The sequence below is a fragment of the Convolutriloba macropyga genome, chromosome 9, assembly GCF_964194025.1.
Source record: "Convolutriloba macropyga chromosome 9, txConMacr16.3, whole genome shotgun sequence".
NCBI classification, from domain to species: domain Eukaryota; kingdom Metazoa; phylum Xenacoelomorpha; order Acoela; family Convolutidae; genus Convolutriloba; species Convolutriloba macropyga.
The window spans coordinates 41477277-41549365 of NC_134476.1; the positions used below are offsets into that span (position 1 = coordinate 41477277).

At 34.3% G+C, this 72089-nt stretch overlaps 1 protein-coding gene across 1 annotated transcript; it reads right to left on the minus strand.

The window, feature by feature from the left end:
• Positions 1–14183: 14183 nt before the first annotated feature.
• Positions 14184–25880, minus strand: LOC142345392 (uncharacterized). Its single transcript, XM_075397425.1, has 3 exons — positions 25166–25880; positions 15580–15934; positions 14184–14595 (listed from the first exon to the last, which is right to left on the minus strand). Exons 1-3 carry the CDS (start codon positions 25306–25308, stop codon positions 14308–14310), a joined length of 786 nt encoding a protein of 261 aa, XP_075253540.1. The 5' UTR covers positions 25309–25880; the 3' UTR covers positions 14184–14307.
• Positions 25881–72089: the final 46209 nt, after the last annotated feature.

The following is a 72089-nucleotide window of genomic DNA, read 5'->3' on the forward strand; positions in this document are numbered from 1 at the left end:
AAGCATGTTTGTTATTTTCATTATATCAAAATGACATCACAATAGGTCTTATGATTATGAAAACAACAACAAAAGCAGGCAAAAACCAAAAATACAGCCGAAAATTGCAAGAAAGTGAAGAAGCATTTTAAACTATAAATTTTTCTCTGAGAACTTTATCTATGACTCATTGAACGCCTTCTCTTAATCACTGAGAACTGTCTGTATCAGGATGATGTAATAAAACTTCAAAGTAAAAAAATTACAAAAAAATATCCCAAAGTTTTTGAAAATTATGAAAACTGGTGGCATCGAAGTCATAAAAACCAATAGTTGGAAGATAAAACCACTAGCGAGATTCATTCTAATTCCATTAGAAAAGATGGAGGTCCTGTCTTTTACTTACATTCAAGAAAATTGATATAAAATTGGATAATGTCCAAAAAAAATTCTGAAATTTTTTTTAAAAGTCTTAACAGCCTTTAACCTCAAGAGCTTCTAAGAGAAGTAAAAACTACACCTTTTTATACCTCGATGGGAAGACAAGGTATTTTGTCATCAACATGTTATCAATAAGACATCACAATAAGTTCTATGAATATGAAAACAACAACGAACACAGGCAAAAACCAAAAAAATGATGCAGAAATTTGAGAAAATGTCGAAACCATTGAAACCATAAATTTTTCTATAAAAACCACCTCTATGATCTTTTGGACGTCTTGTTTGAGCCAATGGGAACTGCCAATACAAAGATAATGATATAATATATCAAAAGGAAACAAAACTACAAATTTTTTTTTTGAAATTACTAAAACTCGTGTTATCGAAGTGAGAAAAACAATAGTTAGCAGATAAAACTGCTTACTAGATTAATTTTGGTTGCAATACAAATGAAAGGGGCCCTTTCACTACTGAGACTGATTTACTATTCATGAAAATTAGTTTGGTATTGGTTAATAGAAAAAAGTTTTTGAAAACTTATTTTTTAAAGTCTTAACAGCCCCAAGCTGTCCATTCAAAGCGCTATAAAGGTTCACTTAATGCACATAAGAAGGTCCACTAAACTTTTAATTGGCAAGTCTATTCAATAGTAGTCCCAAAATTTATTAAAATCTTAAAAACAAAACAAAAATTTTATCGAAAATTTCGAAAACTCAGTGTCGAAGACAAAAAAACACGAGCTATGCCTTGAAAATGAATTCTTTCATTGGGTATCATTTGACTGTAAATTAGGTTTGCCACTAAAGGAACCTCGATATGAAAATGACAAGTCCCTAGGTGACTAAAAAAACAATAATAAATAGAAAAATTTTATAAAATACAGCTCTCAAATTGAGTTCGAGTTTTTTTATAGTAAACTTCATCACGAGACCAGAACTAGACTTTTTATCCGTCTACTGGTAGCACAAAATTGTTTCCTTTCGTAGCATGAAATGTAATTTTGCAATAAAATTTATATAGAAAAGCCATATTTTGAACAAAAATTACGCTAAGTGAACAAAATCATGCTAAAAGTGAACAAAATATAACATGTTCACACAAAACTTTAAACCTCGATAACTCCTCGAAAAATACGATATTCAAAAAAATCTTTTCAATTTCGAATTCTACGCTGGACGAGCTTTTTAATGATACCACTCATATTTCTCTACGATGAATAAATATATCGATCGGCCAAAATTGTCTGAACAAAAAAACCCATTTGAGTATATAGTTCCTCCCCCCACAAGTGGGCTCAGAACAAATATGAACTACAGAACAACACTTTCTAATTCGTGAAAACTACAGTAATAATGCCCTGCAAATCAGCACTGTAAATGTCACACCTAAATTCCATTCCACACATAATATACCTGATGAAAATTGACCCTAAAATACAATATATAACTTACCTAAAATACATTCAAATTAAAGGCGAAAAATTGAAACCACAAAAATCTATATAATTAAGAAAGACACAGCAACTCAAGGAATTTTGCCCACAAGTCATCTCTAAGTCAATTGACCCACAAAAACCATCTGCACAATAAACCAAAAAACTTTGAATGAGGCATGATTGATATCAGTTCAGGGAAACACAACAACCCGTGTCCATTTCACAAATCCTGATTCAGAAAGCACTGATAACACTCCCCGATTATCCCAAACTCCCACTAAAGCGAGAGGATCAGATATGTCAGCCAGATACAACCCTGTTTTGCACTGTCCCTCTCAAGCAACTGTATAACCACGCGTTCAATCTTGCTTTGTCAAAAATGTTCAGTAACCCCCTCTTGGCCTCCCTTACTAACAAAAACACCTAAGAAAAAAGAGACTACGTAATCAATAATATTGTGGAACGCTACCGAGTGATCTCTCGTTTATCGTGCTGGCTTGTGCGTAGAATTAGGATTTTAGTGGTTGAACGAAAAGATTGGACTGTAGCACTGCAGAAAAGATGCATCTACTTAGGCATTCTACTGTGCGAATCCGGAAACTTGTGGCATGATATCTCCAAGCTTATGCATGGTGATACTATATGAATGTGGATTTCATTTCCCGCACAGCTTAATGCAAATAACATACCCAAATAGGTAAAAGCATTAAACCGATGAAACCAGCATCTAAATAGAGACCATAAGTAAAATAAAAGACATTCATTAGTAAAGTGCCAATATATTTAGAAGAATATGGAAATTTGTTTCTTAGCATTTGTTTTTGATTTTCCAAATATCCTACAGCAGAAGTAACTGGAATGGCATGTGGAGCGATTTTTTAAAGGTTTCTGGAAACTCTTATTCTAAATCACGGTGTTCCACTCTCAATACGTTTAAGCCCCGCTCGTTGCCAAATCGGTCGGCATATCAGTAACTTTTGTAACACCTTAACTTTACAACAACCTAAGTTCTTCATAATAATCAATTTTCTATTGGATTACTTAAGAGACTATTACAAACATCAAAACGCCGCTTAGGATATATGAAACTAGCGTACAAACCGAAACTTAAATTGAAATTTTCTCCTTACTCAGTTATGTAGTTATAGTCATTACGCGTTTGTTGACAATATAGTTAAGTTTTTTATCAAATGAAAATCTTTTGGCCGTAGGGCTATCACACCATGAAGAAGCATTTAGTACTAAACTTGATCGATCTAATTTAACGTATTCGACAACTTGTTAGGAAAACAAAGTTCCATAAGAGAAAAAGCGCGTTTGCAATCTCTTTCTCTACCGCAGTCATGTGTCTGGTTATCCGCAGCCCCTTTTCCAGCTCTGGATTTACACCTATCTACCAATCAGTTCCGTGTTGCTCTGAAATACCGACTGGGTATAAAATTCTACGAGAACGAGAAAAAAACCTTTTTGTAAATCTGGGACTCTAGATGGAATGGGCGACCATGTCGTATCATGCCATGGTTGGGGTGATGTGATCTCTCGTGATGATCGCATACGAGGCAAAATTTTATCAGCTTCTTCGGGAGCTCTTTTGTCTCGCATCTGTGAACAGAAAATTTTACTACCCGACAATAACTCCAAACCGGGCGATATTTTTTTTACCTGATGGAACGCCGGTCAACCAGCAGTATTAGAGGTTACCGTCACTTCTCTATTGCAGTCAAGCCTCATTATAAATGCATCAGAGAAGAGTGGTTTCGCACTGTCAGCTGCTGAGGACGGGAAGTATGAACAGTACGCCCAGAATTGTAGTGATTTCGAAATAAAATTAATTCCTCTGGCTTTCGAAACGTTTGGAGGATTTTCAGAGACAGTTTGTAAGACCCTCAAACGAATCGGTACTCTGGCTGTTAACAGAAGTCTACAGTCGGCGGTGTTGTTGGTAGTTTTCTGTAGATTATCTCAATCAGTCTCTGTAACAGCAATTCGGGGGTCTGCAATCATGCTCCTTGAAAAGATTATAGACACATAACACGGGAGCAAATCTTTGAATCCTTGTTCCAGAAGTTAAGGGATTTACTTACGAGTTCAGAACAAGAACAGATTGGTCCTTTTATGATGAGCCGCCAAAACGCTTGCAGCAGAAGGGAGCCTTATTAATGTGCAATTCTGCTATTTTTATTCTAACCTGACCAAAGTGGGGAGAATAAAAACAAACATTTTACATGTGGAAAATTGAAAAACGCTGATGAATTGAGAGTCATAAACGGTGGATCTGTTGTATTGATAAATGCAGTTATGTTAACCAAGTTAATTGGCAAATTAAAAAGTGTTTCACATTTAAAAAAACTTTAACGTGTTACAACATTCTCATGTACTTTTCAGACGGAAAAACAGTTTTGGCAGATGGTCAGCCGGCAAAAAGGGGGAATCGAGATATCCTGTAGCAATAGGGAAACGGAAACTTCGCGCAAAAGTTGAAGGATGATTACTCACAGTTTAATCGGTAGACCAATGCCGCGCACGGAGAAGTTTTTGGAGCTAATGTTAGCAAAAAAATCCAAACAGCAGATCATCAAGTTAAAGCCTAGTTGAGCTGTGCGGTGGCGCCTGGCTCTTGTGTAATGAACAAAAGTGCAACCACAACTAATATTCACTACCTGGGAAAGCCTGATTTTGGTATTACATAATTAGACCTAGCAATATTCGGAAACAAAGAATAGAAAAAACTGATTTGGCAACATAAGCAAAGCGGAGACAGCAAAAAGTTTGTGGAAAGACCATTGAAAAAAGATCGTAGAGCAAGCAAAAAAATGGCAGAGAAAATTACCGGCAACATAAAAATCAAGAAGAGACCATTAGATGACGATGCTAGTGGAGTTTTGAGAGTTGCCTCCAATTTTTTTTTGCTATCACAAATCACTTGCCTAAAGGCCCCGCGAAAACCCAAATTCAGATGTTTCGGAGCATCATTAACTTCCGTTAGGCCACTTGAACTTTCGACATCAAACGGCCAGACAAGCGAATAAAATTATCCCGTTTTCTTTATAAAATCAGTTACAGATCTGTAGCGTCGATTATGCGATCAAAGTCAAGTACGTCAAAAAGAATGCAAAAAGCATACAAAACCGATTCTTTGAAGAAACTAACAAATATTTTTTGATACAGTAGCCGTAACCGCGGAGCACAATCCTCCCCAAACTGGATTAACTTTTACTCCAGCAACATTCATGTCACCTGAGATTCATCTATCCAGACTTATACAACAGCAACTTCAACTATCCTGCTGAAACAAAATAAAAAAAAACGCATACTCAAAAGCTCAAACTCTATGAAGCTGAAAATGAAGGCCTTGAGTAGTTCTACAGTTAAAAAACCACTGTAGAATTTGGGAAATCCTACTTTTATCACAAATTAGAAGTGATAAAATTTGAATTTCGAAAATCGGTTACCATCAAATTGTTAGTAGGACTGTTGGCTTGCAATTAAAAGCCTTGTGACAAACCAGGCATTTATGGAACAAAAACGTGTGGTTTTATAAGTTGAGCAGAGGCAATATTGATTTTCTTAAGCAGACCGAATTTATAAAGGTGAGTTATCATCCGGTATTTACCTCAGCTTGACTAAACTTGGTAGAGTGTTAGGACATACATAGGGGTAACTTTAATTGTTGAAACTTTTAGGAATTTGTTTTATAGATACCGTAGGGGAGACTTTAAACCTCCAAAAAAGGCTTCAATTCTTGAGTTCATAGTTTGACCGATTGAATAATAGGTCGAGTCATAAGTCTGATACGGTTTTGTTTTAGTTTGAAGAGCTCGAGTAGAAGTTAGCAATGTACAAAAGGACGTTCAGGCCATTCAATTGTTCTTTTGAAGTCATAACAATTTTACGTAAGAAAGACATCACTAATGTGGTTCATAATGAGATGTGAACAAATTTTGTTTTGATCACTCTTTTACGTTGTTGCTTGATAGTTACTAAGGAGTAGAACAGCAACATTACCAAAACAGTGCCATAACAAGAGCTGTCGCTTAGGAGTTGACCTGTAGAGAAGTTGTGATAACAAAAACATTGTTGAGAGAGTTGAATTGACTTGACAATATCAGAAAACTGGTTTGCGCGGTTGAAAAGCAGACCCCTTGCAAACACCGTTGAGAGCTTGTAGAACTGAGAGAAAAGCAGTTCTCCAGTGAAGATTTTGTTTCCGGGGTTAAAGTTGTGAACCATCTTTTATAATAAACTTCTGGTTGAATTTTGATGTGGTTTTGTGATCTTTTACATTTCTTGTTTATTCATTTGATAATACTTGATTACTCAACTCAATTAATAATTCCAACTAGAGTTTCCTACAGCCAACAAGAGCAGCGTGGGGAAAAAAATCCCTCCAATAGAAGTCCGAGAGCCACCAAAATACCCCTTTCATTTTGTTAGAGTTTTGGGCGCTAGTCGGCCCCTGCTAGTCAGCCTAAGCAAACGCGTGGACAGAGTCAAGTTGGAGCTTGACTAATAGGGAGAAAAAAGTTGCGAGTGTGTGGAGCAGTTTTCAGTTGAGTTGGAGTTCGACTGTGGGTATTGTTAACATTTAGCTTTTCTTGAGACTAGAAGATTGAGGGAGAAAGTTTTGATTTAGTAAAGAGCGTAAGTTTCATGAGGCTGAGTTCGTGTAGAGTATCGGCTTTCTTAGTGAAGGTTATTACAGGGCCTTGTCCAAGATCAAGAGATTGGTGAGTCAAGGTAGAGAGAGTTGCGAGTAAAGATTTAGAGGTAGTCTGAAGAGGGACAAGCTAAGTGAGAGAAAGTTATTCAAGAGTGTCATTGTTAGTAATTGGTTGTTCTTGAGGAAAGGAGGTCAGCTCGGAGTATCAAGAGCTTGAAACAGGGAGTTGGTAGGCTGGTATTTGGCAAAAGACAGTTGCGAGTGAAAGGTTCGTGAGTATAGAGTAGAGTATAGTAGAGTAGAAAGAGAGAGAGAGAGAGAGAGAGAGAGAAAGATTTTCCACAGTTTTAATCTTTTCTTCAAACTGCAGGAGCACGAGCTAGAGAGTTTGACTCTGAGGCAGAGAGCAAGGAGAAGTTTACAAAGGAGGCCAGTGATAGTTCAAAAGCAGCAGAATTTTAGTGTAGAGTGGCAAATCAGAGTAAGTCAGGTTAGAGGAGCAGTAGTTACTGATAATAGTGGGAGAATCGGGCTTAGCAGAAGTGAGAGGCTAAGGGTTCTCAGACAGAGAGGACTGTTAGACAGAGTAGAAATAGTTAGAGCTGAGGAACACCACGAAAAAGTAGAAGAAAAATAAAAGAATCAGAATGGTTTAGCAAAGAGGGACTGGAGTGCGTTCCCGTTTGTAGAGTTTTTTTCCGTCGGAAAGATTCACGAAAAGGGATTACTGGAAGCTGTACTACCTTGACGTTGTAGAAGTGTTGAAAATGAGTGAGGATCGCGCTATGGCGTCAATGCTTAGTCTACTGAGAGGATGGGAATTGCAAGCGGTTTGGGATTTGCCTTTCAGATTCTGGTTGTCGGAAACTGGTGAAGCAATAATGTCGTTAGGGCAAAACTTTGACATCATTGAGGCGACGCTATCTTTAAGTAGAGGAGAAAACTGTGATCGTTCTTATAGTATTAGGAGTAGAGGAAGAAATGTAATGGAAGAAGAATTATCGGAAATTGAGAATGTTCAAGCGGAGGGCAGGAAAAAAGACTCCTTAAGTGAGAACTCAGAGGAAAATTTTGAGCTTAGGGAAGTTGGTTCGGAATTAGTGAGAACAGTATGCATTAACCAAAATGAAGCAACGAGAACTTCCAGAACGTGGTAGATTTGCTGAAATTGAGGTGGGAGCAAGCAGAACATTTAAGTTTGAGTATGTTGGGAGAAGTAAACAAGGAAGAGCAAGTAGATGTTAATTATCGTTACGATCAAAGAACCGGAAAGGAAATAATTGTGATCCCCAGTGAATGGCTCGCGACAAATGTTGCTTCTACAGAGTTCGAAACGGAGTCATTTAAAAGTGTTGAAGAAGCGTGTCGAGGAAAGGGAAGAAAATTTTAATAGAGTCGAACAATGCAAAAAGTTCGATGAAGAAAAAGTATTGGGTTATAGAGAGTTAAAGTCCCGAGTTGAAAAAAAGGAGAAAAGGCAGCGCCGTGAGAAGCTGACACAGGTTTATATAGAGAGCAAGAAACAGAGAAAACTATAGGAGGAGAGTAGGGAAAAATTCTTGTCAACATTGGAGAAATTAGCTACGCCTGAAGGTTTTGTCTATTACGTTGACAAATCATTATCAAAGGATAAAGAAGATGACGATCTTCCCATGAGCGGCTCCGACAATGAGGCCAATGAGGATGAGGAAACTGGGCTTCCTCCTGAGTTCTTTGGATATACTCAAGAGACAAGCCTGAAGGATGTAACTCTCTTGTCACCTGAGTTTTCGTCACTAGTAGGAGGCGGTGAAATCGATATGAGAGAACTTTTGCAGAATGTTTATCCGAGGACATTCTTAGAGTTAATTTGAATGAAGAAATTGGCACAGTAAAGTCCCATGTATAGTTGAGAGAAGGAGGTGTATATCTAGTAGAGATGAAGAGGAGTTTTTTCGAAAAGTGAATGAAGTCAAAAGGAAAAGTAATGGTTCCGTTTGTCCTGAAAGCGTTAGTGCTAAGCCCTGGCGATGTATAGATTCACCAACAAATATGATTGGAGAAATTTATATACAGATTGATTGGAGTGACAACCCGGGTGACTTAAAAAGGAAACGACCGAAACTGTGTGCATTATTTAATCCACTGGTGGATCCTGAAATTCAAGAATTTGAGCTGGAATTGGAAATTAGTACACGGGCATTTCCGAGTTGAAGATGGTCATTACAGGTCTCAAGTATTTTTGAGGTGGTATGAAGCATGTCTGTACTGGGATACAGCAAGAGTTTTTGAATTGGGCGGCACAGTTACGTCAACTGCTGACTTCGAAAAGGCGATTTACAATTGCACTCCACTTAATGAAGAAGAGCAACTCGAGGTGATTTTGAGAGCTTCCGAAGGTGTTGTGTCTTGGGACACAGCTGATGTGTTCACGGTACTAAAGCCAACAAAAGAGATAGCTCATTGGATTTTCAAGCATGGCCACTGCATATTGGGGAACTTACGCAGAGGACCAATAGTAAATTAAAGAAACGACCTCAATTGCTATTGATGGCGAGAATGGGAACTTTCCAAGGACTGTTTGGACAAGCGGCGTCAGCAATCAGGAAGGAATTAGAAATTGGGCAAGCTTCTTTAGTTGTTTCAGGCGAGGTTCACCAAAGCTTTGAACGAGTTTGAAACAGTTGATTTAAAGAAAAAGGTCCAAGTACTTGGTAGAGCTTGTGATACCTTTGTACTGCGGGAAGCTACATCAGATTTCCCTCAAGTTGATGCAGTATTCGCGTCGTTCGTTATGTTGACATAGATATTTGATAGCTATAACGAAGTAATAGAGACTATTAGTCAAACTCATCTTGAAGAACGAGGAAGCAGTGATGTCACGGGTAGGCAAAGGCGTGTGGAGTCTTGGGATCATTTGTCGGTTTTTGGGATATTGGTTGAAAACGTTTTCAGCTGGTTAGAGTTCTTGCTTAGAGTTCTTGGTTAGAGTTCTAGCAAACAAGAGAACACCTCTGCTAAAATGTCCTCAGGAAGAGAACTATGTTTGAAGTTCAGTAAATGGCAAAGTGTGAGTTTTGGTGGAAGGTATACAAAGAGGTACTTGACGAAATTTGAGAATATGAAAAAAACAAGTAGAAAGCAGTTAGAACTGGGCAAAGGCAAGGAACTGGGCAAAGGCAATGAAAAGCTTTTTGGAACTTGGAAAGAGCCAATGATTCACAGATCTTAGCAGTATAACCGAGTAACCGAAATCAGCGAGACCAGATTTTAGGATGTTCATTGGGAGAAACAAATGAGTTGAGACAAGAACCAGGTTTGAACTTAAGCAAGTGTTTCAGAATTACGGTTAAAGGTCTGAAAAATGTCCATTAGATCCAGAGAGTGCGATGGACAGATCAAATTCTCCTTCGCGTAGTGAAATAATGCAAGGATGTGGATTTGGGCTCAAACAATCAAGCAAATTGGGAGGTAGTAATCAGAGTCTTGGGTTGAGATTGAGGCTTGAAGTGGGTCAAGGGGTAGTTGTAGCAAACAAGAGAACATCTCTGCTAAAATGTCCTCAGGAAGAGAAATATGTTTGAAGTTCAGTAAATGGCAAAGTGTGAGTTTTGGTGGAAGGTATACAAAGAGGTACTTGAAGAAATTTGAGATTATGAAAGAAACAAGTAGAAAGCAGGTAGAACTGGGCAAAGGCAAGGAACTCTCTAGTACTGATGAACCGATCGGCGATGCAGATGTAGAGGAGTCGCAACCAAACATGACAACCGGTGATCACAACAGAAGAGTTGGACATCCGGTCTCCTCTTGACAGTGAAGCTGGAGGTTCCTTGGAACAGTCACAAGTTATTAATGGAATGAGCTCAGATAGATTGGAGGACAGATATGCGGAACCAATTGATTACAGGAGTCGAGGGGACAGAGGAATTTCTGAAAATTATTGAGGGAGATATAAAGCATAACAATTTGTGGATGGTTGAAAGAGACTCTAATAACCAAAGGTTTAAACTCGGAGCGCCGTTTAACTATGTCAATCAGGGCCAATACCCTCCAAAAGAATGTTATCTCTTTTTTTGGGGGTCTTCAAACGAGTTTAGAAGCAGAAGCGAGGAAGTTGATTCAATGCCTATTGTGTGGTCCCCACCTGTTGATAGCACAAATGTTGATATCCACATCAGAAGAGGGGATTCTCAGTCAGTAATCGAATTGCATTATGCCTTGATGGCGTCGATGGGCGGTGTCCACAACAGAAAGGAGGAGTTCTGTCAGAGAGGGTTCCGTTTCAACGGTTGTGGAGACTCGATGTTACGAGGGACAATGTGGCTTCTGGTTAGTTGGAAGGAGAGACGGAGCAGGCTGGAGCTGATGAAGAGATGGCGCTGGAGAAGGAGACCTCCAGATGTGAGGTGGCGGTCCATTGAGGAGATGGGAGGACATCCTTTCAAGCATGGAAGGAAGAAATTCTTTGAGATAGTTCAGTCGGTTTCCGTCTTCAGCACGATAGCTTCTTCTTACTTTAGGATCTAATCGTTTAAAATTAGCTTCTGTGTCTAACTATTGGTCATAAAAATGCTAAATTAGACCGAAATACTGATTAACGGTGTTAAGTAAAGAGGGTGCCTGGAGTATCAGTGGTTGAACAAAAAACTTGGTTTGTGAATATTGTGTAGAGCAAGCTAGTTGTATATAGCTAACCTTGAATTAGTACTAGATAGGTGAGTTGAACCAATTATTTGGATTGATAGTTACTAAATTGTCCGTATAGAGTTTTTGGTGAGATGGCCGGGGTAAATAATGACAAGATTCGATGGTTCAACTAACCAGTTATTGTATAGATAAGAAGTAACAGAAAATGGTATTGATTTGCCTTTTTATTAGTCTTTATATGTGTTGTATCTATGGACACATACAAGTTCTTAATTTGTGTAAGTTTTCTAGTAGTTTTAGCCATATATATTCGTTTGAATTCGATTGCTGTAAATTTGATAAATGTTCTAGATTAATACGTTGATGTACTATTAATGCTTATTTGTACAATGCAATGGTTCACAAATTGGTCTGCTAGGTCTAATTTAAGTGAATAAGAGTGTTGTGATGTGTTCAGGAACTAATAAAGAAAACGTAAAGTATGCATGAAGCAAAACTTACTTATAAGGGAGACTAGATGTATCAACAAGACAAGCAGAATTTCTTTAAAGATTCAGGTCAAATGCCAAAAAGTCTAGAAGGGAGGAGTGTAGAATTTGGGAAATCCTACTTTTATCACAGAAGTGTCGCAGTTAGAAGTGATAGATCTTGAATTTCGGAAATCGGTTACAATCAAATTGTTAGTAAGACTGTTTGCACGCAATTAAAAGCCTTGTGACAAACCAGGCATTTATGGAACAAAAACGTGTGGTTTTATAAGTTGAGCAGAGGCAATATTGATTTTCTTAAGCAGACCGAATTTATAAAGGTGAGTTATCATCCGGTATTTACCTCAGCTTGACTAAACTTGGTAGAGTGTTAGGACATACATAGGGGTAACTTTAATTGTTGAAACTTTTAGGAATTTGTTTTATAGATACCTAGGGGAAACTTTAAACTGCCAAATAAGGCTTGAATTCTTGAGTTCATAGTTTGACCGACTGATTAATAGGTAGCATCATAAGTCTGATACTGCTTTTGTTTTAGTTTGAATAGCTTGAGTAGAAGTTAGTAATGTATAAAGAAGGCGTTCAGGTCATTCAATTGTTCTTTTGAAGTCATAACAAATTTACGTAAGAAAGGCATAACTAATGTGGTCCATAATGAGATGTGAACAAATTTTGTTCTGATCACTCTTGTGCGTTGTTGCTTGATAGTTATTAAGAAGTAGAACAAAAACCTTACCAAAAAAGTACCATAATAAGAGCTGTAGCTTAGAAGTTGACCTGTAGAGAAGTTGTGATAACAAAAACTTTGTCGAGAGAGTTGAATTGACTTGATAAAATCAGAACACTGGTTTGCGCGATTGGAAATCAGACCACTTGCAAACACCGTGAGAGCTCGTAGAATTGAGAGAAAAGTAGTTCTCTAGTGAAGAATTTGGTTACGGAGTTAAAGTTGTGAACCATCTTCTATGATAAAACTCTGGTTGCATTTTGATATGGTTTTGTGATCTTTTACATTTCTTGTTTATTCATTTGATAATACTTGATTACTCAACTCAATTCATTATTCCAACTAGAGTTTCTTACAGCCGACAAGAGCAGCGTGGGGGGAAAAGATCCCTCCAATAGAAGTCTGAGAGCCATCAAAACACCCCTTTCAATTTGTTAGAGTTTTTGGCGCTAGTCGGTCCCCAGCTAGTCAACCTAAGCAAAGTACAAAATTCTACAACCACTGCCCACTATTCTACAACTTCTAATAGATATGATCACCAGAACATTTTAAAACGTTTAGTAAAGATGCCCCGCTAATATTGTATTTATTTTCTTATAAATGTTAACTAATACAGTATTTCAAATATGCAAATTGTGCATTTCCGTTTTTTTCAGGGAAAATGTGATATATGTACTTATATGAACTAGTTTAGGAATCATGTCCTTTTCTTTTATCCGTCGCTCTTAAATTATGTTGACTTTGAATTTGACCTGCTTAATGTGAGCATGTATTTTAATTTGTTTACAATAAAACGCTGTGAAATCTTTGATATCATTCTTTCGCCCGATCGCTTTGGCATTCAGTTATCTTTAATCCAATATATGCTCTAAACATTCTGGTTTTCTGTGCGTACTTCTGCAATTCAATAAATTCTTATTTCGAGTTAGGTATTTGAAATTGCAAAGTTAATCTAAATGGAGGCATTTAACAGCTGTATTTCACTCCCAGAATCACGCCAATAAAGAGTCTGTATAAAAAGTGAACATTTGTGTGCTGAGATAGAGTCTTTTGTCGTTTTGAAAAAAGAATTATCTAAATTAACTTACAGTGCTATTGTTTTTCTGAAGCAGACATTTTTCGTAAGAATAACTAAGAGAAATTTCCAGCCAGTTTTATGAATGGTAGAGAATTCCTTTTTTAAAAAATGTAGGCGTTTTCTTCTGGCTCCTTTTGATTTTTTCAAATTAATCTTTTCTTTTCAGCATTCTTGGTCACTCGCTTTTTGTGCTAATGCAATGGAACAATAGAACACAAGAGCTCTCTAAAGCATGCGACGAAAATTCGAAACTCAAAGTTGATTAAAGTATTTGTCATTCTTGAATTTTTTTTGTATTATTTTTTTTTGTTTTCTCTGGGGAAAATTGTGGGCAAAATTCGAAACAAAAATTTTTGTTAGAAAATAAAACTTCGGATTTGCATTTAATAATCGCATCAATTTTTACATATTAATCCCATCTACTAAACAACAGTACAAAATGTGATTTGAAATTTAAGATTATTCAAAGATAGACATTTTAACAATTAAGTAACCAAAGGATGGAGGAACTGTTTTCTGTTTACGTGAAAAATTTTTGTTTTTTTTTTTAAAAAAAAGTTTCTACATGGAATCAATTAAATCTTTTCTGGATATTTTTCATGGTTCAATCGAGATGAAAAATCAGCATTTAATTTATAAATCAATTTAATTATTGGAGACTTTGTCTCTTTGTCTCGAGTTAGTTGTAAATCAGTTATGAACATTACTCTTGCTCTGAATTTGAAAGTGTTCTGAATCAAAACTGATAGTGGCTTGAAGTTAAGCACTGGTATGACCAGCAAAATTTCCCTATGTCTTTCTATTATCGCTGATTGTGGACTTTTTGGGAGGTTATATTAGAGTGAAACAGTTCCTTATTTGATTGCAACATTAACTGCATTGCAGTGCAAGAGAGGTGGAGTACTCTTTGTTATTATTGGGATGGAGAGGTAGAATTCCTTCTGATGGTAGTGATGATTGTGGGATTTTATTCACCATCTGTTCATCTGCTGATTTGTCGTTTATTGTGATGAGAACTGAGGAGGAACAGCAAGTGGACTGAGGTTGATCTGTGAGAGAAGATTCTCTTCTAGAATATTCTGGAAGATCTGAAGCTGCTGTCGTGGATGTTGTTGAATCGGAGGAGGAGGTTTGTGTGGAAGCGTCTTGAGAGAAGGTCTAAAAACAGATTCTGATTTCATTTTAGCGTTATTTTAATGAGTTGCTTTCTGTGACACACAAATGTGGAGTTTTCTTTCATTGAGTTCGAAGTCGACCATAAAAAAACAAACCATAAACCATAAAAAACCATAAACAAGAGTCTTAAAAATCAAACATAACTATAATTGTTTAGGAAAAATTACTTGTGATCAGGTCTTTTCTGCCTTCAAATGTTCTGATCAGAGGTTACTTAACGCTGGGCGGTATGCAATTTCTAGAAATCAAAATTCTGGGGAGTAAATGCCCGGGACAACGTCCAGTGTATGGCCGCACAAAAATGACAATAGTTCGGATTGTGTCTGCGACCATAAGCTACTTTTGCCTGGAAAAATCTCATTAGAAGTGAATTCCACCAATGACATCAATAGATCAGACATAACACAGATGGTTGAATAGACCAAAATGCTGTCTTGATGATCACTTGTAAAAAATATATCTAAAAGTTTTTCCACTAGACCTTAAAGCAAAAGCTCTGTAACTTGAATTAAGTTGTACTTTTTTGTAGATACTTAATTATTTTTCATTAAAATTGATTGATATTTAAAGTTGCTGTCTGACAAAAGTGTTGCAAGCGGTAACATTTTTCACTCGATTGTAAAATTTTTCGCATAAAGGGTTTTTTATGGCTTGGATGCAGCATATATGGCCCCTTCTATGTTTAGTAAGGTATCATATTTGATACTTTTTACGGTGCATAAGTTTGGTCAACTCGGGTACGTACATGTGTGTGTCTGCTGGCGATTGCTTTATTTAATTTTTCTTTACAATATGATATATCAAAAATTTAGTTTATTTTTTTTCTATTCTGCTGTTAGTTTTTGATATTGCAAGAAATAATCAGTATTTATTTTCTACAAAATTGGATACTCTGCAAATCTTTTGGAAACTGAAAACTTTCAGAGCCTTATTTTTGAAGAAAATAAATGCGAAATGACTACTAACTGGAGTTCTGAGGTATGATTGCAGAGAGGAGCACAAAATGCGCATCTGTTGCAGTTCAGTTATCATCTCAAAATGCACCCTGGAGTCAACCACAACTTTCCCACCATCCACAGGAACAAATTCACCGTCCTTAGAAACCCTGGGAGCACAAGCGGTTCCAGTACCGGATAAAAATTGCTGATTTCCTGAGTTTGGTGACCATAGTAGACTGCTATGGTGTTCCGCACAGTAATGGTGGTGGTCCTCAAGGTAAAGTTTTTCATCGTGGCATTTTTCGCAGTCCCATCCGGGTGAGATTAAACATGTGTCTTCGGGGTTATTTGAGATGCCATTGCGATGATTTCTGTCACACAGTCTGAAAGTGGGTTTAAGGTAAGTTGGGGGCGTGGTTAAAATTCGCCCAGTTGTCGAAACTAAACTCCATAAAGTGTCCAGAAAGACTCGGGGAAATTTTTCCATGCTCATAAATGAAACAATATTTCCTATCTAATAATTTGCCAGATTTGCAAAAATTACTGAAATAAATGTCCGATGAAGAGATCAGAGTTTGTAAAAGCGCCAAAAGAAAGTTGCGAAAGAGATTTACAGAGACTGAAGTTCCATTTTAGGGTTATGTGATCGAATTCTCTGCAGCCGACGTGTCAGTAATCAAACAAGGTCTCATAATAGAACTTAACTAACTATAACTAACCAGATTAAAACATTAAACCTACAGATAAATACAACTAAAAGCTTTCAAGTTTGATAGAACTCTTTCCATTAGAATTAATTGATCTGCTTTAAGTTACCAAACAATTCGGACAAACTTGGGGGGAATTATTTGGATACTCACTAAAACTTTCAGGCCAAAAATCAAATATTTACCAAAGTTACTTAACAACTTAGTTAAAGTATTTCTAACCTAAACCAACAATTTTGACCAATTTTCTGTATTTTGAAGCTGCGCAAAACCAGAAACACTGTAGCAACAATATAAGTTCTAAAGACAGCCAAACTTCCAAAATTTTGTTTTTTTTTAAACAGAAAATTGTGTATCAATTTGCAATAAGTGTGCTCTAATGGTCAAACTAACGCTCTCAAAACAGCGGGGGTAAAATTATTTCAACCTGTTCTGTACAAGATAAAAGAGCCTGATTATTATCACAAGTCTTCCATGGACAAGAAGAGGGTTATAATATGGTTATAAAACTAGTAAAATGGTATAAACTGGTAATGCTTATGTACAGGCAATGTTGGCACTAGTTAGGTTATCCACACAATAGAATAGGAAGCGAAATGGCTTGCTTCTACTTCATTTTATTACATGCACAGACATAAGCGCAGCCCTGATGTATGGGAGGGGGTGAAAGCTGTTAACTGTCTCTGTCTACGGGCTTTAGAGTCATATTTATGCTCAACAGATCTACCACAAAAGATGTGCTAATAAACAGAATGTTCATTTATCCAATTTTTTTTAAAAGTCGTCTTCAAAAAAATCTTTGTTTGGCGAAATTTTTTAACTCTAAAAACTATGATGAAAATCTATGTTTCAGGAAAATTCAGGTTGTTTGTTGCTCTTCTAATACTTTTTTCGGCCATTTGGCATGGGAGCGTTCCAACTCAATATCTGTAATATTTCATGTGTCCTGCAACAAAACCCAAATTTATTTCAATTTCATGGTGGTTACCATGGTATACAATGGAAGTATTCAATTCTTCCCTGCTTTTCGTATACACACGTATTCCTGTGGTTACTGTAGCTCTGTTATCCTTAACAAGGACACCACACACTGGGCTGTATAAGTTTGCAGACTAGTATAGCGCAATACAGTGAATATACTATTCTATTGCAGGGTTATTTTTCGCTTTTCCTATTTCTCCTCAAAATAAGTAATTGTATTTGTAGCTGCTACAGTCTTAAGAAATAGAGGAAGTTTAGGTGGTCTTGTCTTTTGTATTCGGTGTAAAAGAAGGGAAATCACGTGAAATACAATCAGATCACGAGGGAATAGATTTTGTTCACTTAGAAGTTGTCTGACGTTATTTTTTTATTTGGGTGACAGGCACCTTATAAGGAAATGAACAAGAGATTACATTTCGAAATTTGTGGGTTGAAAGCTATTTTGAGAAATTAGGTCATTAAGTTATAACAGATAACTTTAACGCAAATCTGGTATTAATGGTTCGGCGTCAAATTTAGAAACTGATTTTCAAAAAAAATCGTGACAGCGAGACTAAAAATGCAGTTTGTTTTTTCTTCTACGAAAATATGGAAAAACAGAGTAGTTTTTTTGGTAATCTATTTTGAGAAGCTGATCAAATGGAACTGATAAGAGATTTTTTTCGATTACTGAGTAATTAATATTTATTTATTCGACCAACTTATTTACTCAAAGTCAAGAAATGAAATCGACGTAAAAAGCTATGAAGGGAAGTAACTATTTTCTATTTTAATTTTAATTTACACATCAAGTTTTATTACAATTAGGTAGCCACTTCAAATTTTTACCATAATTCTTTCAAATAAACGAAACTGTCAAAACTTAATGATTTGACAAATTTTCCATAAATTTAAAGACATGAAGTAAGAAACAAATTATAATGGATAACATCGCATTGAAAAAAAGCAAAAACAGATAATGGAAATAAAGCCTTAATTAAAACATGAGTTATTACAAGTTATGATAATATAACTGGTGAGGATAGTATAGTTTGACACTAGGTTACAATTATGCATGGATGCTTCTTCTTCGTGTTTTGTATATCTATATATCTCTATCTATTCATACAATCGAGTGTTGCAGATTTAGCTTCAAAGTCACACGTCTGTGCATTTCCCACTGAGCTATTGTTTATTCAAATACTACCACTACTTCGTGTACACACATGTGTGCTATTGTGTCCATTATTATCCACCAAAAAGTTCAACTCAAGTCATTTTTTTATACCAAAAATTAGCAAAGTGAATTTGGACAAAATACTGAAAGTTAATAATAGAGGGTTAGCAATTTGGTTCTAAAAACTGTGTGATAGCGTAGATTTTATTTGATAATTTTTCCATTCAACAATCAGCTTGACTGGGTCTAAGTTGTTGACTGATAAAAATCAGGGCTGAACACGTACGATGAAATCATGAGAAAAAGTTTAGCAGAGTTGTCAACCGATTTCCGACAGATATTGAGGAACATTAGTGGAAATAGTTTGTATCAGATTGCTACTATCAAATATGCTCTCCAAAGTGAATATGTATCGTTTTCGTATCTTAATAGATAATAGAAACCTCAGTTTACGGACTTTTCTTCTTAAAGTTTTGTTTTGAGGATAGGTTTTAAAGCAAAATTGGCAAGGACTTGACTTGTTGAGCAGAGTTCAAAAAATCAACAATTAAATCTCAACAATGGTTGCATATTGCCCGTCTCGATAATCCAAATACAATGAATTTTAGAGCTCACTTAATTTCATCAATTCATCGAATTCTCACTGCTCTAAGAATATGCAAGAGTCATTATTGAAAATTGCGATAACCAGATTATCAATATTGACATCCCATTTTCTCCGTTTTCAGCTTTTTTCAACAGTTTACCCAAAACAATCCTATTGATTCTACTATTTACTCAAATACAGCTACTTCGCATACATGCGTCTAAGCTTTTGTGTCAATAAATATCAGGAAAAAATTCAAATATTGTATATAAGGAAACTAAATTGGAATGAAGTATTTGAGCCTTCTACAAAAGGACTTCATGATTTTCAGAAATGACATTACATCAATAAATTTTAACGATTTGTGATTTTTTTTGGATCTATGTTTTGCCCCCCCTCCCCCGCTTAGTGGGCTTATATCTTTCATGCGCTTAGGCACACGTGATCAGGAGCATGATCAGCGTGCAAAGCTGCATTTGCAAATTGGTTGATTTGCAACGATGTAGAGATAGGCACGTCAAGGGCATTCTGCCTAATTGTTTACCTAGATGGAACATAGATGCTGACTGTCGTGAGTTGCTTTCTTGTGTAGGAGTTCTTCTAAATTTAATTTTTGATTCGGAAAACTTTTCTTCAGTTTTCTCGTGATATATTTTCTCCAAACACCTATACTTTGCGTACATAAAATTATTTTGGTGTCAGTTTATGAGTAGAGGAAAGATTCAACACCAGCAGTGATCTTCATTTGTGAACCATCCCGGAAGGGAGAGTACTTGGAACTGAAACTGAAACAATTCGTTTTATTTTGCTCTAAAAACTTATGGTCGTGTAACTCGTAAGGGAACAGCTTTTTGAAGCTCAGCACTCAGAATGGTTAGGCCAAATTTTTGAACTATGGAAAACTAGAGCTGAAAAGTGAATCATGATGGAAAGAGAAAATTTTGCAAAAAAAGTGTACCAAATAAGTGAATTTAGTCTGGATTGTTATCAATTTCTGACGGATAAATATGCTCCCTAAAATTGAGGATATTTTGTTTCCATATCTTAAAAAAATGACAAAGCCTCAGTTTGCAAATATCAATTCCCATAGTTTTGACTCAAAGGATTTAGGGTTAAATAAAAGCAAAATTGCAGCTTTGAAGTCAATAATTTTGAGCGTTCTTTAATCGTTTTATTTGCTAATTATTTTATTTGCTAATTATTGACATATATAGGCTTCAAAATTCAGTATTGTCATTGCCAAACTCTCACTAAAATTAGGTTCGAATGAAATTGTTGTCTTTTCAAAACGGTTACCAAAATTAACTCTGAGTCTTTTTTTCAAAAACTTTTCGTGAACTGACCCAATAGTTCGGATTGTGACATTTTGACGGAGGCAGAAAATGTTGCACTCTATCCAAAATTCATTAAAGCCCATCTTCAATTGACACCGGTAGTTTTAAAATTCGTTTGATAGCATATCTTCGAAAAAATTTAATATAGCAAAGTTTTGATTTATGGTACTTGTAATCATTGTCTTTGCAAGTTCAAAATCAGAATTAAAATACAATGAATTTGCATTAAAACAAACAGTTACTTGTCATAGGGGAGGGGTGTATTTAGCTTCCTGATCAAACGTATCCGTTCTGATTGTGCCAGAAAGGTGTCTCAAGGCTCCACACGTTTTACTAGCTGCTTTTTTCAAGGATCAGTAATTCTGCACACAGCATTAGCTATGAACAAATCATTGAACTCGGCAAAGTAGCAATCGCTGACTTCAATGGACTGGTATTCAGGACAGTTGGTACCTTAGGTGGTATTTAGGTGTAAGTTTGGGGAATTGTACATCTTAACTTATGTTACTTTGGTCACTTGTAATCTTAGGCTTATCTTTTACTTAGTTTAAGTCTTTTTGTTGTTGGCTCTTTTTGTTGTTGGCTCTGACCCAAATTCTTGGTAGCTGTGCTTGATAAGTACGTTGTTACCCGGAGTAAAAATATTCCTTGTAATTAAGTAGCAAATAGGCTGTGTTGTTATCTGTATAACAGATAAACAGTTAGCTGACGCTTTTGCATAGGACATAGGTTTTGTTATGTCATCGCAATTTTCTGAATACTGTTAGAAGGTCGCTTCCCGTCCCGGTTTTTTGTCAAAGTAATTTTCGATGGATGATTTTCTATTTTAGCTTTATAAAACTAGGCACTGAAGGTAGCACGCTTTATCTACTGCTCTAACTCAATAGTTTTTAGGTAAAAAAAAATTTCATCCTCTTATTAGTCTTAAGCTTAATTTTGCCTCTTTATTTATGTTCTGACTTAACTTTTGAAGGAATTATTTCATGTTGTTTTTGAGCAAAGCTTGATACTAAGTTTGCTTTAGTGTGCTTTTTCCTCGAGTTAATGCATTAGTAACTTTTTTTCGAAAATCAGTTTGGATTGAGCTTCTTTATTCTCTGTCGCTTTAATGTCTGCATCTCCAGTTACTTTTATTTTTGTTTTCCCATCCGGTTTTTTTAGCATACAGATTTTGGTAGTTTTTGGACCGCTTTATATTCATCATAATTTAGTCAGTTCTGTCTAGAGTCTACTGCTAAATCGAAACATGAAGAGAAATATTTTTTTTTGTTTTTACATGCACTAACAAAATTACCTTTTCCATTGCCAAAACGTTATACAACGTTTCTGTAAAACTTAAGATCTAAATATCCAGGCATGTTACACGCAAAGCACAATTTAGGGTCTTAGAAGTAATAGAAAAATTCTGCCCAGGTCGTGATTTGCTTTGAAGAGTGTATACCAACTTTATGAAAAGTATGCTTTGCTGACATGGTAACGTTGTGATTTTCTTCTACGTCATTTCTTTTTCTGCGATTCCCCTTAAAAAATGTGTTTTCTGCACCATAAAGTACTTTCAAGGGCTGATTTTGTACATTGGCTTTGTAAATCTAGCTTTTGAATGTAGAGGGGATATCTACTGCTCTGATACAGTAGTTTTTTCGCAATTTCGAGTCTATCCAATGACTTCCTCAAGCCTTCACTACCCTTTTAAAAAAGCATTCTGCAACACTGTTTGCTTCAAGTGTCTCGGGAACAGTAAAGTCACAATCTATTTCATTGCTTAAAAACTTTTGGTCTGGCATACTGGGCAACAAATTTTTGAAAATTTTCAGGGCTTGATTTTTGTACTTCATGAACTGTTTTTACTCAGTAGCCGCTGAAATCATCAATGAAGCTGATTACACATCTGTATAGACAAAAATTTGATGGACTCACCGTTTCAAAACTTTTGAAAAGATCTATTTTCAGGTTTTGTGAAAGCTTTGTTTTGGCTTTGTTTTTATAAGTTAAACTGCTTACAGTTTCTTTCAAATTTTACCTACTGCGCAATTTGCACAGAAATCTGAATTTTCACTTGTTTTTTCTTTGTTGCGTGCTACATTTCTACAGTGTACATGTCCAAGTCTTTTGTGACAACATTTTGTTTGTTTAGAGTTCCCACTTGAAATTGAAAAAGGGTTCTAGAATTAGACCATTCTTTCTGGAACGTAAGAAAAAAATCTCCTCCTCTTTTCAGTCTTCAGCTTATTTTTGCTTCTTTATTTATGAACTGACATAGTTTTTTAGGAAGTATTTCATGTTGCTTTTGAACAAAGCTTGATTTTAAGATTGCTTTAGTTTGCTTTGTCCTCATTTTAAAGCATTAGTAATTTTTTTTTCGAAAGTCAGTTATGGTTGAGCATCTCTAGTGTCTGGGGCTTTAACATCTGCATCTCCATTTCCTTCTATTTTTGCTTTGCTATTCATCCAGATTATTGTCCGTATCCTGTTTTCGGCAATTCTTGAACAACTTCATATCTATCATTATTTATTCAGTACTGCCTGAGTCTACAGCTAAGTCCGTTTTGCAAACTTGAAAAGAAATGTTTTTTGAGAACTATTCTTTTTCACATGCACTAGCTGAATATGTTTTCATTTGAAAAAAAACTTAAACAACGTTTTTGTAAAAATTAGACATGTTATTTGCAAAGCACATTGTAGGGTCTTAGGTCTTAGAACTACTAATAAAGTTCTTTCCAGGTCGTGATTTAATTTGAAGGGTGTCCAAAAAATTGATAAAGAGTTTGCTTTGGCTGACATTGCAACATTCTGATTATCTTCTACGTCATTTTTTTCTGCGGTTTTTTTCAAAATATGTGTTCTCTACATTATAAAGTTTTGTGCGCCGTTGAAGCGTTCTTGTGCCAAAAATTACTGACAACTTAGTGGAAGCCCATTGAGATCCATAGCAAAGAACATCGTCTCCGAGAGCTCTTCCCCCAGCATCGTGCAATTGAGTGACAAATCTTGTGCCCTGATGAAGTTCTGTTGGAGCGCTTCATTTTTCAAGAACTGTAGTTTGGTCTAGTGTATAAACAAATTCTTCGCCGTAGTTGTCTCATCAATTCTACAATACTAAAGCATTGCTGCAGAAAATGCCAAGCGTTTTGGCCGTAAACTAGGCCCCTGCTATTTACACAATCGTTGATGATGAAGTTTTGGCGGCTAGCGTAACTTTCATTGCAAGGTAGGCTCCTGTCTTGTTTTTTATGTAATCATTATCTTGTAAACCTGCTGCTCTAGCTTGAGCCTCAGCCCCAATTTGATTTCTGTTCATTATTTTTATCATTTCCGATTGCTGCTGGTCGGTCAAGTAACTCAACTCCGCCTGTAAAGGGGATCAAAGTTGTCACCTGTTTGTGCATGGGCAGAGAAGTGGGCACTCAGTGTTGGGTAGTCTCCAGCTAGCCCATTGAATGTCATCCATTTCAAATTGTTGTTGGATGGCTTCAAATGGAAGCTCACACTGCTAGTTTGAGATCCAACGTTAGACTTTGCTTTAAAATTTAAGATAGAGACATCTTGAATCTTACGTCTCAAAACTCTCGTCAGTCTTACCGAGCAAGAACTATCAACATACGCCCCAATCGAACCAAAATTCTAGTAGCGTATTAACAGTCTAAAGACTGGGCTCGGCATCGCAACAATTCCCATGAGAAGGTTTTAAAATAAAATTTTTTAGGAAATTAGAAAGAGTGAAAACTCTACAAAAAAGGTCTTATTTTTAGTCCGAAAACTATTAATTACATTTACAGGTTCAATCCAAAATGGTTTACGTATCAAACGTTAGGTTTTTTTGGGGGGGTGCCATCTCATATTCAATGCCAAATTTACTTGAAATAATTCACAATGTTCTATAAATCATTTAATTTTTTGAAAATAAATATCAATATTTGACAATTAAACAGCTCAAGCTTGGTTCCCATTCAATTTTTAAATTGATAGCTGCAGTTTGCGTTATAAATGGGTAAGTTCTGTTTTTTTTGTGGTTGATTAATATACTTGAGGTTTGTAAGCTCTAAGATATTTTCTGACTTATTTTCTTTGAACCAATTTTTTATTCATCACTTCATAGCAATATATTATGACTAACTCTTATCCATTTGGGCTAATAAATTGACCTTTTGACCATATTTCAGATTTGCGCAACAGCAGCAATGAGATTAAAAAGAGTAAAAATACGACAAAAATGGTCGTATTTGTAGTCCGAAAACTATTAATAAATCTTACAGGTTAAATTCGAAAACGGTTACCGTATCAAACGTTTGGCGGCTTTGGGGGGCGCCATCTCATATTCACATGCAAAAATTTACTTGAAATATTTCACAAGGTTTCATTGATCATTTAGCTCTAGAAAATATATATCAATATTTGACAATTAAACAGCTCAAGCTTGGTTCCCATTCAATTTTTAAATTGATAGCTGCGGTTTTCGTTATAAACTGGTAAGTTTTATTTTCTTTGTGGTTTATTACCATACTTGAAGTTTGTAAGCTCTAAGATATTTTCTGACTTCTTTTCTGTGAACTAATTTCAGATTCATCATTTCATAGCGTTATAATATAACTAAACTATATCCATTTGGGCTAAAATATTGACCTTTTGACCATATTTCAGATTTGCGCTCAAAAAGTGAAGAAAAATTTTGAAACTTATAACATTTTTTTCTAGCAAAGAGTAATTTTCAGGAGCTGATCAGTGAAACCCATTTCATGCCGTTGCGATGGAAAAACTTTCAGCTAAAATAAAACAGCTGACAAGAAGTTTCGAACCACTTTTCGTCGTAATTTGGAACAATCAGTGTGACCTAAATTTAATAGGATGCATACCTTTTTCTGGAATCATCGGCTTCATCTAGTGAGGTGACTTTCTCTCCATTTTCACCCCATTTCCTGCCATCTACTGACTTGCTCTTTTTGAACTTAGATCCAAATTTGAAACTGTTCCTCAAACGCGGAAATTTCCACTTCATACTAACAGGACTAGTGTGTGAAACAATAAATAGATGACGTTTGTTCAATTATGAAGATATATTAGTCAATATGTATGTAGGTTTAAGCACTTTTAAAATGCACCTTTACGGAAGGCCGCGTCAAATGTATTTATAAACATACAGGATAAGGAACTATGGAGTAAAATTGAAATAGAAATAGAAAGCGAGTTTGAGCATATCAAAAGGAATGTAATCAAGTTTTCATTGTAACCACAAAATTCAAACCTGAAAGAGCAAAAGAGGAATTTTGAAGGCCGAGCTTGGTAGATTTCTACTCTAGCTGTTAGCTACATCGGGATATTATAGAAAGTATAAACAAAACACTCAAACGACTAAAGCCTCTAAAAGCTTTCAAACCAAGATGTGTGTATTGTAGTGCGTCTTTATGTTTTAGAGCTGCAGCTTGATATACAAACGCTCTAATACTTTTTGTATATGTTTAATATATTAGCCAGTTTTTTCACTTCTCAATGAAAAAAAATGAGAAAATTTTGAAGCCAGCGAGAGGTTCAACGCTTTTAGCAAATGCTCTTTATCAGTCATATAAACTGCAATTTTGTAAATATTGTAATTTGAAGAGATAGTTTGAACTCTGTAAAAGCAATTTTATTTTCCATTCAAAGAGTTAAGCCGTCAAAAATTAATTTAAATTGAACTTCAATGACTCTGTAATATTGTGAAGAGACCAAATTTTGGTATTGGTTAATTATAGATAAGCAAAGCAATTACCTGCTCATAAAATGCTACAATTTTAAACAAAATTAGTTTCAAATGATCACCACAGTTCAATACTTGGATAATAAATTTTTACAATACTGCTGGATTGTTTGGACTAGCAGATGTTTTAGATTTTCTCTATTTCAATTTTGCTGAATTAAGCTAATTTTTTGGAGGCGTCCCATAGTCTTGCTTCAAAAAGGTTTTGTTTTATGTTGGTTTTCAAAAGTGCTTTTTGTTTACATAAAGTCTCTTTTGAGACGTACTGCAAATGGTTGGCGCCTCAAACAATATAAATTTGGATGAGAAAACCAGCTGAATTGGTGATCAACATCACAGCAAAAATATGGAAGAATATATCATTGAAGAAACTGAAAATACATCAATTGTTTCAACTTTCAGACAAAAAACAGAATAATAAAGGAACAGTAGGAAATGTTCTGTGTAGAAGCTGGTCCCTAAGACAAATACCAAAATCTTTAATATCAAGAATTCTATTTTTTGAGGAATTTAGCAACTTTTCTCTCATGATTAGTGTGTAATACAAGTTGACTATAGGCATCGAACTAATGTAGTACCAAAACCATTTATTCGGAATAATGATTTAAAACAGCTATTTTTCTCATGGAACCAACCCGTATAAAAACTTCCAGACATTTCCTTCATCCCATATTGAAAATAATTTCAATTTGCAGCCCCGTAAGCTCGTATGTGCTTTTAATTTCCGTTATCAATACTCATTTGAAACATTTTCAAGATAACAAATCCTATGAAAAATTGATAAAAGAGTGTTTTTTGGAAGAGAATTTTCTTAAAATGTTCAATGATTAAGAAACTAATTTTAATATTTTTCTCTCAGTAAGCATGGATTTAAATAGTAGTCACTATGATAACATTAAGAAAAAATTTGAGAGAGGGAGATGAAGTATCCGAGGTGAACATGATCAATTTATGATTATAGGTTTGCAATGCTGCTCAAGTGTCATATTTTAATTTGTTTTAATATTAAAACGCCCAGTGGATCATTTTCAGTCGGTTGGCAAACGTTTGAGCTTTTTGACATTTTGATTATCATATACCGTTTGACTATCTAAAATTACTTTGCCAGAAAATGTCCTAGATGCATACGATATTATGCGAAAACTCAATGAGGCGGAAAAAAGTTTTTGTAGCCATTACGCAAAAATTTTGAACTAAGTAAACACAAATTGAAACAAAACCATAACAAATTGAAAAGTGATTCTTCAGAATCTACTGTACGCTATAAAATGTCCACATGTCCCTAAGATTTATCTTTGGAGGATGGTAGCGTCAAAAGCACATTCAGATTTTTTTTTCATTTTTGAGCCTTTGTAGTTCTTCAGTTTAGGTCTATCCCAAATATGCCATCAATTTGTTCGAATTTTTCAGCACGCCTCCCTTGGCCTTAAACTATCTTAAATGAAGCAATCATACTTTGTGTTATCTTCTCCACTTTTTTTTGTTTACCGTATATCATAGTTTATTGTCTAGGTGTAAAGAAATGATGTAATAGTTTTTAAAACTTGTACATTTTACATGCACTTCATTAACTCCTTTTCGTGTAGAGACAGTTATTAAAGTCATTGAGTACATTATAGCGTTGAGAAGACTTTTAAATGACTGTAAGTGTTTTAAGTGGTATGAACCTAATGTTCACAAAACAATAGATCAATTTTTTTTCCTAATAGCTACAAAAAATATTTTCTCCTAATCGAGTTTTCACCTAAAGCCGTCTAAAACAAATCTAATTTTTTTCTAGCAAGAAATTTTAAAAATAATAGAAGCTAAGATTTGAGTACGATACCAGCATCTTGCAATTTTTTTAACAGTTGCTAGAAATTGTGTTTGGTTTAACTAGTGTATAAAGTTCTACATTTTAATTTCATAGTTGCATTTCTAGAAGCAGTCTGAAAGAATAGTTCGGTTTTTAAAAATTTTAGTACTCGCCAATTTTAAAAAGTTTGCAAGAGTAAAGCTCCATGAAAAAGGCAAAAACGATTCAAAATTATAGTTTCCGCTTGCCATTATTGAGCTCACATTTGCAGTATGTTTCAACCAATTTTCCAATATGTATAGTTGTTCCAGAATTCTGATAAAACTGAATAAAGTAGTGATTAACCCAGGATTGAGTTTAAAAAACTGGGCAGCAATTGACAATAAACCTGTATTAATGGTCGAATTTTCTGCAAAGATTATGTTTGATTTTTATTCGAACGAAACTGAATAATCATAGTTCAATATTTCAAGACCAGTTTCCTATGTAATAATTAAAAAGCAAGCTTGACTATTGAAAAACGTTGGGAAGATTTAGGGGCGTCAAATGGTTAGCGAATTTGTTTGAAGTATCTTTCAATAATTCAAACGGAATGGAACAAAGCAAACACTAAGATATTCACCGAGTGGTAAAATACAATTACTCAAAGCGAAATACGAAAAAACCGCCGGACCGCTTTTGTTTATTCTATTCACTTAATGTACTTTGAAAAATTACAATGTTGTGGTCGTGTTTTTTGTATGAAAAGCCGGCGCAATTTAAAGATTGTTCTCACGCACTTGATTTTAATAACCATTATTTATTCTTTTTCTTTTCCTTTTTGTTGATTTTTGCCTCATAATAAACAGTTGTTTATTTTTTGATACAGGTAATAAAATAATTGTATTTATGTTTTCCATAAAAATTCTCAATTGTACTCTTACGTGTTGTGCAAACAGTAATCAACCTTTTTCTCTTGTTGGTTTTTTTTGTTTTTATAGTTTAATTGTTTTAAAAGGGGGAATATAACGGCTTGTAAATATTGTGTTATTTCCAACTGCTTCATGTCACATAACTGTCTTTTCATGACGTATAAACGTCAGTCAACTAAGTATGGTGTTAAACAAGCAATGGCCTCAAATCATATTAATGTAAAAGTGAGGTTTGACAAGTTCAATGACAAATATGCCAAAGTAGAAAACTTTTTTTCCTCAATTGTAACAGCACAATGTGTTATCATGTGTTATCGAAAAACTTGGATTTTTAGTTCTTATAATAAATCAATTCTGTAAAGGAGACAATTGAAAAAAAATAAATGATAATCAAACTATAGTACAAAAAGTTGTTTATAAGTGCAGCTTCAAAAGTTCACAGTTTAAAAGTGCAGCTAAGCTGACACCCAAAATTATTCATGCGGTGTGTTCAATCGCATCGTATTGATATCGGACAGTGGATTACTTAAAAAATCTCCAATTACTATCATGTGAACATTGCTTCGATTTGAACTTTTAGTCTTGAAAATTTTGATTTGAATAGATAATGATGGAAACGCAAACTTCAAGATAAAAAAGCAATACAAAGAAATGCTAAGGTTCAGAAATTTGGAATTTTAGATTTTTTAGATTCAAGTATACACTTTAAATACAGATAACAAGCGACGAGATCTGATTTATTCAAATGAAGAAATATCAGTTTACTTTGAAACAAATGTATAGAGAGCGAGACACAATAATCCAACGACAATTACATTTGGTTTTTTGACAAAAAAACCAATCATTTTCATGAAACGTTCGTATCACATGTACGCTGTTAATACGAGTTTAAAATAGCGAAAACTAAATAGCATACTGCATGATTTTTGGAAACGCTTTACGAAAAATTCCTCTTTTTCAAAAAATTTAGGTCAGTCGACAAAAAACCAGTAGCATTTCCGTTGGTCTCATCGTAACTGATGTGTTTAGTTTATAGGAAAATCAGGCGGCAAATGATGGCTCAACCAGTGATATTGTTGACAGATAACGAAATGACAAACTCGGTTTTAAATAAAAATGCAGAACTCTGGGGAATACGTTTTGCTATACAAGACGCATTTACTCTAGGCAAGTACAGCAATGGTAATCCAAAAGAGCGGTCACTGGTTATAAAGGCAAAGATTGGAAATCACTGGAAGTATCGCGTATGCTGAACAAAAAATTGAAAGAGAAGAAAAATTTTTGAACAAATTTTTCTGCAAAGCCAAATGGTTGAAAAAAACATCTGTAGGTTGTTGATACCAAATTTCGGAAAAGCTACAAATGAGTCAATCAACAAGCCATTGATCAGCCGCCAGGGATAGATACTGTAGAGTCAACAAATTAGATAACTCGGAGTAGAACCATGCGATGAGATTCGAGTTGCAGCACTAAATTTTAGATCACTTCTGACGATCCAATTACTCATGAAATTAGATATTATCCTGAGGAAAATTGACCCAGATATCACTTGTCTATCTGAAACCTGTTTTGATTCAAATGTTAACGAATAGAATATTTTTCAAAGTAGCAACTGTCAATTGCAGAAAGAACTGATAGACAAATTGGCACTCATGATGGTGTTCCGATAGCTAAAAAAGCTAACCTTGTACTGTAGGAAGTAAAAACAACCAAAACCACCGAGAGTTTTGTTTCAAAATGAGTTTATGTTTTCGAGGCAGCCTAGTCACATTGAGTAAAAATTACTATCCACCAGCAAATTGCAGATTTAGATTTGAGTCTAGTCATATTTGTGAAACAATTGTTTCTCTGATTGGTGGAATTGACCAAATTGTGGCACAAAAAAAAGAAAAAAGAACTGTGTGATTGTAATTGGTGACATTATTTGCTGCAACTCAAATTGGGACCATATGACCAGCAGCAATCTCAGTGTGAAAATGTTGCTCCGGAATTTTACTCAATTGAATTTAGTATCAATCCTTAAAACAAAATTGATATATTTCATTGCAATAACTTGAGTACATGCCTTGAGTTTTCAGAAGAAGAAAGTTTCTCTGAATTTAGACTCTTACCGGCAGCAATTTCGATTCAGTTCAATAAAGACGAATCCTTATCTGTTTATAGAAGAATCAAAAGTTAAGAATAAAAAATGCTAATTGGAACAAATTCTAGAAACGCTTTTCATATCCGCTGAATACAATAAAAAGTGTAAATGGAGTAACTGAAACTTTCGACAACAGTACTTTATCGACAAGTAAGTCTGCAATACAGTAGAAACTTGTCGTAGAACATTGGCACCTTTTTTTAATTATGTCTTCCCAATCTATTTGTTTATAAATCAAACTGTCAACTCTCAGGCGCCTTCAAAATGGATCTAAACTTGGCACTTTAACATATCAATTCAAAGTTCTCCTGAGGCAAATAGGCTAAAGTTTGTGGAAGGATCTTAAAGCTGGAATCTATTTGAAGATAAAAAAATTTTTTAAAAGTATCTCAAAGGAAAGCCCAGCCGCAGCTAAGATGATCCATTATGACAAACAGTTCAATGAAAGTCAGAACGTATGTGAAGCTCTCAACAATCACCTCGCAACCGTTTTCAGTCTTGTAATTGGTACTTGAATTACCATTGACTTCCAATAACTTAGTATTCCTAGATGATATCACTTTTTCAAAAAAAGAAATCTCGGCAGTAATCTCCAAAATAAAATCTTGTTCAATTTCATTTGAAGAGATGTCATATGGTTTTAATAAAAAACATCTGCACCATTCCTGATAAAAAATGAATTTCGTGTTGCTTGATTAAAAAATGCAAGTATCTCAACATATGGAAAATAGTTAGTGTAAAAACTAATTTTCAAGATTGGTAGCAAACTCGATTTTAAAATTTAATTAACTATTGCGATGCTTACGTTTTTGTCATTTTTGTTTCAGATTGTTTTATAAACAAATTAGGCAGTTAACTCAAAATCAACAACGCAACGAACAGCATGGGTTTCGTATTTGTTGATTAACCATAACTGAAACCCTTGTTTATTGTGACAAGCTACATTCTAAGCTAGAGGCAAAAAACAATATTTGTCTTCCTCGATATAGAAAAACGTTTGACACAGTCTACTTCAGAGTTATTATCCAAAAGTTATCCCAAAACTGTTTTGACAGAAAAATCTTCCTCGTCGTTTGATTGTATCGCTTAGACAAAAATCAACGAGGAGATATTTCATACTTTACGTTGAGTTTTGTGAGCGTAACCTGTGGCGGACCTAAAGGTTAATTTTTGCAATCTTTCTAATTTTGGTTTATATGAATGATTTACCAGAAGTTTTCGGTTTTCGTGAATAAGTTTTAACTTGTGACCGACACAATAATTGATGGACCAGTAGCGCATAAACCTATACTACAAACTGATATTGATAGCGCCATAACCGAAGTGAGAAAAACAACTTTAAATTCACGAAGTTCAAGTTTATGAAATTTTGTCCATGAATTTGCGCTGACCAAGAATTGACTTTCAAAGCAAGTCAGGTTGATAAGATTTCTTGGCGTTGATTTCGCCCAAAATATCTCATGGGACTATCACTTCTCGAACTATCACACCTGTAAGCAGTGATCCTCAAGATATTGAGGCACTAGCACCAAATCACTGTCTTCTGGAAGACCATCAAGCACTTTACTGCATATAACGGATGCCGAAAACGTCATCGATTCTAGACAAATGTTCAAAAAACGCCAGCATACACTTACTGTATTTGAAAGCGATTGTTGAAAGGGTATATGCATCAGCTCAACTTTTGTTCGAAGTGGACAAAGCATGGAAATGAAAAATTGAGAAAAAAAAAGATTTGGTCTGGACTGTAGACAACAAAGCCAGTTTAAACGTGTGATGACGGCGTTGTGCGCGCAGCCCTGATGAAGTCAAGAGATGATAGTGTGCTCAAATAAACTTCTAGCGCCAGTATCAAATTGTTTTCTTTGTCATGATTTTCGTTGTCTTGAATAGGTGCTATTTTATCTTTTTACCGCTGTATAAAGATTGGCTATAGACCTAAAATTGTGACCACTAATCAATTACTGGCCCGTAAATTTGAGATGAAACACTCTTTTAATTCTATAATTTTCTCCACAGATACGCCAACCCGATATCTAACCTAATTGTTTTATGAAAACTTCATCAGAGTCGCCAAGTACTAAGATTATTTATAATCTTTTCACTCATTTTTCTGAACCCATGTCCATTTGGGCCATAACTTGAACATTGATGTTGGTGTAACCCAAGAATAATCCACATAATATTTCATCAGCTCGGTGTACTTATTACCCAAAAAATTGGAAGAATTAGACTTCCCCGAGTATCTTGTTTAGAGGTAAACTTACCTCTAAACGCCAGCATACACTTACTGTATTTGAAAGCGATTGTTGAAAGGGTATATGCATCAGCTCAACTTTTGTTCGAAGTGGACAAAGCATGGAAATGAAAAATTGAAAAAAAAACGATTTGGTCTGGACTGTAGACAACAAAGCCAGTTTAAACGGGTGATGACGGCGTTGTGCGCGCAGCCCTGATGAAGTCAAGAGATGATAGTGTGCTCAAATAAACTTCTAGCGCCAGTATCAAATTGTTTTCTTTGTCATGATTTTCGTTGTCTTGAATAGGTGCTATTTTATCTTTTTACCGCTGTATAAAGATTGGCTATAGACCTAAAATTGTGACCACTAATCAATTACTGGCCCGTAAATTTGAGATGAAACAATCTTTTAATTCTATAATTTTCTCCACAGATACGCCAACCCGATATCTAACCTAAATGTTTTATGAAATAAGACGTGTGCTGAGGTAGGGTTACCTAGGGAGGTTACTCTAACTCTGTCTTATGGAGTCTCAAGAATATAGTATATCTTAAGGCTTACCTGACTAACTAAAGTTCTATTCCTCTAGTCTGTTACTCTTCTATCTGAGCTTCAGTAGACAGTGCACCGGCCGCAATGCTAAAGTCTAACGTATATCTCAATACAAAACAAGAGCGGAGTAGAGAGAGAGAAATATACTTTATTATTATATCAGCTCTGACTGGTACCGACTAAAGGGTAGAGTTGTCCTGTTGTCTCTGGGAATAACAAATAAACATTTAAGGGAAAGGTATTTCCATAATTTCAACCAATCAGGGTTGAGCATTTTAGTATTTATTTATTAAATAAAACAAGTTTATAAATCCTTTTGTTGGAAGTCAACACTGACTCCATCTTTCCGGGTTTTAGAGTTTTTGTTTTTTGAAAGTCTTCTTTACTGTATATCAAAACGAATTAATTTCTCTTCATTCTCTCTGAAAGGTTTTTCTTCTTTTTTGGTTGAAGGTGTTGCTTTGTAGTCGTGGTTTTCAGATAATAGATCCCTGGACACAGGTTGCCCACATAGCAAGGATGAACATCAATAACCACAAAAGTATCTATTCCACCACCACACTTCCAGTGGGTGAAGATCCTTCTGTGCCGCTCCAGTGTTGATGGATGTGGTGCTCCTGTTGTCCAGTGACTTACCTGACTTACCTGATTTGTATGTGTTAGCTGTTAAAGTGTTTATTATTTTTCTCTATGTAAATGTTCTTTGTTATTACGTAGTATCCCTTCCGATGGGAAAAAGAAAAAGAATGTATTTTGTTCCGTTTATATTTAGAAATCGTTTGATTTCAATCGTGTAGATTTCCTGGTTAACTCCTGTGTTTGAATGTTTTTTGTTATGGAATTCCATGGAGAAATTGAGGGTAGTAGACTTTTTGTGGCTTTCCTGGCCATGTTGGATTTTGTAATTGAGATGAACATGTATTACTTCTTGAATCTATTCGAGATCAAGAGTCATTCTGATGTCTGTCTGTTTACAATGGTTTTGTTATACTTCTACAACGTCAAATTATATGACTGCGCTTTTCGTATCTGTATATTTTGTTATAATGCCTAAAAGGTGCTTAGTATTTTAAAGATTGTAATGGATATGACCCAATTTCCCAATTGTTTGATTTCCATTAACGGGTATTTCAAATGATGTAAAATGTTGCCTGTCCGCGCGCTTATATCCAATAACCGAAATTTCCTTTTTGAGGAAAAAGTATTTAGTAATTGTTACAAATAAGATGTTAGTTGTTACGAATGGGTTACATGTGTCTATATGTGTTGACATACATATGTATTATTTTGTTTAAGGTACATATTTGTTTTGTTCAGAATTGTTACATTGCATATTTCGAGTGTTAAGTTTGGATTGTGAAATTTTCGAATTTCAAAATATTTGAGAAATTCTTTTATTCTGTTTGGTACAAGTGTAATACTAAGTGCTATGTATTTTGTTATGTGTTGTTACAGAATCATTTTTGTACAATGAATTAAAGTTTGCATGTATAAATGTACATATTACCCTAAAGTATGTGTTTTGTTTGTAAGTTAAATGATCATGTCTTAACTCGTTATGAGTAATATATATATATATATATATATATATATATATATATATATAAAGTGTTTTGAAAATTTGACATGTCCGGCTTATACATTGTGTTATTCTTTGCATGTATTAGTGTTACTCATAAAACTATTGTGTTCCTTTTTATTGTCTTTTCCATTCTATTTACAAAATTGCATATATCTAACTATGGAAGGCTTTGCATATTTACATGTATACATATGACTAATTTAGGGGTAAAGTAGAAAAGTATTTTTTGGAATTTATCATATTTTATTTTCACTTTCAGTGTTATACCAAAGGGTATAACTAGTCGTATAAATGGGGGATATTAAAAGTGAAAGGTTATCTAAAAAAGAATAAACAAATATGCACTGAGTCATCCATGGTTGGATGTATTGTTACTAAATACATTATTGTTACTAAGTACATTCATTACATTTATGTGTTACGACATAGAGGAAAGTTGTTACATATATATTTGTTATAGCTTCTTGTTATAACTTTTCAGTTTGTTTCGGATGATTCGTTCGAGAATTATTTTGTTCATATTCTTTGACGAAGTGATCGTCGTTTGCCAAATAGAATGCGATCAAATTTGTTAGTTCGTCCAGCGAGACTTCCGTTATAGCAGCTTTAACCGATTTTCGTATTTGTTTTTCTAAGTCTGAAGTTTTACGTTCGTTATTGAATTGGATACGATTTATGACAGCTCTATTTGTTACGCTGCCTTCAAGATGGTACGTGTGATACTCTTCACACGGTTCGAGTGCTTCAATAGGTACCATCAGTGGCCGTTCGGGAGATTCGTTCGGTTGAAATATATAATAGTTCTTTACAGGATCGAAGTTTCGGAGTGTTCCTACAGTGTATTCCCATTTTAACTTATATCCGTAATTCAGGAAGTATGGTGACGTAAGTTGGTCGTTAATATGAATATAACTTTTTGTTGTGTTTTTATTTTTGTCTCGTAAAAATGTGTAGTAAATGAGGTTATGAACAAGTTTAGTCTCGTGAACTCTGTAGTTATTGTTCTGTACATCTTTAGCCGTTGTATGTAAAAAGTTAAAACTAAGCTGGAAAATTTGGTGGTCAAAAACGCTGTAAGCGGAAAGATCTTGTGATGCCTTTGCAACGAGAAGGTCAAATGTGCATACGGTTGGCAGTTTGAACTCATAATCATAGTCGTACAGAAATCGTTCTGTAAGACTATAGAATTGTTTAAGTATTGGGTAGCATGTTTGATGTAGTTTATCTCGTCCCATGTTTTTGGTGCTGCGTTTGACAGTATTTGTATTTTCGGAGGGTAGTGGGGGAAAATATTCCGATATGCGGTCCTTTAAGTTATGTAATGGAGCCATTATAAAACAATAATCGCGGGAGTCAAATGGCATATTGGACTAATTTCTGTAACTAAGTAGGGGGTTATAGTTACTGCTGTGAGGGTTTGTTAATAATCTAGGATCGTTATCCTGGAACCAAATGGTTTCCATCACTGTGGCTGTTGGGGATTGTTCGTTCGTTGATTGATGAAAGAATGATTTATGATTGTTACTTCGTGGTGTTATCGCATAAGGAAATCTCAAATTATGTGGTCGTATAAAAGATTTATTAGATGTAAACTGTTGATTGTTATATATTGTTCGTTCATATACACGATCTGTAGGAGGGGGTGGTCGCACTGGTGGAGGATAGTTAGGAAGTGGTGGCGATTGAAACTCTGTATTCGGTTGGTATACCGTTTGTATGTTTTTATTACCATTGTTACTAGGTCTAGTATGTTGATAACTATGTACGTGTGTACTAGTTCCTTGTTCATTCGGATTGTTCGGTGTTCTATTCGAAAACGCTTCCTGATTGTTATTTTTACTTGTTAATCGCTTATGAGTTACCTTTTCCTTGATCAATTGTGCAATTTCTTTTGGCGTTGGTTGCAGTGAGGTCTGTGTCTGTTGATCGTTGGTGTCTCCATCGATCTCAACTCGCATGGTTGTTATACGATCGTCAGTTTGTGTACTACATGTAGAGGCGTTATCGCGAACTGTTCCTGGTGAGGAACGTCCAGATCCAGAGCTGAGTTCGCCCTCCTCAACGTCGTAGCTGAGGGGCGAATCTGCTCTGTATGCAGATTCGTACTCAAAGTCCATCTTATGTGCCATTATTAATGGTTAGCTAAAATTGCAATTAATATGTTACTCATTTACATTTGTTATTACTGAAGAGTGTTACTATACAATAGTACAAATTGTTACTGATTTACAATGTTATAGGTGTTTTATTGTTACGAATTTGTTTGTTATCTAATATCGTTACTATTGTCAACAATTCAGTGTTACTATTTTATTTGACGTTGGACATACTCGGTAAGTGTTAAGTTTCGTACCAAATTGGATAGTATTAAAATGTGTTAGCTAATAGTGTGTTAGTTGTTCTTAGCAAGATTCACGGTTACACTTCATATGTATTTGCTGAATGAGTGTCGAAATATGTGACTTCATTCGTGTGTGGTTGATCGTCATCGTTCAATATGTCTAAACTATGGCTGCGGTTATTCATTCTATTTGCTGCTAGTTTCAATTGGGTGAAATCAATTGGTGGTGGATTTTGTATTTCTATAAGCTTCACTGATGGGATGAGATTATTTTGAGTGTTTACTTGTGATGGTTGTGGTATTTCATACGATGTTGTCTTATTGATTCCTAATTGTGGTTCATATGATGTTCCGTGAAATGTTGAAGTTTGTTGTATATTGGGTGCACTTGGGGTTGGTGACACGTGGGGGGGGGGGGGGTGAATTGTGTGTTGTACTCACTGGTATGTTATTTCCTAAACATTGATACGCTGGTGGAGGGGTAATGAGTTGTGGAGGTAAGGTAGTTATTTTGTTTTCAGTTATTGTTTCAAGGGGCTCGATTTTTAATGGTTCGGGTTGTTTGTATTTCCGTTCTGGTAGTGGTGGTTTTTGTTTCTTAGGTGGTGATTCTAGTGTTCTCAATTCTAGTCCTTGATCTGTTCTACGAATGGTTGTGTTATAATGTTTGTAGTTTGTGTCAATATATGTTTGTTCTGGTGGGTTGTTTCCATTACGTGTTAAATGAGTAACGTCGGATGAATGACGGCGGAAAGTGTGTTTCCTATTTTTATTGTGTTTAGTATAGTGTGAGTAGTTGTTATCACTATCATGGCTATCATGACTAGTGTCATCTTCTTGTATCTGTGCAACTAGCTGTGTTAAAGTTTGTGAGAATATACCAAATATTCCTGTTAGTAGTATTTTAGTAATACTTGCTTGTTTACCAATCGCTTTATGGATTGCAAATGCGTTGTAAAATTTAATTACTAGGTTAGTTGTAAATAATATCATACTGATCATTGCGTATATAATTGCCATCTTTTCGAGAATATACCATGGCCAACCAAATATTGATAATATTTGGTCTTTGAGCCATTCTCCATCAAAAATTTCTTTCCAGTTTACGCTTGGTTGATCTATTTGGAAGTTATATCCATTTATGTTAAGATCTTTTAACCATTTTAAGGATTGTTCATAATTTTTGTATGTTTGTAAAAGTCCAAGTTGTTCGAGTTCTAATAATTTTTGTGCATTTGCTGATGTAGCTTCTTGTAGTGGTTTTTCACGATCCCTCATATATTCGTGGAGTAGATCTCTTTTGCGTTCTTGTATTAGTTGTTCTTTACTATAAATGCCACTTTCTATTAAACTTGCTTTACTAAACATGTTATCTAAAACTATTTCCTCGGGTGATATAGTGTTCAATATCGTTTCTACTTTCACTGGGTAGGGTGTTACTCTATATCGTGCTGTTCCTTCAGTGTCTATTGAGATGAGTTGATCAAAGTTACTGTGTGAACAGGGTACTGTTTTTGCCCATAAGTATGTTTGTCTTGTTAGTTGGTGTACATATTGTACTCTGTTCTTGTATAGAATAGGAATTTTATCGTAACATTCGCGTATTTGTGGTACATAAAGAGGTGATGATTTCTTCGCACATTTATACATTTTCATGACGTTTACGCCTTCTTGTTTCACAAAAATGGATCTGTCTCCAGTAAGAATGTATCCTAAGAGTGGAGTGTTCTTTTGTACTTGAGTCAATGTTAATTGTCTGAGGTTTCGAGTTTGTTCGCAAATTTGTGAATAGAATTCTATTGCTTGTAAGCTAATTCTAGAATAAATGTTACTCATATATAGGTCCATTTTCATATTAAGGTGAGTTTCTTCGTTTACAAAACCATAATAGTATTGTTGGTTTTCTTTGTCTTCGTATCGTGTACGTTGCGATATTATTTGTTCTGGTTTTATTTTAATAAATTTTTCATCGTCAAATTTGTCTTTTTTCTTTGTTACTTTTTGTCCTGTGTGCATGTCAAATCCATATTCATATATTATGTATATATCGTCGTATTCTGTTTTGTGTAGTGGTTGTGGTGAACCGCATTCACGTTCGACTAGTGGGTATACTTCGAATCGTGTTGCTATTGTGTCTGTTTGATTTAATTTTATTTTCTTTGTGGTGTCTGGTTGTTGGACTGTGGTCCATTCTGCATTTGTTTCTATCCAATATCTATCTTGATATTTTACCATATATGCGTCAAATCGTATTAGTTCGAATAGTTGACAGTGTGTCTGTGGTTCCCACACAATTGTTGCTTTTGTTAGTGGTGTGGGTAGACATTCTCCCTTGCGGAGATCGCATGGTAATTTTGTTCCCATGTATGATATTTCTTCGGTATCTAAATTTAATATTAGTGAAACTTCTCGTATTTCGAGTGTCCAATCTAAGATGTCTATTCTGTTCTGTTTACGTGGTCCTTTCATACAGTTGGACTGTGCGTTTTTAATTGCGCTAGGTATCCAAAGTGGGTTTGTGTAATCGTATACAATTCGTCCGTATGGTGGTACTAGTGGAATGTTCATATCGAATTGTATTCTGCCTTGCAGATCTTCAATCTTTTTCTGTAATGGTGGATTTGCAATAAAGTTGAATGATATATTGTATCTTGTAGGTTTATATTGTGTGTTCTTTAGTAAGTTTATTCTAGCGAGTTCGTTACGAACTTCGTCTGCATCTAATATTTTTGTTCGTTGTGCGTCAGAAACGTAATAGCTAGGTCTATTTGCTCTTATGTAGTTGGTGTGTTGTGAACACCATTCTACACGTTCTTTGATTGTTCCTGCAACTGCGTATGCTTTGATTTCTACTGCTTGTGCTTTTGATAAAAGTTGTACTTCTGTCTTTGTCATGTCAAGATCTAGTGGTTTGAATTTACATGTGCTGATTTTATTTAGTTCGTAGTATTTTACGTTTGTGATTTCTTCTGCATCACAGTCGTAATGCTCTATGAATATATCCTGTGGTCCTGTTGCGGAACCATTAATGTTCTGTCCTGTTAATTCAATGAAGTCTATATTTGTATGTCGTTTCTGTCGTTTGGTATTCAAGTTAAATTTATTTAGAATGCTATCTGATAGTCTTTCTGTGTAGAAATTCCAGTTTCTTGTCCATTGGTCTATAGCTGTTTCCCACATTGCTTCATAATCTGTATCGTTTATATTTGTTATATTGTCGATATTAATATAATGTTTATATTTATTAATGTGTTTAAACTTGTTTGTGAAGGTGTTTGTTCCATTTCGTGTTCTGTTTTTCTGTTTAAGTTGTTCAATGTGTATATTCATTCGTTCGTTAATTAGGTCTTTTATTCTGTGTTTTGCGTTGTCTTTAAGTCTTTGTTCAAGTTGAAGTTTTGTTTCTATTTTCATACATATATAGAATATTAATAATAATAATATACATATAATTGCTTTTAGTTGAAGCGACATGTGTATGTCAAACCTGTATGTGGATTATAGAATGTGGCGAATCCAAGTGTTTGTTTTGTATATCTGTCAAATTTATATACGAAGTCTATACAAATGAAGGGTGCTGGTGTTGTGGTTGTTACAATTGAAGGTGTTGTTGCATGAAATGGGTGGTTAAATATAGTGTTATATTTGATTGTAGTGTTAAATTTCAATTCGAGAGATGGTGTTGCTAGAACTTCTAGTGCTGTATTGCGTTGTCGTGCTGTGAGATTGAGTGTGTTAATAAGTCTATTTCTTGCCCAATTTGTAAGTGTATCTCCAAGATTTGTAGGTCCGTATAAAGGAGGAGGTGGGTTCCAAGTTTTATGGTCTAATGGGAATAAATAGGTATGTTCATTGGTTCTGCTCTTGGTTGGGGGGTTAGGATTGAGTATGGGGGTTGATCTAGTTCTTCCGGGATGGCTGGATGGTAATCTAATTTCGGGTATGAATGATGCTGGAGATAGCGCTGTGTTTCTAGGTGGTTGTAGGGAGTTCGGGATGTCAACTCTGGGTATACTTATAGATGTGTTGGATGATGTCTGGTTTGTTCGTAATGGTGTTGTGCTTGTACTAGCTGGTTGGGGGGATGTTGCTGACCAAAGTGAACTGTTGGGTGATTGCAATGGTTGTACACGGAAATGTTCTTGCACAAAGTTAAAATCTTGTCTTTGTTGAAACGTTGGGGGTAGGAAAGGGTTTGCTCGTAATTCAGAAGGTGTTGGTGTATGATCTGTGTTTACACTTGAGTGTTCGCTTGGTGAGCTTATACTAAAGTTGTGTAGTGTGGGTGTGCCCGTTCTACTTGGTGGTTCTGAATTTATTGTTTCTATTGGTCTAATGATATTAGATTCTATGTCTGTTGAACCGTAAGAAACTAGTGTAGATTCTTGTGTGGGGAAGGATAGAGATGATCTACGTCTTGCTCTAAGAAGTTCTCGTCTATCCGGCCGTTCTCGTCGTACTGTGTAGGGATTTTCAGTATCTATACTTATAGTATCTTGTACGTTGCGATATTATTTGTTCTGGTTTTATTTTAATAAATTTTTCATCGTCAAATTTGTCTTTTTTCTTTGTTACTTTTTGTCCTGTGTGCATGTCAAATCCATATTCATATATTATGTATATATCGTCGTATTCTGTTTTGTGTAGTGGTTGTGGTGAACCGCAGTTCGGGATGTCAACTCTGGGTATACTTATAGATGTGTTGAATGATGTCTGGTTTGTTCGTAATGGTGTTGTGCTTGTACTAGCTGGTTGGGGGGATGTTGCTGACCAAAGTGAACTGTTGGGTGATTGCAATGGTTGTACACGGAAATGTTCTTGCACAAAGTTAAAATCTTGTCTTTGTTGAAACGTTGGGGGCAGGAAAGGGTTTGCTCGTAATTCAGAAGGTGTTGGTGTATGATCTGTGTTTACACTTGAGTGTTCGCTTGGTGAGCTTATACTAAAGTTGTGTAGTGTGGGTGTGCCCGTTCTACTTGGTGGTTCTGAATTTATTGTTTCTATTGGTCTAATGATATTAGATTCTATGTCTGTTGAACCGTAAGAAACTAGTGTAGATTCTTGTGTGGGGAAGGATAGAGATGATCTACGTCTTGCTCTAAGAAGTTCTCGTCTATCCGGCCGTTCTTGTCGTACTGTGTAGGGATTTTCAGTATCTATACTTATAGTATCGTGTACGTTGCGATATTATTTGTTCTGGTTTTATTTTAATAAATTTTTCATCGTCAGCTTATACTAAAGTTGTGTAGTGTGGGTGTGCCCGTTCTACTTGGTGGTTCTGAATTTATTGTTTCTATTGGTCTAATGATATTAGATTCTATGTCTGTTGAACCGTAAGAAACTAGTGTAGATTCTTGTGTGGGGAAGGATAGAGATGATCTACGTCTTGCTCTAAGAAGTTCTCGTCTATCCGGCCGTTCTCGTCGTACTGTGTAGGGATTTTCAGTATCTATACTTATAGTATCTTCATTTTCTGGTGAGGTTGGTATATTTGTTAGATCTGTAACTTCGTTATGGTGTGGTCTTTCGGAGTTATTGTTACTGTTATTATTACTAGACGACGCAATTTTTGCTGTTTTATGCTTTTATGCGCCGGTCTCAGGTCCGTGTTGTGGTATGTGTATGTATGGTGGTGCTAATATTAGTACTGGTATAAAATCTTGTTCTGGTGTATGTGTTTGTGCTCCTAGGTTTGATATCCAAATTTCTCTATTTGCAAAATGTAACTGTAGTTGGTAAATTATGACAGTACCGTATAGCGGTGAGTTTTCGGGAAATCCTATTTGTAGGTAGAATCTTTGTAAATGTAATGTGTAATAGAGAGATTCTTCTATATCTGGAAGTGGATCAATTTTTATGGGTGAAAAAAATATTCTGCTAAACTTAAACACAGTCGTATGAAAAAGTATATTATTAGTGCTATTTTGATGAATTTAAATATTTCGAGTTCAATAATATCAATATTTGATTTACAAATGTGAAATATGTCTGAGTGTAATTCCTGCATAGGGTGGTGTGAGTTAGGTGGTGTGATGTTTTTGTGTGTGATGTTCTTTTATGTGTATAATTTATTGAACTGGTGGGCTAGCATATATAACTCTACGGTTACGTATAACTTCAGTAATGGTTACCACTGCTAGGTATGTTGAAACAACTATTATACACGGTATTAAGAAGATTGTTAAGAAAAATAGTACTTTAGATAATAATATATATATTGCAACTAGTGCCTCTGTGAAATCAATGGTTGAAACTTATATTATTTTGTTCACTGTTTGTTCACTGTGTAAATCAGATACAATGCTACACTGAATAGTGACAGTTATTTACTATTGTAACTGACACTAAACGGTGCCGCACTATCAAATTTCTGTTACTTTTATTTGTATAATATTATAACAATGAGAGGTATCATGTTATTTCTTTGTTCTGTCATCAACGAGGTATATAGCTTCTTTCTTGCAAACTGCGATAAAAACTGTTTTTAGTTGATTTAAATCAACACACTTGGTTTGGGTTATCTGTTGTTTTAATGTTTCGAATTCTGTTACTGTTTCTGAACAAGGTAACGTATACTTAAGTATATCAAAGTGGTGTTCTCCCCAAAAGAGTTTTATTTCTTGTTTTGTTTTTGTTACACCTTCAAAGATGAAGAGGAAATTTTTTGGTGAAACTTTGCAGTTTGTTAGTACAACGTAATCGTCGTCAAAATGTAGATGACTACCAGTTGGGTATTCAATATCTGTAAACTCGTCTGTTTGTATTGCAATTTTTATTACAAGTTGGTTTTTGTTAAGAGAATTTAGAAATTCTGATACTGACAACATAGGTGGAGTTTCATTGCATTGGTAGTTGTAATGATGTATCAATCTTTCTGATATAAAATTAAGGTAGTTCAGTTTACCTGTGATTGTAGAACTGTGTTGTGAATGGTTGATAAAAATGTGAAAGATGTTGATATTCTTTCACTGGGAATAGTTATTGAAGTTTTGGTTTACAGAGAGATGATTGAGGAAAGGTTAATAAATGATTGAGAAAATTTTTGAAGAATTTATAAAAAGGAATCTGTGAGAATATTTTCAAAGATTTTTACTGAAACTGTGATTGAGATTAGAGTTATTCGTCAACTGGGTTGAATTGTATGAGAATTTTTTAGAGTTATCAGCTTGGCTGATTTTTAGAGAATTTTTCAATTTTCGGAGAGAAGTTGTTTGTGCAAGACAAAATTGGAATTGTGATTCTAACTTTCTTGTTTCTTGTTCTCTACAATGTTTGTGACATTTGCATGTCTTCCGTTTTTCGTTTTTGGTTCTTGAGTTGCCAATTACTGGGTCTTGTTAGCTTTTGGATAGGTCTTTTTCGATTTTTGAGTACTTTCTTAGATTCTTTTCGCTTTGTTGTTACCATTCTTTCTTCTTATAATTAGTTGGTGTTTATGATTATGTTAGTTGGTAATTAGTATCTTTGGTTGCGATATTGGTAAGTTTAAGGGTCTCTTATATGATTTGTTGGTGCCATCAAGTTGGTGCCATTTATTTGCCATTTTGTTATTTGTTAAATTGTTACTTCTTTTCTAGCAATTAGCTTTCAAGTTGATGATTAGTGATGGTGCCATTATAGTCGGTGCCATCTAGTTGGTGCCAACTTCTTGGTCTTCTAATTTGCTTTTATGTTAGTGAGATGTCAATTTCGTAAGATAGTCTAATTGGATGGTGCAAGTTGGGGATGGTATGACGTTAGGTTTTGGTAGTGATTAGTACTGAAGTGTCTACTTCAGTATTTTCTTTGATCTGTGTCAGATATATTTCGTAATTACCATTTTGTAATGGTTGTAAATGTTAATTGGGTTGACATTTTCTAATTTGTTACTGATTGTGTCTGCATGGGAGTCGTTTGTCCCGTCACTATGTTTCAAGTCTCTTATGTCCGTAATGAACATATCACTGTGTGCCTTTTTTCTTCTGTTAATGATCTCTCTACATATCTGTAGTAATCGATGTATTTCTGTAGTGATGATCCTAATGAGGTTGGCATTTTACAAATGCTACTAATTACGTTAGTTTTACTAACATCCGTATTTTTAACGTCCGTTTTTGTTAATGACGTAGGTTAGTTTATGACGTACAGTTTTGTTAATGTCATGTCCATTTAGCCGAAGGTCGTTTGACCGAATGATATTCAAAGTTGAACTAAATTGTTTTAATCGTGTTTAAAGTTGAACTAAATCAAAGTTGAATGAAGCCAAAGTTGGAGTAAATCGTTTTGATCAGATGTACACATAAACCAAATGCTGTATTAATGTGTGTTGTTGAACTAATTGTTTCAATGTGTGTTTCAGATGTGACGTTATTTCACCGTGGTTCCAGTGTGTTCATGAGGCGTTAGTTCATTGTTACTGTCTGGAACGTTTACATGTGCATTTGTTACATTGTTATACGGCAATAAAGAGATGAATCTAACGTTAAAATTTGTTTTGGGTTACTGTGTTCTGCCTTATTAACTAGTTGTCTTATGAGTTCATTTACATATCAATTATTTCACGTTAACTTACACGTTACGGGAAAAGAGGAAGTTATAGTTTATTAGTTTTGGTAACTTTGACAATGATGGCGAGGACTGTTATCTATATTGTTCCTTATATTTGCGGAGTTCATTATTTCTGTATATCTATTCATTATTTCTTGTTTTGTCTGTTTTAGTATTAGTTTTTTGTTTTATCCTGTTAGTGTTATCTTGTGTGTTGTATATTCTTTCCATTTGTGTATTGCAGTTCCACTTGTGTAATTTGTATTTTGTATTCTGATTTATCAATTTCTACAAAGTATCTATTCCATTCCGCGAGTTTATCAATCGTGGATTTTTTATACTTTGTTATTTGAACTTATTTGTTATTTGAATTTTGAATATTTTGATCATTTGTTTATTGTTTTACTTCAATTTGACTACAATAACGTCTATTCCAGTTCTAAACCTGTGAACATCAATACCTTTTTGTTTTTTGTTTTTGTTGTTATTTGCTTGAATTGTTTATATGAGAATTTACCTTTTTGTTAAACTTAATGTGAGAGGTTCAGGGGCTAGTATCAATATCAGTTTGTTTTATACGATTTGTTATTTGGATTATTTGTTTTATTTATTTTGTGTTACTATTGTTGGTGTATTCACGATGGATGAGAAAATGGTTGTGATGGAATGGCTGTTGAAGAGATGGAGGAAGATTTGTGACAATTTTGAGAAGAGTTGTGATGAAGATTTGAAGGAAGAAGTGAAGAAAATTGTTGATGAAGGAGATGTAGTGGAAGTTTGTATGTGAAGAAGAGTGAAGGTTGTGAAGAAGAGTGAAGGTTTTTAGTCGTCATGTGTCATTTATTTTATATTGATGTTTGTTTTTAATTCCTTTCGATGTTTTTATATATGTATTTGATGTTTTATTATTTTTTGTTCTAATTTTAATAGAAAAGTTCTTTTGTTAGTTAAAAATGTTTGTTTGTTAATAGAAATGTTCGTTTGTTAACGTAAATACATTTCGTTTTGTTTATTCGGGGGAACATATACGGGAAAATACACACGGGTTAGGGTTAGGATGTGTGTTACGTTGAAATACTGGATATATTATTTGTAGGGAAACTGGAATTCTAGATCTATAGTTGAAATGTTTGTTTTATTAGTGAATTAATAGGGTTAGGTGTAGTAGAAATACAGGTTTCATTTTGATATTTTCTAATATTCGTTACAACTTTTGTAATGTCTGTCCATTGAATAGAATAACTTATAAGTTGTCATAGTTAGTTAGAGGCATATTATTATAAGCGTGTAATTGGATGATATACATATTAATATGTGTTAATATATTTATTCTTACATGTTGAACTGTATACTTAATATTTATATCACGATTTATAATATTTATTTATTTTTATGTATGTTCATATTATTTATTTATTATTATTATTATTGTTTCTGATTGTTTATTATTTTATCATTGTGACCTTTCTTTTGCGAAGGTTGTATTTGTGTGTATGTTTTGATTCTGTATGGTTATTATTTTTATTTATTTTATTTTCATCTGTATGTGAATTTGGTTGCTTTAATGTTGGTATTTCGTTTGTTAATAAGTAATTTTGTAATTCTAATTTGATATGTTTTTCTTTCGGGTAGTATGGTACAATGTGATTTCTATGTATTGTTATTTGTTCTTTATTATTATCTTTTAAGATGTAGGTTGTATCTGTTGGTTTGTCGATAATGATGTATGGTCCTGTTTTCAGTGGTAGTAGTTTTTTCGATACTCCTTCAATTTGTTGTTGATTTGTAAGTAATACGAATGTATTCTTTTCAAGTGGTTTCGCTGTGCGAAATCGAATGTTCATTTCGTCTGTTAGTTTCTTTCTGTTCTGTAGAATCTTTGTTATTCTTTGATATGTATCATTATAGTGTTTTTCTTTGTCTAAAAACCATTTTGCGAATGTTCCTTTCTGTAATTTCGCAATTTTCGGGTGATTAAATTGTTTTTCTAAATGTGTATGTGTAGGTTGTTTGTTACATGCACTTGTATCTGATGGGTTACAGTTGCCCATTTCATCTGTTGTTGTTCCGAGTTTAATCTTTGTTGGTTGTCTTGGTTTTTGATTAAAAACAACTTCGTATGGTGACATTCCAAGTCGTGTTTGATATTGTGTGTTGTAAGCATAAGGGAAAAATTTTGCTTTTCGTGACCAATTGTTATATTTTTCGTTCAGCAGTGTTCTTATAAATTGTCCAATTATTCTATTTGTTCCTTCTACTAAACCGTTAGTCCAAGATGCATATGTTGTACTTGGTTTAAATTTGATTTCGAAATAATTACATAAGTGTGTTAGCTCTGTGTTGATGTATTCTGATCCATTATCAGATCGTATTTCATCGGGTAGTCCGAATTTCATGAACCAATGTTCGAATAATGCGGTAAATGCATAGTGTGCTGTATTTTTCGGTGCACACATTATTGTTACATAGTGAGAAAATGCGTCAACTATAACGAATATATAGTTGTTTCCTTCTGATGTAGGATAGATTGGTCCTTTTGTGTCTATCATTATCATTTCATTAAAATACTTTTTTGTTGGTGCTAATTGTTCTTGCTTACTTTTTATTTTTGTGTTGGCGAATACCTTGTTTGTTTGGCATTGGATACAGTCTGCAATAAGAATTTTTATCCATGTTGTGAGGTTCGGGAAGTAAAATTTTTCCATTGTATTTCGTTTTGTTTTTTCGAGTCCTGTGTGACCCACGAGATCTATGCAATGATTTTCGTAAAATACGCATAGCAATAATGTTAATGGTAAGCAAATTCGTTGTAATGACTTTTTGTAAACATTTATCATAATTTTTATTAATTCTGTTGTTTCGTCAATTATTATTGATTTATATTTCCGAAAGTAAGCAAATAATCCTTTGTTGCCACGGATCTCCAATGTTACTGAGTGTGGTTTGTTATTGTGTTTTTTCCACATTTTCACTCTGTGTAGTACAGGATCTAATATTTGTGTTTCTTTAATAAGTTGTTCTGTTACCTTCGTTTTTTCGTCATAGAAGATATCTGATATTTTTGCATTTTCGTATTCTGAATTTTGTTTTATAACATTAATCAGTCTAAGGTAATCATCGTCGTGATGAATTGTGTACGATCCTTTTTTTGTTCTTGTTAATAATAAGATCGTCTTTTTCTATTGTTGGTGATTGCCAATCTCTTATTTTTGGTTTGTATTTTGGTATTAGGTTTGTTTTTGTTTCTGTATTGTATTTCTCGTATGAGATCGGATTATATGTATTTTTATCTATGTTAATCTCAAAGTAGTTGTTATGTATGTTTGCTAATACTGGGTAATGTGTTCGGTCTGTATTTTCATCATTCGGATTATTGCAAACGCTGTATTTGCATTCGAGGTTATTTGTAAACGGTGTTTTTGCAAAGAAGAATTTAATGTTTTCTGGTAATTCTACTGTTATATCTCTTGTTTTTGTAAAATGTTCTTCGTCTATTGTTCTGCTTAACAGGTCTGGGAGTGCTAGGTTTTTTCCTTCTGTCCAGATTATGTGTAAGTTTGGGAATTTCATCAGTATTAACTGGAATCTGTAAACTCTGTGATTTGGTTTATTTTTCTGTGTAAATAGGTAGATGATCGGTTTATGATCTGTAAATAGTACAATAGGATGCTTCGACCCTGTTAGTAGGAATTCATATTCTGTTAATGCAAAAATTATTGCAGAGCATTCTCTTATTAGTGTAGAGAGTCGCATTTCGATAGGTGTGAACAATCGAGAATTTGCTGATATTAGTTTCATTTTCTTTTCAGTAGGGTGTTGTTGGAGTAATGCTGCTCCAATTCCTTTATTCGATGCGTCTGTTATAATGTAGAATGGCTGTGTAGTATCTGGCATTGTTAATTCTAAGTTATGTGTTATTGTCTTTTTCATCTGTTCAAAAATCTGTTGATGTTCTTTTGTCCATTTGAAATCTGTTTCTTTGTGTAAAAGAGTATAAAATGGTTGAAGTATTGGCTGCATGCCATAAACATATTTGGCAGGAAGTTTATTGTTCCTAAATATCTCTGTAAGGCTTTCATACTTTTTGGAGGTTCAAGTTTTTGAAAACCGTCTATTCGTGAACTGAGGGGTTTTATTGTTTTATTTTCAATTATGTGTCCAAGAAATTTAACTTTCTTTAACATGAAGTATGTTTTATCGGGTGCTGCTTTTAAGTTTTCTTTTAACAATACTTTGTGGTATTCAATAAGTGTTTCGTACATGAGTTCGTATGAGTTTGTTTGAATGAAAATATCGTCTACGTATGTAATTACTGTTCCTTTTCGTATTAAAGGATAGAGGAAATGTGTTAGTATTGAAGCAAAAGCTGCTGGTCCAATAGATATTCCGTAAAATAAACGTTTGAAGCAATATTGTTCATTGCCTATTGTGAAGTGTGTGTATCTCATAGATTCTTCATCAAGAGGTATTTGGTTGTAGGCGCTATTTAGATCTGCTGTTGTAAATATTGTTCCATTTATGCGTGTTAGTGCCACGTCAACTCGTTCGATCGGCCAATTACATTTTGATTCGTCAATCATACTGTTTAAGTATCTCGCGTCTAGTACTATCTTCAGTGATTCCCCTTTTCGTAATTTTATTACTGGATTTGTGAATGTATTTCCTGTTGATAATTGTTCTTTGTTGACTGGTGCAATTATATCGTATTTTTTCAAAACATCGAGTAATTTTTGTATTCTTTCTCGTAAATGTATCGGTACTTTACTTATTCGTTGTTTTTTGAAGATTGCATCTTTCTTTATAGGGAGGTTCAGTTTGACTTTTGTTTTTCCCACATCAAATTTTGTTGTTGCGTAGACTTGTTTGTAATCTAGTATAATTTTTACTACTTTTTCAAATTCATCTTGTGTTAAATATGAGTGTTGAAAATCAAACATTTGAATGAATTCTTTTTCGGATTCTGTATATTTGTGGATATTAAATTTACATTTGAAGTTCGGTTTTCGTTCGAATGTTGCTACTTGTTCAATTGTTTCGTTTTGTTGTATGTTTAATATCTCATTGATATCATTCTCGTTTTCGTAAGTAAGAAAATATAACGCTGTAAAGAAGTCTATTGAATTGGTTTGGTACATCTCTTCGTTTTGTTTTATGAATGTAATGTTTTGATACATGAAACCAATTAGGCCTTCATTTTTTGTTATTTTATGTTGTTGTTTGTTTATTAGGAATATGTCTATAAAATGTTCGGTTTCTGATGTAAGATCTTTAATATCGGTGAATGATATGTTTTGATATTTGTTTATCGGTTCAAAATAGTGGTTGGAACTGTAAAGTTTCTTTCCGTTTGAATTTTCCATTTGTTTAAATATTGGTATTGGAAATGTTATGCATTTATTTTGTTCTCTATCTAGATAGATCGTTTCTTTGTTGAAAATTGGGTAAAGTCTAGAATAATATGGGTATCCTTTTGTACTGTTCATAAAAAATGTTATATCATTATCTAGAATTGTGCTAGTGTTTATTGTTAGTTTGTTTGTGTTCACGTTTATTGTTTCTATGTACTCCTTGAAAAATGGAGTTCCTAGAATATTGTGGTTACATTTTGTTATGTAGAAATGAATATTGAAATTGTGTTGTAGTTTGTTTCTGTTGTTTGATACTCTATCTGTTGTAAGATTTAATGTTATAGTTCCAAGTGTTTCTATAGTAGTATTATTTGCTACTGTTAATGTTTTGTTTGCTCTTTCCAGATATATTTCTGGGTTGATATATTGTATCTCGTTCCAAGTGTCCTCATTTATGAGATTTAATGTTGCTCCAGAATCAAGTAGGAAATCGATTTCTAGTATTGGTTTTTGTTTTGTGAAATCTTGTTCAAATTTATTACATTGATACATTGGTAGAATCCATGTCGGGTTGTTTTCTAATGCATTCACTATGTTGTTACATGTTTCTTCGTTTGCATTGTAGAATTTATCAAGTATTTCCTGGTCTTCATTTGATGAATCTGATGTGTATTCGTATTCATCTATGCCTGGTGGATCTTCGTTTTGTCTCTCAGCTTCTATGCTATTTATTCTATTTTTGTTGTTATTATTGTTATATTTATGTCCGTTCGATCTGCGATCTTGTGATCTATTTCTGTTATTGTATTCTCTATTTGAAGAATTTCGTCTGTCTTTTCTAGCATTGTTACTATTAGTATTTGTGCGATAGTTGTTTGAATTATGCCTACTATCGCTGATTGATCTATTTCTGTAGTTATCTCTTCTACTTGAATCTCTACTATTGTACCTCTGTCTATCATAATTATTATTATAATTGTTATTTCTGTTATTATTGTTATTATATGGTGATTGTGGTCTTGTTTGACTGTTATATCTTGAATTCGACCTACTGTTGTTTCGACTGTTATAATCATTGCTTCTGTTGTAGCTGTTTGTTCTGCTTCTGTTATAGTTATTTCTATTGTAACTTAAATTTCGGTTGTTATAATTGTTAGAGTATTTGTTTCGTTGATCATTCGGTGTATTATAGTTATTTCGTGATTGTGGTCTATATGTTGTTCTGCTTCTAGAACTGTTATAGACTGGTGACGTCGATGGTAATTGACGTCCATTAACATTATTTGAGTCAATTCTCCGATTTGGTAAGTTTTGGTTGTTTCTCATATGACCGTAAAAGGATTTTTCTTTTGGTCTTGGTATGCTTTCTCTTCTTGGTCGTTTAATGCATCTGCCTTTTGTATGACCATGAGAGCTACAGTAACTACAAAATAATGCAAATTTTGGTCGTCCTTTAAAGTTTTTTCTGTCGTAAGTATTGTTAATTCCATTAAGGACATTACAAATTGTTCCTTCAAACTGTTCTAAATCGTTTTGGTTTAAATCGTTTATATTGTTACATGCTATATTCATTTGTTTAAGATCGTCATGAATACTATTTGTTGTTTGATTAACTTCATATAATCGTTTGTGATTGTTTGTTATTGTTCTTGTCAAATCCATTTGGTCTATTTTGTCTACTAAGTTTTTGAATGTCATTTCTGGTTCTCTCGGTGTTTGTTTATGGTTTGCGTGTTTTTTCAGTGCTGCTGTTTTTAATTCGTTATCCAAACACCTAATAAATGTTTGGTTCATCACGCTGTTTCGATAATCTTCTGTATATAATGAATATGCTGTTTTGACAAGTGTTTCTATTCTTAGTGCAAGTGAGCGTAGTGACTCGTTAGTATGTTTTTGTAATTGTTGTAATACTATTTTTGCTTGTTGTTTTGATTTTTCTGAATCGAACATGTCTGAGAATTCTTTACAGAATATTTCCCAATCTAATTTTGTTTCACTCGGTAGAGTTGAATACCATTTTTGGGCTGGGCCTTGTAATGTATGTAATATTAAGGCTGCTCGTTTTACTTTCCATTGATGGTGACCTGGTTTGTTAATTGGTTCTATGCCACTGCTAAATATCATCGCTGCGACTATACTGTTCAAATATTCTTCGACAGTATATGCTGGATCTGTGCCATCGAATGGTCTTATTGTTGTTGGTACTGACCCGCTACTTATGTTTTGTTCAATTAGTGGTTCTTCGTTTATGCTCATTGATGTCAATTGCTTATAAAATGGGAGTGGAGGTTCTGTAACTGTTGTTTCTCTTTCTTCCGTTGTATTAGAATTAGTAGTTTGTGAATTTGATACTCTTGTTCTAGTTTCGTGTCTATGATTTGTTAAATAGTTATTCTCTGTGTTTCTATTTTCTAAGGGTCTATTGTTTTGTGTGTTCATATCATTTATAGTTTTTTCTAGTTTGTCAAACATAACCTGTAATGCTTCATCTTGTTTTCTTTCCATGTTCTCATTTATTTGTTGAAATCTATTTTCTATGTTATCTATTAATTTATTTGTATTGTTTGTTACTTGTTCTGTTATTTCGTTTTTTAAGTTATTATAGTTTTGTGCTTCTTGTTCCCAATTTAGGTCGTTATTATCCGTTAGAGTATTTATATAATTATTATTTCTATAGTTGTTATTTTCTGTCAATTGAGTTTTCTTTCGTACTCTTTGGTTCACTGTATTTGGTATCCAATTGTGAAATCTTATTTCTTTTTCTCTTTCTTCGGAATCCGAAATAAATATTTCATCTGTAATTGTTTGTTGATGTCCAAATAAATTTGATGTTAGCAGTTTATCTGGTTTAATTGTTGATTTTTGTTTTGTTTGAAGATTTGTATTCATTTGAATATCTTTCGGTGTCGAAGTTGTTGTTACTGTTTTCGATAGGTTAAATGTGGTAGAACCCATTTGTCCCTGATCCAATATTTGTATATAATTTTCTAAACCTTGTATGTAATTTATGCTATCTGAGCATACTTTTAATGTGCTTTCAAAATACGGTGAATAATACTCACTGTTCCAAATTTGTTTTAGTTCCTCATTGAGTTTTTCAATTTCTATTCTGAATGCTATTCCAAATTCTTTTTTTTTCGTTAATATGTTCAAAATTATCTAACCAGAATAAGAATGTGAACTCAGAAATTATTTGTACTACATCTAAGGTAGCTGATTTCAGTTCTGTTTTTAATTCAATAATCCTTGTTAACCAATTGTTATAATTTGTTATATCGTTTCGAAGTTTATCGTTAACTGAGTGTATCGGTTTTTGATGTTCATTTAGATACTCAGATGTATTTCGTAGTAATTCGTATGTTGAAGTCGGTATCGCTGTTATTTTTGTTCGATCTTGGGATTCTTCGTGTCGTTTTAAAAATGTTTTTAACATGTCTGGTAACGTTATGTCGTTTTGGAAATTATAGTATATTCGTTTTTGTTTGTTTTCGTTTGTTAATGAAAATATATAATTTTTATTTAGTTGGTCTCTTCCTAGTAGTATTACTGGAAGATAATGAGCTAAATGATTTCTATGGATACTTATTTGTTGTATATGTTTTGTTTCTTTGAAGAAGTTATTCTTCAAATTTATTAATATTTTGTGTATTGTTTCGCGATTTTCTAAAGGACAATCATCAGAGATTGTAAATGGTATTAAGTAATTGTTATAATTGTTATCATCTAGTTGTTGATGGTAATTACTGGCCATTGTTATCTCTGTAGTGTTCTTAATTTAGAGGTTATTCTGTTTTAATTGTTAATTTTTCCGTTACGAATAATGAAAAATAATTGTTCGTTATTTCAAAATTAGTCCGGCACTGGTCGCACCAGATAAGATGTGTGCTGAGGTAGGGTTACCTAGGGAGGTTACTCTAACTCTGTCTTACGGAGTCTCAAGAATATAGTATATCTTAAGGCTTACCTGACTAACTAAAGTTCTATTCCTCTAGTCTGTTACTCTTCTATCTGAGCTTCAGTAGACAGTGCACCGGCCGCAATGCTAAAGTCTAACGTATATCTCAATACAAAACAAGAGCGGAGTAGAGAGAGAGAAATATACTTTATTATTATATCAGGTCTGACTGGTACCGACTAAAGGGTAGAGTTGTCCTGTTGTCTCTGGGAATAACAAATAAACATTTAAGGGAAAGGTATTTCCATAATTTCAACCAATCAGGGTTGAGTATTTTAGTATTTATTTATTAAATAAAACAAGTTTATAAATCCTTTTGTTGGAAGTCAACACTGACTCCAGAAAACTTCATCAGAGTCGCCAAGTACTAAGATTATTTATAATTTTTTCACTCATTTTTCTGAACCCATGTCCATTTGGGCCATAACTTGAACATTGATGTTGGTGTAACCCAAGAATAATCCACATAATATTTCATCAGCTCGGTGTACTTATTACCCAAAAAATTGGAAGAATTAGACTTCCCCGAGTATCTTGTTTAGAGGTAAACTTAAACATAGTTCTTAATGCAGATCAATCAAAATATTTGCTTAGACCTTGTTATAGCGTTTGATCCTTAATTAAATTGCTATTGGCTTGCAAATATTGTAGCGAGAAGTTTTGATCGAACCCTTATATTACAAATTTGTACAAAATTTTACTCTGAAGCCTTGCTCGTGCCATTGCAGTCATCATATGGAAAGTTTAAGGACCTTTATATCACATATCCATAAAACAAAATGTAATCAACAGTAAAACAATATCCATCCGTTGATTACTTTTTCAATACCATCAAATGAAATATCAAGTTATTTTCTGATGTGAAAAAAGCAGACTTAATTCGATCACTGATAAGTTGACCATTTTCTTTTGTTCCAGAAACTCTATTGTATTATTGGTGGCTTATCATAAATGATTTCCACGCTCCACGCTAGAAAGCACTGAACATAGACAAGACAATAAATTTTGCTAGAGGAATTTCCAGGACAGGGGTTATTTTCTATTTTGACAGGCAGCCCATTTAGTTACAGTCTACTGTCGAGGACATGCCCTAAAAATTTATCCGTTTTCTCTTTACTGTCAATTTTCTTTCAGTGGGTGAATTTTGTGACTATAACTAAATTTAGATTTTCGTTTAGATTTTTTAATTGTTAATCAACCATGCATAGCCTAAGGAAGCAGTCCACTCTTTATGGAAAGACCAATAGACCTTGCCCTTAACAGAAATATCATTCAATAAGGGAGCAAAATGAGAGCTAGAATTGAAATACTTGAAGCACTGCCTTCTGGTTATTTACCTATGGTCCAGGATTTCTCCTCACTTAGCATCTGAGAGAGGCACTCTAGCTTTATCTTATCTCCGGTCCTAAAATCCAAACTCGGCGAAGCAGACTTTGAGTTATCCCCAAAACTCTTTTCCTGTTTTCCAGTGCTTGTTTTCTTGGTTCTCCGAAAATGAACATAACAAACTTGCTGCAGAAACTACGCCTGGTCTGCTCGTGCAAGATAAATTTATTACTCAACCCAATAAGATTCAATGGTCTTCTGACCGCACTCTCTTCTAGTATAGTTTACTCTGCATGTGGTGCGTCCACCCTATTTCAATTTTCTAGCAACTTACCTAGCTGCTTTTCTATTTACTGTTCCTGATTGATATCAATGCTATTTTCTCATTTATTTGTTTTCTTTCCAAGAAACCAATAAAATTACCTATAATCACAAATTTGAACCCCCTAAACCAACTCGAAATCAAAACAGGATCAGAACTCTTCTCAAAATTCGCAACTTATTATAACCTCAACTGTTAATCAAATTTCGCCTTGATTTGTTCTTCTGCCTTTTCAAATGAACAACCATCTTTCGCTCCTCTTATTAGTTATCTTTTTCTAAACTTGCCTACGCATTAGCTCCTATTAAACAGCTTTCTCGTCAGATGGAATCCTGCCGCTAGTTCTCTATTCCTACCATCAAGTAAGGATCTACAATCAAGTGCATGACCTAAGATAAAACATTTCCTTGATTTTCTGTCTAATTTTTATTGCCAAAAATGTTTCTCTATATAAGGGCAGGCAACACAACCGTAAACTTTATCGAAAGTCTTTTTCTATATATTCTTTGACGGCGTCTGCTACTATTGATTAAGGGCTGCCTACGTCTTCACAATACTGTTAAAATTTCTCACAAGTCAATTCGATTTGACTTCATGAAAAAACTCGACAGTAGCTGCTGAAACTATCAACCAATCCAATTGCATGCTTGTGATCATCTATAACTTCAAGGGTTGGGGGCCCTAGGATGTCTTTTATTATACTCTGTAAAACCGCTTGTGCTCTTGTGTTATATTTTTTGCTATTGGGTAATTCTTAGTCTCATTGGGCTCATAAAACTTACAAAGATCTTCTGATCTGTCCTTTATACTCATTCTTTCAACAAATTGAACTAAATTTCTAAAATTAGTAGAACTATTATAACCCAAGTGTTTGAGCCACTTTTCAAGCGACTTGATAATAAACTTTTTTCGGCAAATTGAACATGGCTCACAGAAATCCCAAATGCACAAAATTGTCTGAATGTGAAATCAACTCCACATTTGTAAAATATGCATGGGTTGCGCTCAATGGAAGCTTCAACTTCTGTTACCCTAATTATATTTTTTGACTTTTGACAAAATTAGGCAAGTTTTCAAATCTAAACAAAGAGTTCTCCTAGACATTTTTGCTTAATTTCATGACTATACCTATAAAAGAAAACGAGACCGTTTCTCGGTCACAAACCTGAAACTCTGTTTTAATTGTGTTCTTCACTTTGACTTGAAAACTATCGTCGATACTAATAAACAAGTCCGGGTCATTAATCATGTTGTTTGTTACCCCCAGGTGTATCACTAGGTGTCCTTATCCTTAATCCTTAACTGGACAAGAGAAGCCGCTTAAGTTCTCTTCTTCTTCAACAAAATTCTTATTCTTACTTTTTACGCTTCGTCTAGCTTAGATCTCATTTTTTGTTCTTCCAGTCATATGTAGCAGCACTGTGTTTAACTTATTGCAATTGTAACACTGAATTTTTTTTTTGCTGGTACATGGTTTTATGTTCTGAGGCTTCCGGTAATCACTAAAATGGCAGAAATTTGCAAGGTTTCCTAACTTATTACAGCTATGGCACCTTTTCTGCCCAATTAATAACACGCATCAATGTCAAAATTGTTAGGATCAAACTTCAACTGATCAAGGGACTTGTTCTCACTGATGTATTTAAAGAGTTTAGTAAAGTTATCAATCTGATTTGGTAAAATTTTCAGTAGAAATGTGTAAATTTATTTTTGCTTAATTCTTCCTTGACTTGTTTAGGATTATACTGTTGTCCCTCTGCTTTTTTTAATGTACTAGATTAAATTTTCATCTTCTCTTCAAACAAAGCCAATGAGTTTGTTTAGTAACTTTTGTAACCTAGGTCGAGCGAGGCTACGGATTCTTTTAGACAAAACATCCCCCCACGCCCTTGCACAATCACCTTTGTACGGCCTTTAGTATTAAACTGACTGTTTGTCTACAGCCTTAGGACAAAAATGCCAGCTTCAGGTTGCTTCAAAAACAAAAAGTTATCTTACATTCCGCAGAATTGGACATGTTCCTTCTTATCACACATTTCTCAGGGAATCTAATTAATCTATAAACTCAAACCTGTGTCTGTGGCACTCATTACATTGTTATTTTAAACGAGTACACCAAAAAAGCTGACGAGAACAGGCTTTGAACAATCAGCAAACAAAAAATCCTACACGCAAAATGTAGCTATAGTAAAAGGAGATAATATTTTAATGAAATGCAAATGCAAATATGGTACGAGCTTGTTTTGATGGTAGAAAGAACTTGACGGCAGTGGCATTTATAAAGATTATGTACATTCTACTCACGCCCTGGCGTTTCACGCACCCTTTCCTCTGCGTTATTGAGAGAAGGCCTGGCGACGTGCCTTCAAGTGTAGCCTGTAAACACAATTTTTGGGTAGGGTCTTATCTTTAGTGGAATCTTGATTGCAATAACTTCACAGAATCAAGAGCAATCTCTATAATTATGAACTCTCATAAGCCAGATCGTTTATCCATAGTTAATTTATTTTCAAATCATATTTAGTTATTGTTGTTCAATGTTTCTTAGCGACAGAGGTTTGTGATGCTCTATATGTCTGTTAGAACGGCCTTCCCTGAAAAATCTGAATGACGTTAAGCAAATCAGTGCATATCTTTTCAAAAAAAATCGTGAGCTGTGTTTGTCAAGGTTATACTTTTCTGAATAAAGCCAATCGAAAGATGTTGAATTCGACAATGCAAGAGCATCACAGTCAAAAAGCAACAACAAGGAATGTAGCTTTTTTATAAATTTAGATTAATTAAGATTTCCAATCTTTTTCTGCACTGAAAAGACATTGTCAGAACGAACTAGGGCCTTGAACATAGCCCTATTAATCTTTGCTAGCTGTCGCCTCCTTTTAGAGCCGCTTCTATCATCTCGTGTGAACCTTGTTTAGGTTCAACTTGAGACCTGCAGCACTACTATGGCCATTGTTGTCTTTTTGTTTTTTTCGTCTCCTTGGCACTGTCTCATCTCTTTGGATATGTCTTGTCTTTCTGGATTGGTTGCGTCTGTGTTTTGCTATTTTGTTTTTGCTTGGCCGCTTTGCAGAATTTTTTTGTAGCTGTCCACTTGCTGGGCACAAAAACTTGACAAGCTGTGTCTTGATATAGGGAAGACGTTTTATTCCAAGTTTTCATCGGCGGCAAAATTCGTTATAAATAATTAGGTTTATTATTGCCTCAATCATTATCTTGCCTCTATCGTAGCTTTAAGTTTGACATCAAACTGGATTTCGCGCATTCTCAAATCCAAAATGGGAAGTTATCGAAAGTCATTCCTTCTTACTTTCGTCACGTTGCGTTATTGTAAGATCGGCGCTTGAGGCGTAGAAAAAAAATTTTGCCGTTTCTAATCCTAGTTCTTATATGTTTTGCGTTCACTTTATCGTTGATTTTACACAATCTTGCGTCAAATTTGGTGTTGAATAAAAGAATTTTGCGTTTCTAAGCATAGCTTTTACATAAAATTATGTTGAATTTAGCGTAATACCTACAGATACTTGCGGTTCTAAGCATAGCTTTTACATAAAATTATGTTGAATTTAGCGTTAAACCTACAGATAGTTTAAGCGGAGATGCTAAATAATTTTGCGCTGATTTTAGCGTTGATCTCACGCAATTTTGCGTTTATTTTGGCGTTTATTTCACTGGTTTTGCGTTTCTAACTGTAGACCTTACACAATTTTACGCTGAGTTTAGCGTTGATCTTACATAATTTTGCGTTTCTAAGTGGAGATTTTATTTTTTTTACTCTGTATTTAGCGTTGATCTCATTTAATTTTGCGTTTTTAAGCTTAGATCTTACATAATTTTGCGCTAAATTTAGATTTGATTTGACATAGTGTTGTGTTGAATTTATTGTTGATGTTTCATAAATTTGCGTTTCTAAGCTGAGATTTTATTTATTTTGCACTGAATTTAGCATTGATCTCATTTATTTTCTATTGCATAATTTTGCGCTGAAGTTAGCGTTAATCTAAAATGTTTTTCCGTCAAAAATTTGAATATACCATTGAACTTACATAAATTTCGCTTCAATTTAGCGTTGAACTTACATAAATTTTGCTTCAATTTAGCGTTGAACACACTTAATTTTGCCTTTAAAAGCTTAGATCGTATTTAGTTTTGCCATGAGTTTAGCGTTGCTCACACATAATTCTGCATTGAACTTAGCGGTGATCTCATTTAATTTTGCATTTAAGCGCAGATCTTAGAAAAATTTGCGCTGAAAATATTGGTATTATCTAAAAAATCTGATTACTGTTAAGCAAATCAGCGTATTTAAAAAAAATATGAGCTGTGTTTGTCAAGGTTGCACTTCTTCGAAAATATAATTGACGGGAGTTTAGTTTGATAATGCAAGTGTGTCACAACCAATAGGCTATCCCTAGGAATGTAGCTCTTCATAAATTTAGAATAATTAAAATTTCCGATCTTGTTTCTGCACTTAAAAGACATCACTTCTCTTAGGAACCGCTTTAATCATTTCGAGTGAATCTTGTTTAGGTTCAATTTGGACACTGCTGCGCTACTATACTCTGTCTTTTTGTTGTTTTTTCGTTCTTTTATCTTATTTTATTTGTCTCGTCTGTTTGGATATTTCTTGTCTTTTTGGTTCGGTTGCGTCTATGTTGTTGCGTGGCCGCCTTGTATAAATTATTGTATCTGTTCAATTGTTTGGGCTCAGAATCTTGACAAGCTGTGTCTTTACACATGGGAGACGTTTTAATCATGGTTTCAATCGGTGACCAGATTTGTCATTTTTGCCTCGTATAATTTGATTTTAGCGTTGATCCTTCTGAAATGTGAGCTTATAACCCTGGATCTTAAAACAACTTTGTCTTGTTTTTATCGTGGAATCAGCATAATTTTTCTGACATGCTTTTTCTATATGTACGAAATCTCATGAGCAAGTTCATCCATATTTGTTTCACTTTCAAATCAAATTTTTCAGAAGTTCCAAATCGAGTGTTTTCAGAGGTCTGTGCCGCTTTATATGTCTATATAGGTCCAAAAATAACAATGACGTTAAGAAAATCAGCGCTTATCTATTCAAAAAGATATTGAGCTGTGTTTGTCAGGGTTGTACTTCTTCGAATAAATCCAATCGAAAAATGTTCAATTCGACAATGCAAGCGTGTCACAGCCAATAAGCCTAATTTATGAAAGCAGCTGTTTATGAATTTAGAATAATTAAGATTTACAAATATGTTTCTGCACTGAAAAAGCATTGCTTTTGCACTGAAAAGACGGCGTCAAAATGGATCTAAACTTGGCACTTTAACATATCAATTCAAAGTTCTCCTGAGGCAAATAGGCTAAAGTTTGTGGAAGGATCTTAAAGCTGGAATCTATTTGAAGATAAAAAAATATTTTAGAAGTATCTCAAAGGAAAGCCCAGCCACAGCAAAGACGATCCATTATGACAAACAAATCAATGAAAGTCAGAACGTATGTGAAGCTCTCAACAATCACCTCGCAACCGTTTTCAGTCTTGGAATTGGTACTGGAATTACCAATGACTTCCAATAAATTAAATTTTCTAGATGATATCACTTTTTCAAAAAAGGAAATCTCGGCAGAAATCTCCAAAATAAAATCTGGTTCAATTTCATTTGAAGAGATGTCATATGGTTTTAATAAAAAACAGCTGCACCATTCCTGATAAAAAATGAATTTCGTGTTGCTTGATTAAAAAATGCAAGGGTCTCAACATATGGAAAATAGTTAGTGTAAAAACTAATTTTTAAGAGTGGTAGCAAACTTGATTTTAAAATTTAATTAACTATTGCGATGCTTACGTTTTTGTCATTTTTGTTTCATTTTGTTTTATAAACAAATTAGGCAGTTAACTCAAAATCAACAACGCAAGGAACAGCATGGGTTTCGTATTCGCTGATTAACCATAACTGAAACCCTTGTTTATTGTGACAAGGTACATTCTGAGCTAGTGGCAAAAAAAAAACAATATTTGTCTTCCTCGATATAGAAAAAAATCGTTTGACACAGTCTACTTCAGAGTTAGTATCCACAAGTTATCCCAAAACCGTTTTGACAGAAAAATCTTCCTCTTCGTCTGATTGTATCGCTTAGACATAAATCAACGAGGAGATATAACATACTTTACTCTGAGTTTTGTGAGCGTAACTTGTGGCGGACCTAAAGTTTAATTTTTGCAATCTTTCTAACTTCGGTTTACATGAATGATTTACCAGAAATTTCCGGTTTTCGTGAATAAGTGAATAAGTTTTTATTTGTGACCGACACAATAATTGATGGACCAGTAGCGCGTAAACCTATACTACAAACTGATATTGATAGCGCTATAACCGGAGTGAGAAAAACAACTTTAAATTCACGAAGTTCAAGTTTATGAAATTTTGTCCATTAATTTGCGCTGACCAAGAATTGACTTTCAAAGCAAGTCAGGTTGATAAGATTTCTTGGCGTTGATTTCTCCCGAAACATCTCCTGGGACTATCACTTCTCGAATTATCACGCCTGTAAACAGTGATCCTCAAGATATTGAGGCACAAGCACCAAATCACTGTCTTCTGGAAGACCATCAAGCACTTTACTGCATATAACGGTTGCCGAAAACGTCATCGATTCTAGACAAATGTTCAACAAACGCCAGCATACACCTACTGTATTTGAAAGCGATGGTTGAAAGGGTATATGCATCAGCTCAACTTTCGGTCGAAGTGGACAAAGCGTGGAAATGAAAAACTGAAAAAAAAACGATTTGGTCTGGACTGTAGATAACAAAGCCAGTTTAAAAGGGGGATGATGGCGTTGTGGGCGCAGCCTTGATCAAGTCAAGAGATGATAGTGTGCTCAAACAAACTTCTAGCGCCAGTATCAAAATGTTTTCTTTGTCATGATTTTCGTTGTCTTGAATAGGTGCTATTTTATCTTTTTAACTCTGTATGAAGATTGGCTATAGACCTAAAATTATGACCACTAATCAATTACTGGCCCCTACAAGCACAAATTTGAGATGAAACACTCCTTTATTTCTATAATTTTCTCCACAGATACGCCAACCCGATATCTAACCTAATTCTTTTATGAAAATTTCATCAGAATCGCCAAGTACTAAGATTATTTATAGAAGTTTTTTACTCATTTTTCTGAACCCATGTCCATTTGGGCCATAACTTGAACATTGATGTTGGTGTAACCCAAGAATAATCCACATAATATTTCATCAGCTCGGTGTACTTATTACCCAAAAAATTGGCAGAACTAGACCTCCCCATGTATCTTGTTTAGAGGTAAACCTAAACATAGTTCTTAATGCAGATCAATCAAAATATTTGCATAGATCTTGTTATGGCGTTTGATCCTTAATTAATTGCTATTGGCTTCCAATTATTGTATCGAGAAGTTTCGATCGGGCCCATATTTTACAAAATTCTACAATATTTTACTCTGAAGCCTTGCTCGTGCCATTGAAATCATCATATGGAAAGTTAAGGACTTTTATATCACATATCCGTAAAACAAAATGTAATTAACAGTAATGCAATATCCATCCATTGATTCCTTTTTCAATGCCATCAAATGAAATATCAAGTTATTTTCTGATGTGAAAAAAGGAGACCAAATTCTATCACTGATAAGTTGACCATTTTCTTTTGTTCCAGAAACCCTATTGCTTTATTGGTGAGCTTATCATAAATGATTTCCACGCTAGAAAGCACTGAGTATTGATCAAGACAATAAATTTTGCTATAGGAATTTCATCCTTTGAATAGATGCCAGGACAGGGTTTATTTTCTAATTTGACAGGCAGCCCAATTAGTTACAGTCTACTATCGAGGACATGGCCTAAAAAATTATCCGTTTTCTCTTTTCTGACAATTTTGTTTCAGTGGGTTAATTTTGTGACTATAACTAAACTTAGATTTTCGTTTAGATTTTTTATTGTTAATCAAACATGCATAGCCTAAGGAAGCAGTCCACTCTTTATGGAAAGACCAATAGACTTTGCCCTTAACAGAAATATCATTGAATAAGGGAGCAAAATGAGAGCTAGAATTGAAATACTTGAGGCACTGCCTTCAAATTATTTATCTATGGTCCAGGTTTCTGCCCACTTAGCATCTGAGAGAGGCACTCTAGCTTTATCTTATCTCCGGTCCTAAAATCCAAACTCTGCGAAGCAGGCTTTGAGTCATCCCCAAAACTCTTTTCCTATTTTTCAGTGCTTGTTTTCTTGGTTCTCAGAAAATGAACATAAAACACTTGCTGCAGAAACTACGCCTGGTCTGCTCGTGCAAGATAAATTTATTACGCAACCCAATAAGATTCTATGGTCTTCTGAACGCACTCTCTTCTAGTATAATTTACTCTGCATGTGGTGCGTCCACCCTATTGCAATTTTCTAGCAACTTTTCTAGCTGCTTTTCTATGTACTGTTCCTGATTGATATCAATGCTATTTTCTCATTTATTTGTTTTCTTTCCAAGAAACCAATAAGACGTGTTCTGAGCTTACCTTTTTATAGGCTACTTCTGGAACTCTCTTATGGTTGTCTCAAGAATATAGGTTACTCTTAAGGCTTACCTGACTAACTAAAGTTCTAGATCTCTAGTCTGTTACTCTTCTATCTGAGCTTCAGTAGACAGTGCACGGGCCTCAATGCTAAAGTCTAACGTATATCTCAATACTAAACAAGAGCGGAGTAGAGAGAGAGAGAGAGAGAAATATACTTTATTATTATAACAGGTCTGTGACTAGTACCGGCTAACGGGGTTAGTGAAAAAGGAATAAAGGGAAAACAGACAAAGATTTAAGGAAATGTATTTTCCCTTTTTCAATCAATCAGGGTTGAGTATTTCAGTCTTTATTTTATTTAAATAAATAAAGTCTTCAAGTCTTTTGTTGGAAGTCAACATTGACTCCATCTTTCCGGGGTTTTGAGTTTTTTGAAAATCTTCTGATTAGTACAATAAGTCAATTTCTCTTTATTCTCCCTGAAAGATTTTCTTTTCTTTTTGAATGTGTTGCTTTTTAGTTCGTTCGTCAGTAGGTCGGTTCCCAGACATAGGTTGCCCAAAGAGCAAGAGAGAACATCAACAACCACAAAACTATCTATTCCAGTACCACATCCAGTTGATGAAGATCCTTTCGGGTAGGCCCAGTGTTGATGTCGTAGGCGCTCCTGATGTCTGGCGACTTACCTGACTTACCTGATTTGTTTATGTTAGTTGATTTAATGTTTAAAATTTTTCTCTATATTAATTAATCATATTAGATGTTATAATTGTTCTGTTATACGTAGTATCCCTTCCGGTTGGAAAGAGAAAAATTAAGATCATTCGTTCAAAATGTTATATGGTATTCGTTGGAGAAATCGAGGGTATTTAGGTAGTTTGTCAACGAAAAGTTGGTTGACAATAACGAGAAATGTTAGTGACATGTGACTGTTTTGGCCATGTTAAATTTTGTTACCGAAGATGAACATGTATTATTACCCTTGATGTCTCCCGAAATTATGAGTTATTCTGATGCAAGTAATTCTTTTGAATTGTTTTGTCATACTTCTACAGGTTTTGGATTTGTTAGTTGTTACGATTTGTTTTCACTGTTATTGTTCGCGTGTTTCGTGTCTGTAAATTTAGTAAAGGTTACAGATCTCGCTTATAGTTTGTAATGGGTAGTTGCAAAAATGTCCAATTGCCTTATTCCTATTAACAGTTATTTCATCATTGGATAAATTTAGTAAGTTATCCGTCTACGCGCTTTATTTTTTAAAGGTTCGCCTGATACGACACATTGATATTCAATCTTCCAAATAATTCCTTTGGTAATTATTATTCCTTTGGGAATTATATCATATTAGTTGTTAATAGATGTACTGTTGTTAGTTGTTACTATAGAAGGATGCATGTTTATACATGCGATAGTTTCATAATATTATTTACATGTGTAAAAATGATGTTCTAATTGTGATTGTTATGTTTTACGATAATCAGTCTATAAAGTGTTAAACTGAGTTATGGATTTGTCAATATTTTGTTATTTGAAATTTTCGAATTTTAATATACCTATGTATTGGTTTGTTAGAAACTTACTATTGTGTGATTTAGTTTTATCGGATTTGGTTATAAAATACATTTCATACATGTTGTTATTTTGAATACCAAGTTATGAGCTAGTGTTATATAGTAGTGTTATTACTGAAATTGGTAGAATTGTCATGTCATGACTCAATCTAATGAATAACTATGTATATGTTATGTGTTGAATTTATTGTACATGTCTAATACATAATACATATAACCTATAGTGTGTTATTATACACTGTGTTGTGCATATTACGCTTATTTCTTTCTGTTCGTATTGTTTATACTACAAATTATAAGTTACTTTTTGGTATTTTCTTTATTTACAAAAATGCATATATCTAACTATGGAAAATCTTTGCATACGTACATGTATATTCCTATCAGCTAAGTGTAGGATAGGTAGATTTTTTAGAAAAGTAAAAAAATATGTTATATTAAGAAAAGTAAAAAATTTGAGTTCTATCGAAAGTTTATTCTACACCAAGCGTTATAACCAATTGGTTTAACTATCAATAGTTAGATGGGATATAAACTGGGGGTACAATTGTAGAGAATGGTACAAATGTAGAGGATTGTACAGAGTTAAAGAATTGTTTTTTGGACAAAGATTATAAATATACGAAATAGTTTGTTCAAACAATTGGATTTCGGACATTTTGAGTATAGAATGTTACTGCAAAAGGGGAGAACATATATGCAGAGATAGATTCATAGTTGGATAATAATTGTTCACGTTTATTCAATTCGAAGTGTTTGAATTTGACATTGTTACTTGTTCTCGGTTGGTGTTATTACAGCTTGTCCGTTTGTTTCGGATGATTTGTTCTGTCCCTATAGTGCTTGTATTCCTTAAGAAAATGATCGTCTTTTGACAGAAAATGTGCGGGGAGATTAGTGATTTCGTCAATTGGTACGTCAGTTATCGACGCTTTAACTGTATTCCTTATCTCTTTTTCAATTTCCGTAATTTTTCGTTCGTTATTGAATTGTATTCTATTACTAAAGGCTCTATTCGTTACGCTGCCTTCTAAATGGTAAGTGTGATATTCTTCACACGGTTCAAGCGCTTCGATTGGTACAATTAGTGGTCATTCCGGTGCCTCCTTGGGTTGAAAAATGTAATAATTCCTAATAGGGTCAAAATTACGTAAAGTCCCGATAGTATAGTCCCATTTTAGCTTATATCCGTAGTTTAAGAAATACGGTGAGGTTAATTGATCGTTAATATGTATGTAACTCTTAGTAGTGTTAATGTTCTTATCGCGTAGGAACGTATAGTATATCAAGTTGTGTATCAATTTTGTTTCGTGTACCCGATAATTGTTGTTTTGAACATCCTTCGGTGTTGGATGTAAGAAGTTAAAGCTCATTTGGAAAATTTGATGTTCGAACACACTGTAAGCCGAAAGGTCTCGAGATGCCTTGGCGACAAGGTAGTCAAAAGTACAATTTACTGGTACCTTGAATTCGTAGTCATAATCATACATGAAGCGTTCTGTTAGACTATAGAATTGTTTTAAGATGGGGTATGTTGACTGATGTAGTTTATCTCATATCTCCCCATATTCTTAGTACTACGTTTTACAGTGTTAGTATTCTCGGATGGTAGAGGCGGGAAGTATTCCGAGACGCCATCTTTTAATTTATGTAATGGTGTTATAACAACATTATAATCTCGTGAATTGAATGGCATTTCAGACCAGTTACGGTAAGATAGTAAAGGATTATAATTACTGTTGTGTGGATTATTAAGAGTTCTCGGGTCCTTTTCTTGGAACCAAATTGTTTTGAGTACAGTTGTTGTAGGGGTTTGTTCATTGGTCGATTGGTGAAAGAACGATTTCCTATTGTTACTCCTAGGTGTAACTGCGTATGGAAACCGGAGGTTGTTCGGTCTAATGTGATGTGGATTAGTAGCTATCCAAATTTGGTGGGCACTGTTCTGTATTCTGTTAGTTGCGGTTCTGTAATCATCAGGTGGGGGTGGTCGTACTGGTGGTGGATAAGTTGGCAAGTGAGGAGAGACGTATAATTCATTCGTAGTTTTGTTACTCGGCCTATTGTTCTGGTAACTATATGAATTAGTGCTTGTACCTTGTTCATTTGTTCTGTTACGAAACGAATCTAGTTTTCGTCGGGTATCCGACTGGCGCTTCTTACCAATGTGTTCTGAAATGTGGTTCGCTATCTCTTGTGGTGTGCGTTGGTCACTCTGGGTCTGTTGTGCAGATGTCGCGTTTTCCACTTCTATTCTCATAGTTGTTACTCGATCCGGTGGGTGATCAAAATTGTCATCCGTTTGTGTACTACAATTGGATGCGTTGTCGCGGATTCTTCCTGGGCTTGATCGTCCAGAGCCAGGGCTGAGCCTGCCTTCCTCCACATCATAGCTTAGTGGAGAGTCTGTTTTGTAGAGGGATTCAATATCGTAACCCATTCTGGAAGCCATTTGCTAAAATTGTTACTGTGTTTAGTACATATTCTCGATTATTACATATGTTAAGATTAATTATTTGGTTTCGTTATGATTATTTTCCATCAGAATTGGTGTTGTTATGATTATTTTCCATCAGAAATTTCCTGTTACTATCATTACCAATAAAGTATTGTTATATCAGTATGAATGGATATCGATGGAACATTACTGAACGGTTAGTGTGTCATTACACATTATTATGAAACATGTATTTATATTATATTATATATAGTTATATGAACTGTGTAAAAACTACATGTAATTGTGAAAAAATGTGGCATAAAGACTGTGAGATAAATATGGCTACAGAGATTTATAAAGTATAAAGAAGTGTTATAAATAGAGGGGTAGGGAAAATTTAAAAACATCAAAGGAATGTGTTGTGCATAAATTGTATAATGTTAGTTGTTCGTTTACTATGTGGTTGTTGTTAAACCTCGTATGTATCTGCCGAATGATTCTTAAATTGTGTTACTTCATTCGCATGTGGTTGATCGTCGTTTTTTAATATGTCAAAACTATGGCTGCGGTTATGCATTTTGTTAGCCGTTATTTTTAGTTGATCGAAATCTATTGGTGGTGGACGCTGTATATCCAGTAGTTTTACTGTTGGTATCAGATGTTGTTTATTTGTAGATTTATTAGATGGTTGCGGTATTTCATAAGATGTTGGCTGGTTCATATTGTGTGGTTGTTCGTATGAATGTGTCTGAAATGATGTAGTTTGTTGCTGTTGTATGTTAGGCACACTAGGAAGGGGTGTGTTGTGAGTGAGGGGCGTATTTGAGAATGATATATTATTTCCCAAGCATTGATATGCAGGAGGTGGAGTAATGAGTTGTGGTGGCAGTGTTTGTAGTTTGTTTTCTGACATTGTTTCCAATGGTTCTATTCTTAATGGTTCTAGTTTATATTTTCTTTCTGGTAATGGTGGTTTTTGTTTCTTTTGAGGTGGTTGAATTTGTTGTTCTTAGCTGTAGTCCGTTCTCTGTCCTACGAATTATTGTGTTATGATGTTTATAGTTTGTATCTACATAAGTTTCTGCAGGTTTATCATTATCAGTGTAATCTGTTGTATGTGTTATGTCTGTGGAATGTCTGCGAATAGTATTTTTCTTTTTGAATTATGATTTCCATAGTGTGTATAATTTTCATCGCTGTTGTGGCTATTTTCCTCGTCTTCTTGTATTTGAGCTATTAGTTGTGTTAGTCTTTGAGATAAGATTCCGAATATTCCTGTAAGAAGTATTTTTGTTATGCTGGCTTGTTTTCCAATTGCTTTATGTATTGCAAAAGCGTTGTAGAATTTAATAATTAAGTTTGTGATAAATAGTATCATGCTTATCATTGCGTAAATGATTGCCATTTTTTCTAAGACGTACCATGGCCAACCAAAGATTGTTAATATTTGTTCTTTAAGCCATGCTCCGTCAAAGATTTCTTTCCAGTTAACGCTGGGTTGGTCGATTTGGAAGTTATATCCATTGATGTTCAGGTCTCTTAACCATTTCAGTGATTGTTCGTAGTTTTTATAAGTTTGTAGTAATCCTATTAGTTCAAGTTCTAGCAGTTTTTGTGCGTTTGCTGATGTTGCTTCTTGTAATGGTTTTTCGCGATCTCTCATGTATTTGTGTAATAAATCTCGTTTTCGTTCTTGGATTAGTTGTTCTTTACTGTATATACCACTTTCTATTAAACTTGCTTTACTAAACATGTTATCGAGTACGATTTCTTCAGGTGATATAGTGTTCAATATTGTTTCTACTTTTACAGGGTAGGGTGTTACTCTATATCGTGCTGTTCCTTCAGTATCTATTGAGATTAGTTGGTCGAAGTTGCTGTGTGAACAGTGGACTTTCTTTGGCCATAAGTATGTCTGACTTGTAAGTTGATGTACATATTTTACTCTGTTCTTGTACAGTATTGGTATTTTGTCATAACATTCTCGGGTTTGTGGTACATATAAAGGTGATGATTTTTTCGCGCATTTGTAGATTTTCATTACGTTTACTCCTTCTTGTTTTACAAAGATGGATCTATCTCCAGTGAGAATGTATCCTAAAAGTGGCGTGTTCTTTTGTACCTGTGTCAATGTTAGTTGTCGAAAATTTCTAGTTTGTTCGCTAATTTGTGATTAAAACTCTATTGCTTGTAAGCTGATTTTTGAATGTATGTTACTTATGTAGAGGTCCATTTTCATGTTTAAATGTGTGTTCTCGTTGACGAAACCATAGTAGTATTGTTTGTTATCTTCATCTTCATATCGTGTTTGTTCTGATATTATTTGTTTAGGTTTAATTTTTATGAATTTTTCATCGTCAAATTTATCTTCCTTTTTGTTACTTTTTGTCCTGTATGCATATCGAATCCGTATTCATGGATTATGTAAATGTCATCGTATTCTGTTTTGTGTATTGGTTGTATTG

Excerpts from the sequence above, each read along its gene's own strand:
- LOC142345392 (XM_075397425.1), bottom strand. The coding sequence starts at position 25,308 with ATGAAGTGGAAATTTCCGCGTTTGAGGAACAGTTTCAAATTTGGATCT. Across the intron at positions 15,935-25,165 it reads GCCGATGATTCCAGAAAAAG|ACTGTGTGACAGAAATCATC; the intron begins GTATGCATCCTA and ends ACCCACTTTCAG. Across the intron at positions 14,596-15,579 it reads AATCATACCTCAGAACTCCA|ACCTTCTCTCAAGACGCTTC; the intron begins GTTAGTAGTCAT and ends ATCTGTTTTTAG.